The sequence below is a fragment of the Ostrinia nubilalis genome, chromosome 7 (genome assembly GCF_963855985.1).
Source record: "Ostrinia nubilalis chromosome 7, ilOstNubi1.1, whole genome shotgun sequence".
Lineage (NCBI taxonomy): Eukaryota > Metazoa > Arthropoda > Insecta > Lepidoptera > Crambidae > Ostrinia > Ostrinia nubilalis.
This window is the reverse complement of record NC_087094.1, coordinates 2331097-2403185: the sequence shown is the minus strand read 5'-3', so window position 1 is coordinate 2403185 and position 72089 is coordinate 2331097. Positions and strand designations below refer to the sequence as shown.

At 35.1% G+C, this 72089-nt stretch overlaps 1 protein-coding gene and 1 long non-coding RNA gene across 2 annotated transcripts; both read right to left on the bottom strand.

Annotated features, from left to right (window-relative positions):
* Positions 1-1388: 1388 nt before the first annotated feature.
* LOC135073541 (uncharacterized) lies at positions 1389-5229 on the bottom strand. The gene is made up of 3 exons (XR_010257633.1): positions 5152-5229; positions 3328-3407; positions 1389-3067 (listed from the first exon to the last, which is right to left on the bottom strand). It is a non-coding gene; the product is annotated as an uncharacterized LOC135073541 (long non-coding RNA).
* A 9571-nt stretch (positions 5230-14800) lies between these two features.
* LOC135073461 (uncharacterized) lies at positions 14801-71106 on the bottom strand. The gene is made up of 5 exons (XM_063967645.1): positions 70867-71106; positions 30772-31134; positions 23624-23741; positions 14860-15029; positions 14801-14805 (listed from the first exon to the last, which is right to left on the bottom strand). Exons 1-5 carry the CDS (start codon positions 70943-70945, stop codon positions 14801-14803), a joined length of 735 nt encoding a protein of 244 aa, XP_063823715.1. The 5' UTR covers positions 70946-71106.
* Positions 71107-72089: the final 983 nt, after the last annotated feature.

The following is a 72089-nucleotide window of genomic DNA, read 5'->3' as shown; positions in this document are numbered from 1 at the left end:
GTACAGAGTTGACCTCTCTACAGATTTATTATAAGTACCTATAGAAGATAGAAAATGGAAATGTACTTCTGTTATGCTAATAACCTCAAAATCTGAAGCATTTTTCCTATTGTAACGAATCTCCCGCTTATCCGTGCTTTAAGTATCTACACTAATATTATAAAGAGGAAAACTTTGTTTGTTTGGTTGTAATGAATAGACTCAAAAACTATTGGACCGTTTTTATTAAATTCTTTCACCATTCGAAAGCTACATTATCCACGAGTAACAGGCTAAATTTTATTTTGGAAAATAATAGGGTTCCGTAAAATATGTAGGTACCTAATGTAGGCCACGCGCGCGAAGCCGCGAGCGAAAAACTAGTGGAGTATAAGGTGACAATCGTTAAGTAATTTCACATATAAAAATCATTATTTCATTGCTTGGGGGTCTTGGGGCGAACGATGTATGGACGCAGAACAATATCCTTTATTTTCAAATTTAAGCAAAAAGCATTCTGTGGTTATAAAATACCTATGCTTATTTGCACCTAGTTTAACAATCACCATGTTAATTCCATGCTTTCTATCCAGTCGACTGCTCTAACGACAAGGGTGGGCAGTCGTTGAGATGACAGCGCGAAAATCGTCGGCATCCACTAATTATGACCCTTATGTACCACTATATTGACAAAGTTCTCCGTCTTCGTACGCGATATTGGAAATTTGGCATCTACCATCGGCTGATCTGACATTAGGCGTAGTCTGGCTTTGATATTCAATTTTCAACTGTATTACCTTGACAATCAGTTCAAAATTGATTACTAGAAAATTATTTGACAGACGATTTCTACTCTCGACAAATGCATTTGAATTAGCCCACTGATAATTCAAAATAAAGTGTATGTAGTTGAAACGTGTAACTTGTACCACACAATGTAACAGTCAGGGATTTCAAGGGATCTCCAGGTTTGGGTCATTTTAATGATTATAACCGGTTGAATCATTAGCAATATACCGTTAAATTTACAGATAACGCGTTTATTATACTACATTTTCCAGGGACTCTAATTCGTCTAGGTCAATTTGTTTGAATTAAAATCTATAAAAGTAAGTTTCTTGTTTTGTTTTCTATGAAATAAAATAACTATAATTCTTATATTTTCTTATTGTTTAAGAAACTATTAAGAGCAGATTTGTTTCTTGAAGAATATATCCAACATTAAGCATAACCTGTAATAATAATATGTAGTTTCAATAGTTTTGTTTTAGTAATTAACTTAGTGTCTTTCAGTATCTGTCTTTTTCATGTTCACAGCACAATAAAATAGTAAAATAATAGTATTAATAAGCTTTACTTTTTGAAATTTGTAAATTAATTGTCTGACGCCATAAATAAAACAATCAAAATTTACACAACGATCCTTTTTATTTAATTTAAGAAATCTCACAATAAAAGTCTTGACTGGATCTTATCCATAAACGGCAGTATGCACAGCAAATGTAATATTTATTACACAAATAAAAACTTACACTAAGGGTCATACAAATTTCTTACATTTATTTACATCCGCCCTTATTCATGAACAAATTTTCTTTTTCTACCTAATAGTTTAGTTAATTTTCTAATAAACATTTAATGCTTATTCAAAATAAGTAATGCGGTGACACAATTTTAATTTAAGGACAAAATAAATACAATCACAATAGTAATTTAGTTATGATTTAAAATAAGTTTACGAATAAGGGCATAAATAATTTATAGAATATTGTCCAAAGTCAATATCGAACTGTGACATTATTAAAATGATAATTTAAATAAACACGATACCCTGTTTGGGAGGGGATCTCCCCTTCAAAATAATAAAACAACTTCGTAAAATTTGTACAGTTTATACGTATTTCGTAAGTGTATTTAACTAACATAATAAGGGGCATTTTTGAATAACAACACCCAGATTTAAAAATAATTATGAATAAACTTTTTTGTTTATGCAATTTTGGATGAATACGAATTAAAATAAATATTTATTTAATTATTTCAAGTGTGGTGTGATAGACCCATATTTATTTTAAATCTGGGAGCTACGATATAAAGTGTTAATGAAATTTTTATTTTCCACACACATAACTACAAATAAATAGTCAACAGTGATTTTAAAATTTTGGTTGTGTCATTGATCTCTGATCTGAAGGTAGGTATGTCATAGGTTTTTTCATTTTAAAATTTCCCATAAAATATACTCATTGTAAATGAATAATATAATGTATGACCGTAGACAATGTAACATTAGTTCTTAAATCGCGACCGCTTCGCTACATTATCAAAGAAAAGCCTGTTGATGTTCACGACTGTCAAAATAAATCTAACGATGTTTAAATTACTGCTGTGACAAACCCCTCATAAAAGAGATCAATGACTGATAACTTCTAAAAAAGCAACGAAGCTATTTATTAATACGTGTTTCATAACCTATCTTTGGACGTGTTTTATCTAGAATTAAATAATAAATAAGTTAAAGAAAAAGACAATGTTCAACAAAATATGAACTTCTCATTAAATTACACGAATTACTATACATAGACAGTTATTACATAAAAATATATTAGAAATCTTATGCCTTCTAAAAAAAGAATAAATAAATAAGTCTTAACAAAGTAACGTTTTTTTTCTGTATTTTGCATTAAACAATAGACAAATTCGTAACTAATTAATTGTTTTTAGTTAAAACAACGTCCAACACTATTAGGCCATTCAGCATAACTATCTACTTCCACCAATTTATAATATTTACAACGTTTTTAAAAATGCCATTATTTACAAATCATTAACTATTGGTTTTTATAATTTAAGAAAAATATTTTTATATGAAATTCATACATATCTGTACAATTCGATAGCTACGACTTAAAGTTCATAGAATTTGGTAATGTTTAAAGAATACACATTGAAGCTATTTGGTTTGCAGGACATTAGATTGTGTGCCTAAAATTGTCCCTTGCGGGAGACCACGCGTTTTCACTTTGGGTTTGACTAGAGGTTGAAGCCTCACTTGAAACTTTATAAGTTCGAACTCTTAGCCATTTACCTGGAACAAAAACACAGGAATGTTTAGTGATGTTGTTTCATCGTTTGAATTAGTAAATGGTAGGTCAATAATACTTTGTAGATTTTTAATTTAACTGTAGTTTATGTTTATAACGATAAGTTTATGTTCGAACTAAACTATTTTCTTCCAATTCTACTAATATATATTTGTTGCTTCATTATTTAAAACATTCTTCTTTTAAAATTTGTTAGAAAGAATATTGATATCAAAGGGCCTAAAGAAAATCTTAAGTTACTTACCACTTTGTCTATTTACGATATCACCACGAGCATCACTAATGGCAGCAGCAGTGTCGTGATGGCTTTATAAAAAATTGCACCTGAAACAAGTTGATCCCATTTAGAAATTATAACAACGTATAACAACTAACCTTATGCCTACGTTTTTAGTGATTCTAACATTTTAGTGTCGATACATGAATGTAAATTTGTTACAAGAGTAGTGAATGCCTCAATAGAACAGACACCCCTTTCATTGCTGAGTTATTGGATCAACAGTCTCTAACTCTGTACAAAGTAACTTGAAGAATTATTAAGACGATGAAATAGATCTTCATAAAGTTAATTATAAATAAATCCAGATTTTATCTAAAGAATATACGATTGTAAGCAACATTTAAAGAGAATACGGCCACATGTTGAAACCTTCGAATCGACCGAACTGCAAACGCAGCATCAGAAAACTCAAAGTCAATTACGCTGCAGCCTTTCATTTAACCGACGTCTAAGCTGTACTTTCAGACTTCGAAATGTAATCTAAAACCCATTGTCTATCTTTTAATTACAGCTCTAATTGGAAAAGTAAAACTGACACCATTGGAAAGAGCAAAGTATTAAGTTTAGTTGGTTTAGTTCAGAGAAGATAATATTTCCTTTTTTGATTTTATCTAAAAGCAACCATGATGTTGAGATAAATACTAATGGTTATATGATTTTAGAATAATGCCTTTTTAAGGGAATAAAGAAGACGTCATCATTTTCATACCAATGACTCTTGATGAGTACCAATAACAATTTGTATTAATATAATTGCTTCAATGATAGTTTCATTACCCGACTATGTCAGAAAGAGGGTTATTTGAATTAGATCTCAATAACAATGTACCTACAAATCTTTATGCTTGTCTTAGAAGTTATTTAAGAAAATGAAAGTTTGCAATTTTCTGCACTTTCGAAAACATTTAGTATATGAAGAGAAATGACACACATATTTTATAAACAAGGGAATAAAATGGATTTAACCAAATCGGAATTAAGATTCTGCATTTTGTGGTATTTTTAAATTGTTAGTGTGTTATTAATAAATTATTTACAAACACAATGACAAAAGGTATAAAAACAACGCAATATAGCAATAATATGTTACACGTCAGTCTGGATAAGGATAACAGGAATAATGTCGTGTTAGCAAAGGGCCATCGTAATCCGAATAGAGCCTATCCCGGAAAATTGGACGAAATTAATGAGGACTTCTTATCTCCGCTTGATTATTGCAAGTACCGTAATCGCGGTCCTAAGGGATCCCGGGATGATTTAGTTTTGTTGCAAAAGTAATCTTATGATAATAATCGTAAAACCCAAGCTGGGTAAGCGGTGAGATTAAAAAGTTTATCGGGGTTATCAAACATTCAACCTTGCAGGAATAGAAAACAAATTAAGAAGAGCTCCTCAGCGATGGTTTTTAGCTATAGATAGCAAAAATAATATAAAGATTTTATTTAATACAATGAGCCTAAAATAACCCTATTCAAAATAATATCAAAAAGTTCGTAATTTATTCGATAAATAAAAGTCTTATTTTCCTTTTAATACTAAAATATTCTTATGGGACAACTTCTGACACTCTAATCAAGTTGAAAGATCTAGCATAAAATATAAGAAGTAAATCTATCATCATCATCATTTCGGTAGCGGCCTGCGTCCAACGCTTCCCTGCTACCTTTACGATATCGTCGGTCCACCTTGTAGGTGGACTTCCCACGCAAAGTAAATCTATTACAGAACATAATCCAGAAATAATTATTTTGTATGAAAATTGATCAGAAAAAATATATTATTTTATACCTTTAGACCTTCCGACAGCCGCTGCTAGTTGCATGTCCGCTGCCGTCGGCATCTCTGGTGTTGTGCTAATAGGGCCTGTGAACAATAGGTATATCAATCTTTAGTAACTTAGTAATAAAGGTACAGTGTTGACTATTAACAATGACACCAAGACACAAATTCTTTGAAGAATACTTTCAAACATTTTCTCAATAGGGTTTAGTTTTCAATTTGCAGAAAAACTCTATTTTAGAAGCTCTGAAGTCAATAAGTGGTTATACTAAATCTTATAACATAATCATAGCTCATTCTAGCTACCAGACTTCTATCAAATCATTATGTGATAAACCTGGAGCCATTTCTGACACACTAGCCCAATGGTAATAAAAAACGAAGTGACTACCCCTCCTGGAATTGGTTGGGACATTATCCCATTGAGTAAAAGGGTTAGAAGGGAAAGGTCATTCATTCACTTCCTGACTAAACACGAAACGTTGATATCTATGATGACCAATGAAATTGAGGGTAGCAGGTATTTTATAGGTTAGGTAAAATAAGTAGGATTCAGCACAAATGACCGGATTTTCCGAATTAAAGACACATAAAGGCTCTTATAAAGTTATAAAATGTTTTTACTGTCAGGTACATCAAAGGGGAGTTATTTTGGTTCAAAATGTACAATTATATTCTTTACGAGGAAAATGGGTAAGTCGGATGGAACATTGCTTAAAATTTTAAAAGAGAATAAGTCACACTTCAGTCCCACGCAAAAAGTCGAGGAGCGTGGGCGGAACGGCAGTGCAGCTCCAAACAGTGTTTTATCGATAAATTTTTAAATATTGGAATGAACTGTTATTTTAGGTAAGTTCTGTACCCCCAGTGAAAAGGGAGTTAAGTCGAAAATGGTGATTTTTGGGAAATCGCATTTGAAGTTAAAAAAAATCCTGCTTCATCGCTATTAGAGATAACTTGGTGAAATATTTTTTAGGTGAAAGGTAATGTTAGATATAATTAGGCAGTGTGCCAGTTTGGGAAATATAGCATGTGGTTTTTTCGTAATTAAATAAAAACACAGTTATATCACCATGCACGACAACTTTACATTCGTGTAAAGTGATGTAATGGGACATAAATCATTTTACACCACACTGAATTGACCACACGCTAGCAAGTGTAAAGTGATACATTTTCCGCCATTTCTGTTAATAATTTTTTGTTTCTTCAATTTTAGAAAAAGTTGTAAAACAAACATAAGTAATTACACTATGAGGAATCATTATTTCAGGTTATTTAGGGTAAATCGTCCAAAAATTGTTACTTATATCAATATACACCAATTTTTTGGTGAGAAAAAAAATGTGTACACTGATCTAACTAACATAACAGCGATCTAAGTATCCAAATAATTATGTGTAAAGTGATATAAGTGGCGATTGTATAGGAATAAGGCTAGAATTTGAGACTGAATTCTAATTATTTACTCCTTAAATGTTTATTCTGATCTGAAACTACTATTTTATTAATTATTACACCATATACCATGAATGATATCGGCCTAAATCACATACATTATCTCCTATTTTAAAGAAAGTATAGCTGAAGCAATTGTGTAATAAAGACCAGAAACAACAATGGTTTCACATCAACTAATTAGACAGGAGACAGAGAAAAGTTTGTTTTCTACAATTAACCTATTAGGAATCAAACCCTGGACCGGAGAGGGTGATGTCAAGCTATATTGATTGCCTTTTGGCTACAGAAGGATAATATAAAAGTAAAGTCATAAAATGCATTTGTTTTCAACAAAGAGGCTTTTAAAAAGCCCTTTAACACGTCCTAGTATTACTCGAACCCTACTTTTATTTTGGGACATAAATGGGCCAGTGCTGAGAAGAAGCAGCGCAAGAAATTTAGCCACCCTTGTCAGCCTCTTCTTAAATCATAAATAACTTGAAAAAATCGAACTGCCTAAGGCGGGAATCTTCTTAAATCAATAATGACATGAATAACAAGACATGTTATACTTGCGAGCTAAGCAGATAAAGTCCAGCCACACATGCCATTTACATAATTATTTACTTTATACATAGTATCCATTCATAAGGCCTTACGTAGTTAGTTTTGCAGGACAATCGAATATTGCACTTAGCCTTTTGATTAGACCATTGCGCGTTATTTGTAGTTTATCTTCCTATTCCAACCACTCCAGATCCCCCCAGGTAGCAGCAGGCTATCTAAGTCGCTACAGGCCTTCTGCAGCGACCCTGGTGATTGGAGAATTTGAGCCTGTTGATCTGCTACGCTTGTGTACTCCTTGTGCACGTGCTGCGGTTTTTCTTCTGCCTCCATGCATCTTCTGCACAGTAGGCTGTCTGTAACAGCTATATTGTGTAGGTGTTTGTTTAACATACCTGTTATTACACTTAGGACCTTGCGGATGTTGTCCCTGTTTAGTCTTATGAGGCTGCGGGAGAATTTTTTCGATATAAAATATATGCACAACTGCATCTTTCCATTCTGTATGGTGTTATTTTTCTATTTTGGAGCTCAGCCAGGTCTTGATCTGTGCTTATGGTATCGGCATTATTATTGTTCCGGACCAAATACCGTCGTGTACGATCCCCTTCTGGCCAGTTCATCTGCTGCGTCGTTGCTCAAGGAGTTACTGTGCCTTTTGATCACAGGAGTGCAGGGTAACGCCATTTGCGTCTGCAATGACTTAGAACCGCGTCATGGCATTCCAATATAAGTATTATAATGTAGTATATTAAGTTGCTTTGTATTGCTTGCACTATCTGAGATTATTTTTATATTCAGACCTCGGATGTCTATGGTTGCAACCGCCTGTGCTGCTCTGATTGCATTCTGCTTGGAAAATTGTATTGTGTTTATCTAGTGATTTTGATATTATTAGTATATTTAGGTAATTCGAGAAGACACCAGCTCCCGTACCTTTTTGGGTTTTGGAGCCGTCAGTGTATATCCTAACTTCATTGATTTGATTCCAGAGCAATCTTGCGTTTCCGCCGTAAGCTGGATATTATATCTCCAGTCGAAGATGTGAACACAGGGAATTCTGTCGATGGGTGCCTCGGTGAGAGGTATTTCTTTTATTAGGGTTTTGTGCAGGATCGTGGAATATCCTGTCTCCTTGTTTTGCTTCTATATGCCTTTCTTACCTTTAAGTCTTAGAGCGGCTGCTTGCGCTTCCTCCTGAATGAAGAGGTCTAAAGATCTAAGATTTAGAAGGTACTCAAGTGATGTCGATGGAGTGGTTCTATACAACTAGTGGCCGCTATGCTTACTAGGCGTTGCAGGCTTTGGAGTTTTGATCTTGCTGTGGATAGTTGTGTTCTGTGCCACCAAACAAGTGATCCATAATAATATGTGTAAGAGGGCCATATAACCGACGTGTAGAGCCAAAGTGTTATCTTTGGGTTGAGACCTCATCTACTACCAATGAGTCTCTTGAACTGCTGGAATGCTATATAGGCCATTTTTATTTTGTTCTCGACATGACTCGCCCAGTTCAATTTGTTGTCAAAGGTGATGAGTTTTGTTTATAAAGAGTTCTGGTAGTTGGAGCTCTTGTAAATTCGATAATGCTCTTATTAAGTACTTTTATTGACAACGTTAGGCACTATGAATTCAATTATATGTTTTACTAGTAGATATTCACCATTATTTATTAAAACTATTAACTAAAATTCTTTGATTTCAAAACTACGACATTATTTTTTCCTTTAGTCTGACGTTTGGGCTAAGTTATATCATTTTACACCAAATAATTAACCAAATTTTTAGTTGCAATTTTCAAATGTTTTTGATCTAAGTAACATATAACATTTTACACATGTACGAAACTTTTGTGGTTAATGGTATTAGTCTAATTGAATCATTATACACAAAATAAATAATCTTTTGTCTTTTACTTTTTGTGCTATAAATTAAGTTACATTATTTTTCACCAACCAACAATACATAGTTTTTTTTGTGTATATTAATATGAGTCATCTTATATTGTTAATCACAAACTCAATCTGAACAACTTCAATCGTGTAAAAAGTAGTAACACGAGTCATACCTCTTGACACAATAAAAAAGTGAAAGAAGCCTCCGGTACACTTTGTTAAAAGTAGACATGTATCAATACACGAAAGAAAACTCAAAATTGGTTCACAAAGCCTTACTTGTATCATTTGGCACAAAATTATTTCCTTTTCTATACGTCGTAGAAACATACCGATTAGATACAAAAATAGCTAATTTTTCAGAGATTCACATTATGTTATAAAGTCAATTTTGATCTAAGTCGAGTTAGATCCCTTTTCACTGGGGGTACAGAGTTAATGCCTATAGTTGAATCACCAAATGGTTTAAATACTATAAACTAAAACTTAAATCTTAGATAATTATCGGCAATGACCCAATAAAATAAGGTACCTATCTACTTAGTACAAATTCAAATGTATGTATTTATTCAAATCAGTTAGTCAATAAAATTTTATAAAATGCCCCTAAAACTGAACCATATTACTAAAATCATTTAAATTAACCGAACATACAAACTACATTAAAATCGTTTCAAGAACCATGTCAACGTCCTTTCATCTCGTAGAAACACACAAACCACACTCAGTGTCAATGACATCCACTGTATTTACTATTATATTACTCCCGCAACAAATGACAAACGATTCCCGGCTATGAAGACCAAAGATTAAGGCTTAAGTTACACCATCTTACTTTAACTTTGACAAACGTCAAAAATCTGTCAAACTCCATACAAAAGGCACCGGTTATTGTAGGTAATGGTTACAGTTAAAATAAGGTGGTGCAACTCAGCCTAAGAAACCCATTATTTTAGACGTGTTTCCCCTTCTATTCACTTTTTGGGCTCTCATAAATTACGTCACACCTAAGGGAGAGAGTTGACAGTCTGATAAACTGAAACTTTCTATGGAAATACAGACAGAAGTGGGAACGTGATGTATGATATCGTGACGAACAGGGTACAAAGTCGTGAGAGCACATCAAGCTAAATGCTGAACCTTATATGCTTGTAAAAGAGGCTATTTTGTAACCGCAATGTATTTGCTGTCAGTGCTGTGCTTATGTTCAAAACAGCTAAGTGGTAATTTCAGAGAATTATAGCTGTAACTTGCATAAAATACCCATTTTTGCCCGTTTCCATTTTCACTATTTACTTATTGTGTACCTAAAATAGAATACTTTACTCTCTCAAGTTGTTGGACGACGGACATTTGGTTACTTATGAAAAATATTTTAACAATTAATTATTTCTTGATTATTTCAATATTAAAATATATGTTTGGGTGATTTACTACTCTCTCTTTAAATACCAAACCGCAAAATCTATTTATTAATTATGACTAACCGACTTCCACTAACCCAAAGGCTACAAAATAAATCAAGGTAGGTAGTTCACCTTTCATCGGGTCAAACCAATCCCACCAAAAACATTCTGTAAAAAACTAGCCAAGTCTCGATGGAGCTGCTTGTTTATCTCTAAAAAGTAATGAAATCTAGACAAAGTCGTGCCAAGTCTATGGTTCCTTACTGCGATTTCTTTATTATTATAGTTAATGTTGTGTGACTTGGCCGTTGAACAATCTTTATTAGGATAATCATACATAAGTATTATTGAAATACGCAGCTTTATTAAACCTACAATTGACTGGTTATTATTGAATCAACGTTTTCCAAGTGGCAATTTTCCATCGTCAATGGGTAGCGGTTCTGGCGACAGATTGGTGCAATGGTGTCATGGAGCACCTGGTTTTGTCACCCTTCAACGGCCAAGTCACACAACATTAACTATAATAATAAAGAAATCGCAGTAAGGAACCATAGACTTGGCACGACTTTGTCTAGATTTCATTACTTTTTAGAGATAAACAAGCAGCTCCATCGAGACTTGGCTAGTTTTTTACAGAATGTTTTTGGTGGGATTTCACTTATTTTTGTAGAAAGTGGCAAAATTATTTAACGTCGTCGTTTTATCGATTTTTTTTTACGATATTAAACACAAATAAACTCAACGACCTTTAAAATGGACAACGAATCAGAATTGTTTTAATAACATAACCTTAGCGAACCTTACAATATAATAAACGAAATCAACGAAATGCAAATTACACAATATTCAACTTAATCGACGGGGGGCTCTAGAAAGGAAAAAAATCGACACCGCTTGCTAGTGCTAGCGCCATCTAGCGGTGAGCGATACGGGCGAACACCACGGTGCCGGAGTAGTATTGATTATGAATGTGGTGTTACTCCAGATCTTCGATTTTCCTAGTTTTTATAGTTTTCCCTTTATGTGGCCATTAAACCCTAACTCTGTACCAAATTTCAGCTCTCTGAGTTTATGGGAAGTACTAGTTCTATTTTGATGATCATCAGTGAGTGAGTGAGTGAGTGTCGTAAATGCGAAACTTTGCTTTCGCTTAACTTCGGAACTAAATGACCTACAGACTTGAAATTTTGGATTTTAAGTATGTGATTATAGCTTACTAGATGACGAAAATTTCTGCGTTCTGGTCTTATCCAGAGGTTCTCAAATAGGGGCCTGAAAATGCGGCGAAATGGTTCCAGTAAAGGATGGTACGGCAGTGTTTGCTTCGCGCTCGACTTGGCGGGGGCACTGCCGTGCCCCCAGATAATTTATAAACCACAGCATAGTTCGTTGCAAACAAAGTCCTTACGTCAGGAAAATAGAACACAAAATCAATCATAATAATCCGTCTTCCAATCACACGGGGGAAGCCCCGAAATCTTCGGAACTACTGCTTGTTGACTTTTCATTAAGTGGCCGGGGGAACACCTAAAAAAATGTTTGTGCTGACTCCCTTGCCGATATCATAATATTGGAGGTAAGTACGGCGAGGTCAGTAATAATACAGCGTTGGATCGTTGTTTTTCTAGTCGCATTTGTGTACATTTTTGTAGTAAAATCACAAATAAACTATAGGTCAGACAGTGCCTCAGGTATGGGAGCTCGGGAGGGTGTTTTTGTAACATCAAAAGTCAGTGATCCTCCTTCAGAAATATTATGCTCTGTCGCGTCATAAATATCAATGGCTTCCCGTGCTGCTTCCATTCCTCAGGCACTGAGAGATAAGAGCTAGATCTAAAGGAGTAGAGTACAGAGTTTTTTCTGACTAGAATGGTATTCAAAGCAAACATTCAAAATATATTTTTATAAAAGGCCCTTTTAAATAAATAAAGATGAAATGATGATAAATAATTCAGAGTTTCCTACGATAGTGAAGTTGAAGGGGTCATAGACCCCACGGAGCTAAGCTCCTGTTACGGTAATTTTAAGCTGGGTTGCACCGTCTTACTTTAACTTTAACAAACGTCAAAAATCTGTCATAATCCAGACAAAAAACATCGGCTATTGTCAAAGTTACGGTCAAAGTTAGGTGGTTCAACTCAACCTAAATGTCTCGTAAAATTTGACGTACAATAACGGGGTTCCACCACAGGAACGTACTGCACTATACCTACAGTTATGTGGCGAGCCCTCCCTAAAGTCTACTGCTCGCATATGCACTGTCCCGATATTCTATTAAACCGCGTTTTTTCCTGCCACAATGGAGTTAACGAACCATAAAATTATTCACGAGGAATGGTGGCAGGAAATGTTTCATCTCGCTCTACAATTTAGATAGCTGTGTACACAAAGTTGGCCCTGATAAAAGCTTAAATGGCCCTCTCACAAATTATTTTGGCGAAATTGTTATTTCCATGCCTCCCCGTTAAAAAGTATCCCCCCTTATTCTTTTCTCTGGTCCGCATTAATAACATTCGCTAACTTATAAAGCGGTTAAATTGCTTGTTTTAAATAAATAAACAGCTTTCATTTGTGCTTGTGTAATTAAGGTTGCTTCAGAAGGTTTATAGTACATTACTAAGTGTCATAAGTCTACATAATATAAGAGTACATCATCATCAGAACCACCTGTCATTTCACTTAAGCTTTATACCTACAGTACACCTAAATAAAAATTGTAGGTACGAGTAGCTTCATTGATTTGTATGTGCGAATATCATGCGGCCTAAATGTAAACATTTTTGTGATGTAAGATGTCCAAATAATATTGAAACAATTTTATTGAGTCATGATCGCCATGCTGAGAGAGTTGTAGCACTCATCTCTGCCAGTCTATCAATATTGATTTATCAGGCACGAAATTCCTCCAATGAGTCTAACTAATAAACAGGACCTCATTTAAAAAGTGCAGTTTAAACTTTCACCTTGCAGTAACTAATCCGCTAATACTTCAATGCGCTAATTGGTAGTATTTTTTGTTTCAATATCGCAAAGCGTGGAATTACTATTTCATATAGCCCTCATCAACATCATTTCAGCCATAGGACGTCCACTGCTGAACATAGGCCTCTCCCAATGATTTCCACAATGGCCGGTTGGTGGCGGTCTGCATCCAGCGCCTTCCCACTATCTTTATGAGGTCGTCGGTCCACCTTGTGGGTGGACGTCTACGCTGCGTTTTCCAGTACGAGGCCTCCATTCCAGAACCTTGCTATCATCGGCCGTCTGTTCTGCGCACTATATTCCCTGCCCATTGCCACTTCAGCTTGCTAAACCGTTGGGCTATGTCAGCAACTTTAGATCGTTTACGTATCTCCTCATTTCTGATTCGATCTCGTAAAGAAACACCGAGCATAACCCTCTCCATAACACGCTGTGCAATAGTCAAAATAGCTCTACTGAGCCAATATCTACTGTGGGATTCGCCTGTCAGCAGGCCGTCTTCATTGTCTACTTATAAAAACTGAGGACCCTATTCATAAGTTGGTTTTGCGAAGGCGATAAAGAAATTCATTCAATTTAGTGGGCGGCTCCGTGACTTTTTTATTAAAATAATATAGCTGAATGAAGTTATTAACTTCTACTTTCAACCAGTTCATTTCTGGAAGTTAAAAATTCTGTGACCTTATGAATATAATAGGAAAAATATCAGTACGCCTGCCGGTTTATTTAACAAGAAGTTACACGCGGTAACGAGTTTTGGTTACAATTTTGTGAATTGTTTTCATAGTCTGAAAAACCGAGTAGAATAGGTAAGTACGATTTTCATGTGATATAGTATCCTTGATTGAAAATAAGACATTGAAGAATAACCTTATTGTATCGTACTTTTCAGAAGACGTGTAGAATCAATAAATATAGCTTATTTTATACTGGCTATAAAATATTGACTCAAAACAACCTACTTCAAACTTCATAAAAACTAGTATATTTCTTTATAACACATTGTAGCCCTTCTACACCAGTCTAAATTATGAAGGCCATCAGGCATCACTAAGCAGAAAAGGCACAATAAAGCCTATTGTTTGAATTTTCATTTTGAACCAACTTACCCGTCTTATAAGTATAAAAAATGGCTGATATAAAACCAAAAACATTGGGAGCGTTTGGCGGAAGAAAGCGTTTGGAAGTGCTTGCTAGCGCTGAGAAACAAACAAATACCTACAGTTGTCGGCGAGGACACCTTTGCTAACTTTAAAAGTAGGTAACGTGTTTCATTCATTTTTAGCAGTAACAGCGCTTACCGCTTAACGATCGCCATTTTGCTTACAAGCACTTCCAAGCGCTTTTTCAGACGTACTCATGATGAGATTATTCTGGAACAAAGCATCCAGAAGATAAAAAAAGAAAGAAAGAAAGAAAACACATACCCGGATAATAGATAGCCTCCTTCCTCACTACGTAGTTGGCCTGCGGTATCCTCAGCATACAGATGAACTCTGCTGGAGAGGGCAGGTCCGCATCTCTCAGCGTGATCATGGCCACTGCTGAGTACCTGCCGTTGACCAGCTTCTGACTGTGGGACACGCCTTCCAGCCGCCTGGGGAGAAATAAAAAAGTTTAGGATTATGTGACTCTGTGCCCTCCAACCGCATGGGAAAAAATACAGCAGGTTATGAAATGTGACCGTGTGTAACGTGGTTTTAATGCAGTCACAATCAGTTAGTCATCATTGAAATAAATTGCTATCTAAACTAACATTCTGAAGAGGAAAGATTCGATTGTTTGTTTGTTTAGAATAGGCTCCGAAACTACTAGACTTATTTGAAAAAAAATTTCACCATAGAATCCTAATTATTTCTTTTGAACATTCATAGGTGTTACGATACGAAGTTTGCCGAATCAGCTAGTATTGCAATTTAGACAACCTACATACTCTTATCTAACTTATTGGAAATGTTAATGTAATGAACATTTTTAATTATATCAAACTTAACATTTTCATTATTGTCAACAAACATAATTATAACCATTACATAATTATTCCCAAGCAAAAACCAAATTATGTTGCTACGGAAAAGTTCAGTTTAACAAAATAATGCTATGAGTTCCGAAATTAGCACATATCGACCTCAACCAAAAATAACAATACTCTGTGCCTATAAAATTAAGAAAAAACTGCCACTATTTGTATCGGACCGAACCATTTGAATTTGGAACGCTCAACAAAGGCGCTGTTCTAAATTTGAATTGCGCGTTGATTGACTCGAACCAATCACGGTATTTTCCTATTTTGTTTAGGCTTTAAAATGTCATCGTGTGTGGGTGGGATGAAATTGAAAAAAAAAGCAGTTTTTAGTGCCAATGTTACAAGAAAACGGGGTAAAAACATGAGTGAACTAGTGAAAAAGTTTTTATTAATAATGATGTGTATTGTGAAGGATTGCTTCTAAATCTGCTAGAATAGCTGGTAAGTGATTTTAAAAATATATTTTCATGGCAGTGAGTTGTTCTTTTCTAGTCGTCATAAGATTTCGTGCCTACAACTTCAGCACTAGAATAACGCCCGTATTCACAAACGATGCTTGCTTAAGTGAAGTAAGAAATCGAACGCACAGCGTTGACTAGAGTACTAGACTCTGTGATCGGTTCGTGTGTCACATGGTGCGTCCACGCGCACTGTGAGACCTCATAGCATAATGTTTGTGAATACAGGCGTGAAAATATTCAAATATTCATATATTCGCTTTTCAACTGTACCACACTGTACTCAAACCACGCTCAAACTGACATAGAAGTTGGTAACTAGAGACCAGACAATAGATTGTGTATTTTTCTTTTGATTTTTGTGGATTACAGAAGAAAATTATTACTGAAGTTCGTATCGTATTGTTTTGTATCGCTGTATGAATAAATATTGATAAAAGTCTAATGTAAATTATGTCAAAATAAGTAATAAACTAGGTAACTTTAGCCCAAACAAAATCCATACCTGCTTTACTAACTTTTGTCTTTGAACGGGACTAAACAAACTAAAACAAGCAAACACAGGCTAAATTCCGGCTTATTTACTTAATATTTTGTATGGAAACTTAGTCGCAAAATCGGCATAAAATAAATGCTAGAATAAGTTTGTTTGTACAGTTTATCTAAACATAGTGCTTGTTTTTCCCGACTTTACTCGCTAACTACACATTTACTCTGAACAATGAAGTCCGGTTACATCTCCAGGGAAATCTTACGGTTTCTTATAATCTTACAGAGAAAAGAACGTGTTTAAGGTCCGAATAAAGCAATGAGTTTTTCCGTAGTTATTCCAGACTTTTGTACATATATTTCCAAGGAAAATGAAAAGTGTCTGTATCGCGAATGAATATTTTTATGTCGGTTTGTGTGATTTACACTTTTACACTTTATTATAAAATAATTTAAGTTATAAGACTTTTGTAATTCTGGGTTTATTAGAGAATAAATTTTATAATAATAGGTACATTAACTTAAAATGACTTAAAAACTAAAATTTAAAAATTACTAATGATAAAAACTTTTTAATCTTAATCCTTTACTTTTGGATCCAAAAAGACTTGAATTTGAAGAGGCCAAATCCGTACCGCGCGGGAATAACTTGACATCTCGACATGCACTTTTTTTTTTTTATTAGCTTAAGCGCTTCCTCTACCTTATACCCTACTGGTATAAAAAACTCAACTCGAAATACCCAAAAATACTTGAAATACAGCTCTTGTTCATAAGTAAATATCTCTAATTTAGGCTATAAATATTTGACATAACGATATATCCAATTAATATTATTCTTACAAACATTTATATTTCGATTTATCAATGTATGTCAGAACATGTATTTATTAATATCTTGACTTATACATTTATGGATTTTCGTTTTTAATTTGACAAAAACAGTTATCAAGTTATGATCCCCTCTGAGTACTAAACACATCCATGATATGTGCAGTTGTCTTGTTATGCACGCAGTCAAGAGTTTGGATATTTGGAGTTATCCAGCTATTACCTTCGTATAATCATATTTTTATATGTGTCATTAGCAGTTGTTAAAATATAACATTGTCAGGATTTCGAGCATCTTTAAATATTTTTTACTTACCAACCCCTGAAAATATTTTTTAAATATATTTAAGCGTTAATTATTACTTTTATTACTATTTTCAATAGTTTGAAACTAAATTAACGTTTAAATAGCAAGTTGAAAGAAGAAGGATAAGTTTAGTCAATAGGTAGGTAGGTAAGGTAGGTAATGTTTTTTCATAACAGACTAATATTTCGTTTGACAACAGAATTTAAGTAAAAAATCTAATAATAAACTTTTAGGTCAATTTTAAGTTCCGGATAATTTTATTTTTATAGTCTATTTGACTTCAATGACATTACTTAGAAATAATGATGAGGTAAAAGTAAGTAAGGTCGATACGCCAGATCTCGTCCATTTAGTGAGTTGGTAGATTTGAGGAATAAAAATAATATACAATTTTTCGTAATCATTTTGAACGAAAAATTGTTGTCATTATGCTCCCTTTAGTCTTTATAAGTATAGTATTAAACTTGCTCTAAACCATTAGAAGTTTTAATATTATCTTTGTAATATTAATAAAATATAGAAAAAATGCATTCAAAATCACTAATAATTAATAACAGCATGGAAATAAAAAAATATAAATAAAATCTTACTAATTAGTATTCAAAATATTTAGGTATCACACTTAATAATTATTAACATACATATATTTTAGTTTATTTCATTTTTCGAAATTTCAATAGTATGGCTCAATTTGCAATATGGTATCCTCTCTAGGCACAGTTTGCTTTTTAATATTATTTACAACGTCTGTATTTAGAAAATAGTCGTGATAATGTGGACGCAAATTGGCTGTCACAAGGGTAAGCTACATTAAGAGCGTGTATTAGCGTCCAGGAAAAGGCCTAAGTACTGAAAAAAAATCTTTGTGTTCGATACGTCATGTAAATAACGTTTTACATGATATAAAACATGCATTGTTTTGTATATTTTAATATCTTAGACCCAGTTAGACCAGACCGCGATCACTTCTGACGCAAAGTGGAAATTGCATTGTAGTAAATTCGCATCCACCTTATTTTAAGTGTCATTTAATAAAGTACAATCACCGATATCATTATCCGTATTGTATGGTTCATGGTTAAGGCTTATAGACTGCGGTAAATCCCAAACTAGACCTAAATATATTAAAAACTTACCTTGAAACGCGCACCTGCTCATGTGGGATTTATTTTTGGCAAAAACGGTAGCATGCTATAAGATTTTTTTAATGTGGGTTTACGTGTCATACATTCAGGGAATCATAGCAATAGCTTTCGTTCTAGAGTGATCCGTTATTTGGACGTGAACTGGACGGTGGACGCGAAAGTGCGTGTCGACCTTACGCAAAAATGTATCCAGCTAATTTTAATTATTTTAAGCTTAATAGCAAGCTTAAAATAATTAAAATTAATTGTGCTTGTTATGAAGCATGGCTTTTGTTCTTTTATTTGTCTTTTTTTAAATTTTAAGTAAACGTATAATTACCTGATCAAAAGCGATCATAATCTGCGATAATATTTGATTTTTCTAATAAATTTGCTACTATTTCATTGCAAATGTGATAAAAATATGTTCTATTTTTATGTTTTGTTTTTTTACTTAAACTTCATTCAAAATAATTAACTTAAATCCAATTTTTACACCTTAAATATTTGTTTTTCTTTGGTGAATAACTTGATAAGTCGTCGGTACACAACTTGACAAGTCTTTTTTTTAATAGATTAAGAAGATAATTTAATCAAATTCTTACACCAATCGAAAGATATGCATCAAATTAGCTTATTTCAATCATAAAAATATCAATTATCATTAATTCCGATTTACCAGGGAACTCTAAACTTTAAAATCGCTCCCCTGAAAAGTACGCAAAAATGACATGTCAAGTTATTCCCGCGCGGTACGGAAATATTCGTAGGTGGAAATTGTACAAAGGATCATTGAATGTGAAATTGAATTGACTTATCAAGAAATTAATGTGTATTAATTAAATCAGTGGATTAAAGAGGAATAAATTTTATTGCTTTACCACATTAGCGCATTCACATTAGTTCTTAAAATTCTAGCATTTAGACAATACTGACAATACTAAACTGGGCGTTAGGGATTCAATAATAGTAGGCCTACATTTTGCGATTCCGTTTTGATCATGAATTTAGCGATAAACATCTATGACAGACAGAACAAAGCCGCGAACAGAAGCTAGTTTACTTCAACGCTATAAATTTAACAAGCCTTCTGTTCATAAATATGAAAAAACAATATGGTGGCAATGGAACTTGGCACGAGGGAGTACCAGGTGCGGTGGCGCTACTTTAGGAGAGATGCCAACTCCGTTCCGAATGCATCGCCAATTGTTTGGATTTGCATATTTATTTTAAACAGTTTTGTACGTGCTTATAATATGATAGCGGCCGCCCGCGACTTATAGTACGCGTGGGGTATAGGGGTTGAATTTTGGAAAATCCCGTCATAATGAGCACCTACGTTCTAAAAGGAACCCCCATGCAAGACTTGAGACTCTTAGCACATTTCGTGATGAGTGAGTGATTCTGTCAGTGGCCGTTCGCTTTTATAGATAGAGATCAGAATCTAAGCTTGTTCCCACGGCAATCCAGTAATGCAGGATCCCGTAAAACAGGACTGTCGTGTGAGCACACATGTGTGTTTGAAATTCGAATTAAAATACAAATGGATTGGTTTTTTGCGGGCACTGCAAACGGGATGTTTGTGTAAAGGTTAATATGAAAACACATTAAGCTACTAAGCGTCACGTAAACTAGGTACTAAGCGTGATCCTGCAAAAAACAGTTTCTCCAAAAAACGGGATGAGGGAACAACCCTCATTTAATGGTAATAAGTATTATTTTCCAACAAAAATGTATACTTTTAATCCAATGAGCAGTTGACTGTACGTGCTGATAATGCCAGCAGCGAAATTAGTTGCGAAAGTAAACTAGGAAGTGCTTCGTTAGCTGTCTTAAGTTTATGCTGTAATTTCGCGTGTTTATTCATGTACAAGTAAAAATGTACTTTAGTCTTACTTAGTTTAAGAATATCAGCAAAACGTATATTAATTTGTAAACAAAAATTTGCTAAAGCATCTAATCTTAATTAGTTTTCAAATCTAAAGTGTAAATTTTATTGGTTTAGGGATTTATTTTACTGGGTATTGTGGTTCAAACAGTTATCGCCACAAATACTGTGTACAGTACAGTATTATGTGTGTTTTATTTTATTGTATTATCAACATAATGCATAGCATTGTCATAATTGTTGCTGGTACAGTGGTTGGTATTGTGTCTCGGTGAATTAAGCTCTTAGAAACTAAACGATCGTCGATATCTACTTGCTACCTTGTCTGCTTTGACTTTTGAGTTTGATGTACAGTCGATAGCATTATCAGAATATACAAAATATATTACATCGAATTGTAAATTCTTAAGCATCTTATGTTAAACAAAAATCCCAGCAGTATAAATTATGTCCGTCCAGTGCTGGATTCCCTCAATGCACGCTCTGCGTCCGACCCTAAACTTTCCTCTACCAAGTAACCTTGAGTAACTCGCCCATCTTTTTTAGGGCCATCTCGCACGAAGCACTCACGAAACACTATCCTCGTATCTACGAAATTTGTGACGAAAATCTTCTCGTCACAAATAACAAAACCATTTGTGCCGTTGGGTCGTAATTTGCCTGTGATCGCGCAACCGGCGGCGCTAGGGGACTACGAATTTGTGACGTTATTTCACACTGGACAAGTTTCTTAGCTATATTTCATATCCAGTTGCATTGCTTTTAGGGTTGATAGAGTTTTTTTGTGGTGATTGTGCCTTTTTAGTGATAAGCTTATGTAAGTTTTTGCAATACGCAAGTATACATAGTTAGTTGATCGAAAATTAAAAAAGTATGGTGTGTGTTTTTTTGGTACTAAAAAGAAAATGTACAGACGACAGCACATTAAGGTAAAAAATGTGGCACCTTATAAAATCATGAGAAGGGCGATTTTTCAGAAAAAAATGTATAGGTAGTCTTATGTGCTGTCGACTGTACAATCAACAATATGACACCTAATACAACTGGGCCCCAGATTAAGACGCAGTGCTATTCATTTTTCTTTAATTTATTAGGTGTCTTAAAAAGTTTTTATTATTACTTACGACATTCACATATTGAAAAAAATATTTTGGGCTTCTAAAGAGACAAACAAATTTTGATAATTGCGGCACCCCTAAGCTTTCGTGCTTATCAGGATGGCTTCCCGCAATGCGGTTGTTATATGCGCTTCATACATCAGAACCTGACCAGATTACCCTGACATCTGGACTTACACCTCTCGACTCTAACCCGGGCCAAGTCTCGAGAGCATTAGATGAGGGGGGGCTCAAGTTATACTGGCCAAGTGCCCCTGTTAAGCGATTTGGTGGAAATTAGAAGGAAATCACAGGAAAGAGAAACTTCAATGTTTGGTTCGAACTAGTAATATTCTGGAAGTGCGCAGGATATTGGGTATCCACAGGATTTATTGGGCGAAAGATATAAATTGTGGAACGAGTTTTGAGGATATCGAGTTGGTATTTCAATTAAGTTTACCGAATATTTCGATATAGAGTCAATAACAAGTGGTGAAGAATTTAATAATCCAATTTTTTTGTTATTAGACGTGAACTTGCAGAACGGATTTGTGTACCTACGTGTGGAATTAGTACTTTCAATGATATTTGAATTTATAAATACTGAACCGTACTTCTAAAGATATATTGACCATTTTCTAACCGATCAGTCCAGTCTTTGCGGTCCAGTGTATTTTACCATGTTTAATTTTCGTGAAACTCTTATAATTAGTACATCAAATTTTTTAAGTAAAATAGGTATGAAAACTTGGATATTTTTCAAGATAACTAATTATAGCTTTGCTATACCTGTCATTGCGCATATGATTATTAGATTTATTATATAAGTTAGTTTTTACGTCTTTGTATAAAAAGCTTTGCTTAATTTGGAAATACTTGTGTTAGATTAGTGGTGGGTTCACCACAAAGACAAAGATTCAACCTTTACCTTACTTAGATTTCACTTATGTATCCTTGTTATTGACATCTATCTCAAACAAAAGACGTGTTTTTCATGCCTTAAATAAAAAAAAAAACACCAGACTCACACCATTAAAGGGAAGCGGATTTTACACATCGTTGTGCAATTACCCGTGAGATTGCGGCATTTGCAGATCCTTGTACGGATTCGCATCAAGACTGTAGATAACATACAGGGTGTATGAAAACCCAATTTAGGGGAAGCGGTGAATCAAAATGCTGTGAGAGACAATTGGTAATTGACTTAACGCGCTTGTTTTATTTTAAACTACGTTTTGTGCGCGGCTTAGCACGCGTGAAAATCAGTTTGTGAGCGTAGTATCGTTTTTAGACTCATTTATAAACAACAATACTGTAAAGTTTTATCAACATCAGTTCGGTAGTTTACGCGTAAAAGAGTTACAGACATCTATCTATCATGACATACTTTCACATTTGTATTTTAAATACTAGATTTTGCCCATGCCTTCTCCTTTTGTGTTGCATGAATTTCCGTTTGTTATAGCCTATGTTTCTCAGTAATTGTATTTAGCATTCTTGCATAGCGTTTTTGAGTTTAACTGTTACATACAAAATACAAATCTTTCCACTTTATAATAGTACTATGATAATGAAGGGGTGAGTGGACAAAGGTCTTAACTAACAAAATGAGTTATGAGTGTTTGAAAATGTTAATCTGCTCATACCACATTTCAATCCTGAAGTGTATGAATGCTTGTCAGATTACACCTTTTTTAAGGGTTGACACGTAACAAAATTGCGTGTTTTGAGCTCATTAGTCGATTATATTATCACTTAAAACCTATGTTCATTGTTCATGCAAAAAGTCGCTTCTTCAGTTTTGTCAGATAACACTTTTGTCCACTCACCCCAAGACAAGAAGTTATAACCTAAGAAATGATTTTAAATGTAAATTAACATGAGATGATTAAAAATTATCATCAGGTGCCATACCTGCCTTGTCGGCCAAAAAAAAATTCGTCAATTCCAAGACACCCTGTATAAACTCACCTCTCCGGCGTGGCGAGCGTGAGGTTGGGCGCCGGAAACGCGCCGTCCGCCGCGCAGATGACGTTGACGGTGTCGTCGTCCGTCTTGTTCTGTATCAGCCGGAAGTTCTGTTCTGGCACTGGAACATGATAGCGAGATGTTACAACGGAAGAACACTGAGAAACAACGGTCAAGGGGAAAACCAAAATTAAGGCGATCTAAGGTCATAAAAGTAATTTTTGCAATTAATTGGGTAGTCAGTAATTATTATACTCGTAAGTAATTCATTTTAGCCCTAAAATTAACTATATTACAATTTTTTGACGATGTCGTCGTCCGTCTTGTTAGTTCTGTTCTGGCACTGGAACATGATAGCGAGATGTTACAACGGAAGTACACTGAGAAATATCACTCAATGGGAAAGTGCGATCTAGGATTTTTTTGCAAAACAAAGCTCAAAAGTTCGTTAAATCTCATCTACAGACTTTGTCTTTCAATTAGATCGTATAATTTATTAAAATTTAACTAGCCAGAATTTATGCTTGAAAACACAGAGTTTTGAGCGTTTTCAAATCAAATCAATTACCTACTAGGTGGTCATAAAGATGTTTTTTTTTTTGTGAATGAGCTTTCAAAAAGCGTTATATTACACGATTCAGTGTACATAGTTTTAATCAATCAATGATTTCGGACAACTAATTAGTAATAACTATGTCTCTCATTGCCTTAATTTTGTCTTAGCGAACCTACTGACCTTAACGCAGTTATGCTAACAACGGTGACAACGAGTCACAGAAAACGGGAGCATTCAAGAGGTTTGACTGAATTTGTGGTAGTGTTGTCTTGAAAGCCCGCCAAAAATGATATCAATTTGAAATGTAGGTACTTAGGCAGGGTTGCACCGTCTTACTTTAGCTTTAACAAACGTCAAAAATCTGTCAAACTCTATACAAAAAGCAGTGGTTACCGTTATAGTTACGGTTAAAGTTAGGTTGCATCACCTATTAATCTGCAACTTGCAACTCGGGCTTACAAACTACGTAACTTAATTTCAAAAATATTTTTATTGAAAATGAGCTTGTGATAAATTGTATGGTTATGACATAGCAAGCTACTTAACGAAATCCTTAGATTTTGTCCTTATTCTCAATTCGTAAGTTTCTGATTTAGTCTAAGAACTTTTCATAGTAAACCCATGATATAGTAGTTCCAAAGCGGACCGCTTAATCTAGGATAGGCAGCTTTTATATTAACGACTTAGCCCATCGCTCAGGCGCAACTATCGACAAATCTAGCCGTTGGAGCGGAAAATGGAGTGACGTAACGCGTAATGTATTCAAATTGTGTGGTCGTGGGGAATATATTTAAAGCAATTTCAATCCAACAGTTTGTGTAGTAGTTTGTGGGTGAGATTTAATATTGAAATGTTAGGCATAGAGCTTGGCGATATAGAGAACTTCGAACTCCTCCTATGTTCTATTGAGTAATTTCGTTGCGGGTCTAATGACAGTTTAACTTTCCCTCGGGCCAAACTTGACCTTCACTGATCTGGTTTTTATTGGCGGTCAAGCTGTAGATCCTGGCTACACTGGAGTTGCAACGGTGGGAACGAGAGGTGGGAATAGTCATGGAGACCTCTTATCGATCTTCAGTGTACTTACTTCATCGACTTCTTATCGCATTTTAAGTAGGTTCATTAGTATGAGATACCTACTTAGAAACACTTGAACAGTGTCTGCTAATAAGTGGTTATCAAGTGCTATTAATTGTAAAATAATTAATTATGTAAACTCTGTTCTTCCTAATATAAATAAATAAATAAATAACCAATCACCAAAATACCATCTTTGAATTTATTTAATTACTTTAAAAAACGGTGTCCCAATTCTCGTTTTCTACAGAATATGTAAGATAACTTTAATAATCTAGAATAACTTTAATAATCTAGAAATAATTTTCAAAATCGATTCACTAAACAAAACTACAAACTGTACCTCTTTACAAGGTTAAAGTTAAAACGTAAGTTAAATATAATAAGAGCTAATGCAAAAGTTTTTAACGACCGAAGTATCAGAAGGAAGTCGCTGTCCTACCCGTAACTTGACACTGACGTGGGTAGCCGTTGTCCTGTGATGTACACATACACTGTGCAGTCAAAATAGAATTGTCTGCAATCGTGGTACAGTTCAAAATTGAATGTAGGTTAATTTGGCTGGGTGTAGAGACGGTACAGTTTGCTATGTTTTTAAATAAGCATTCACAGACATCAAGGTTGTTAATTCTGAGTTTAACTGATGGATCAGCACAGAAAATTTAAAGTGTGTTAATACTCGTATGTGGACTTTTTTTTTGTAAATAAGTTTCTATGAAACGTAGATCTAAAATGTGTTTCTAAAAGCTATTGAACAAAATTAAACTAATTAACACTATTAAAATAAAGGCTGACAATCGTGACTGAGTTTCTTGCGTTGCTTCTTCTCAGCACTGGCCCATTTATTGTGCCGCAGCAGCAGTAGTAGGGTTAATATTTAATACGGGACGTGTAAGAGTACTTTTTAAAACCTAGTTACAGAAATTAAATGAGTTTTATGGGTTTTAATCTTCACTCTCGTACATATATCACTCTGTGCGAGTTGGGTTGAGTTTCAACCCTTGCATTAAGGGCGATTTTCCAAAATACAGCGCCAATGGGAGTTGGAATATTTAATAGGATGAGCGCATCCAACTATACAAATCTGCATGGCCCACTTGCGCTGTGTAGGATTGGGACATTCTTTTTCTTTTCTTGTGTGGTTTGTTACAACTGATCTCATATCCCTAAGACTGAGTTGCACCAACTTACTTTGACCGTAACTATAACGATAACCGGTGTTTTTTGTATGGAGTTTGACAGATTTTTGACGTTTGTTAAAGTCAAAGTAAGATGGTGCAACCCAGCCTTAGTATTATAACTATGTTTTATAGGGACTATCTCGATGTAGCGGGTAGAGAGCCAAGCAGTCGATTATGCCAATCTCAGGAAGTTATATTGAATTAAATTATAAACCAAATTCTTTATAGCGTACCAAGTGAAAATTTATAATGGTACATAGGTACAGGCTATAGAAATAACGTTTGTTTTGAGAAATAGCCGGTGTAATAATGTGAAATATAACGTAATAATATTAGTTATGGTAGTTTTAATAGAAAATTACATCATTTTACTGAGCTCTATTAAACTGACAGCTATAAAAAGATATACTTGGTAAATTTAATCCAGACCCAGCAATGTTTTATAGCTATTTTATTAAATAATCAACTTTATCACACCCTTTACCGCCAATAACTTAGATTGCCAGTCATCTTGCGTTCTTCCTTTGTTCCCCGAAGCCCCTCAAGCCCGGAATAAAAAGTCGCGCCGGATAGCAGATGTTGGGATGTGTGAAACTCGCTTAGCAAACAAAAAACAATGGCATACGACGTAAGTCACGCGTGTCCAATAAAAAAATGAATAAAACATATTGCTGAAATGACGCACTTGCGCTTTGCATAATAGATATTGATATTATGTTTGTGTACAATGTTTACCTAAAATCAGACTCCATATTGTTCGAATTCATACATTTAAGATTTCTAAGGATTCGACAATCTTATTCAATTTAATTCAACAGACGACTCGTGTTAAATCAAATCAACATATTATTTGTTTAGTACTTAGTCCCTTTCCAGGGCGCTAATACACGTTCTAGATAGCTTGCCCTAACACTACTTCAGGACAACATACTTAGGCTGGTGTCTAGTCCCTTGTGTCTAGTGTGTGCAAAATGGTAATTAGTTGTGTGTGAATGGTAATTAGAAAGAAGAATAAAGAAAATAACTTTATTTTGGCAACAACAAATTCAGGCAACAAAGACATACTTACACAAAAAAATAAACTAAGTTGCCAAAAAAGGTCACCCACTCTATTAGATAAAACAACTGAATATTTTGAATTAAACCATCATTGAGTCAAGCTACGAGTACTTATCGAGTTGGATAACTTACAGCGGGTCTCTAATGGCGGTGGCAACTGATAAGTAATAACACTAACCCAAAATGTATTACTAGCATAAACCAAGGCCTGTTATGAGATTTTTTGGATCATACTCGTATGTAACACACCACAACAACACCTATTGTTTTAAGAGCTAGTTTTCATATTTGTATTGCCACCAGAGTTCACACACACAATCTCTCTCAATGCTTAAATTCATAAACATATAATAATTGGGGAGACAAGAAGAACAAAATATGCATTTTCTGACACGACTTTATTGACGACGTCAAAGTCATAACGTCCCTACTTGCATTAAATTCCGTCCCATTCCTTTATTCCTTCCCATCCTAATATTACCTCTACCCTCAAACTTTTATCTAGGAACATTTACGATATTCCAGTTTATGACTTGTACCACCACTAGCAGTCGCAGACCTTGTCGCAAGAGTTAAACGTTTTATGAGTAACCGTTTGGCAAATATGAAATTCGACTGCTGGAAAAGCGGGGTTACTGCTGTACGGTATTCGAGGTTTTGGCTCTTTGCGTCTCTCTTTTTCATACCAAAATACTATGTAGAGCAAAAAAGATGGAGACACTAATAAATGCATTGCTGGGTCGACTCGCTATGGCACATGTATTGGTATGGTTATAGGATTATCTCTAAAAGTATTATTCGACTAGCGGCCGCCCGCGACTTCGTACGCGTGGATCCCGTTTTACCCCCTTCATCTATCTTACGCGGTTTAGATATTTTCATACAAAAGGATTTTCCCGCTAATTACCGTTCCCGTGGGAATTTTGGGAATTCTTTGTTGTAAATAAGCTTTAAGTTTACTAAGGTACCTACATGCCAAATTTCAAGCGTCTAACTTAAGCGGTTTTCATACAAAGGATTTTCCTGCTAATTCCTGTTCCCGTGGGAATTCCTAAATAAACTATAACCTGCCCAGGAGTATGAAGAATCATTGTACCAACTTTCGTTAAAATCCGTCGAGTAGTTTTTGTTTCTATAAGGAACATACAGACAGACAGACAGACAGACAGACAGACAGACAGACAGACAAAAATTTTACTGATTGCATTTTTGGCATCAGTATCGATCACTAATCACCCCCTGATAGTTATTTTGAAAATATATTTCATGTACAAAATTGACCTCTCTACAGATTTATTATAAGTAGGTATAGATAGATTATATTCGTCTTTGTCACTAATGTTGAAGTATAAATCTTGTTAATGTGATTAAGTATAATATTGGTTAAGAGTGTTACTACTCATACACTAATTTAAAATGCTTTATTCATTATTTTAAAAAGTATTGAAAATTTTAGTCGAATTCAATAAACTTTACTACTAAGAAAACTAAGCTTAAACGCTAGTCCTCTACTTCCTTTCAATTCTATTGAAATCAAGATTTATTATTCTGGTAAAATATTAAAGCCTAGCCTTATTTTTATAAATAGGTAGGCCGCAATTATCTATGATTGATCACCCTAGTTCCGAACTTCCTAAACAAAACAATGCAAAATTAATGAACCTCGCTCCAAAATTCACACCTGTGAACTGTCTCAAAAATATAACCAGGGTTAGTGCCTTTTCACACGTTCCGGTTGCTGGCTATCCGGCGCCGGGTACCCGGTGATGAAGTGTATGGGCATGGTACGGAGCTTTCACATGTTCCGGCGTAATTAATCCGGCATGCCCATACATTCACGACCGGGTACCCGGCGCCGAATAGCCGGCAACCGGAACGTGTGAAAAGGCACTTATGGTTCTTGTCACGGGGACATCCCGTTTTTTGCAGGAACTGTTTTTTGCAAGCTCCCGTTTAGTATGTATTTATACCCGTATTCACAAACGATGCTTGCATAAGTGACGCAGCAAATCGAACGCACAGCGTTGAATAGAGCTCTGTGATTGGTTCGTGTGTCACCATGTGCGTCCACGCGCACTGTGAGACCTCATAGTAATGCTTGTGAGAAAACCTATCCGTTCGAATTTGGAATTCAAATTTCAAACACACTTAGGCTGAATTGCACCACTAACTTTGACAGTAACTATAACGATAACCGGTGTATTTTGTATGGAGTTTGACAGATTTTTGACGTTTGCCAAAGTTAAAGTAAGATGGTGCAACCCAGCCTTATGTGTTTACACGACAGTTAATTTTTGCGGGGTCCTGCAAGTGCATCCCGCAAAACTGGATTGCCGTGGGGACGAACCTTTTTGGTGGGAATAAATTCAAGGGGGGTGCTATGTGCAGCTGAATTTTTATTCCGACTGAATGTACTCGTACTGAATATTGAGCAGAGTTCATGTCTATAGCGATAGTGCATTTGAAGTAACTTTTGGAAAAATAAATAAAGTTACTATTTTTAGAGGGTTTTTTAATGCTGAACAAGGCAGGTATTTGACCGCAATCGTACCTGGTGTTAAGTAAGATGCAGTCTAGGATAGTAGGTACCTATTCACTCTCGCCTTGAAAAGGCCCGGATTATAGGGTTTGACATGAATAAAGTTTTTTAACAAAATATTACCTCATATCTAATAAAAAAAGTATTAAAAGTTTCGGTATAGCTGTTAAATTTTAAACTTTTTCATAAAGTTACTTACTTTAAAAGCTCTTAGTACAAGTGTATGTATTGAATTTGTTGATAGCTTTTTTGGAGTAAGTACATCAGAAATAATCTAATGAAAAACAATTTCGTTAATAGGTCATAGTACACAATTACTTACATAGTGTTGAAAAGAACGAGAACAACTTTGATTGCCCACTAAACTTTATTTTCAGTAGAGCCGTCACACACCAGTGAGAATTAGGTCGGCCGCTACCAACCGGGCAACATGCAAAGCATTGGGGGAGGCTTATGTTTAGCAGTGGACGTCCTATGGCTGAGATGATGATGATGATGAAGAATTAGGTTGGGCGAAATATTTTTACACATCCTATTTGCAAAGTGACATAAATTCAATTAGGCACAGAAGCGACTGGCGTGTCCACATTGAGGTCGTGAATATGACTTTGAAATTAAATGAGTAGAGCTTCGCGGCGCGCATCCTAGCCTTACTGGACTGCGACATTTTGCAGGTTATTTCTCTACTCAAGGACTAGTAAAATAAATTATTAAAAAAAGTCAATGAATAATAACTTACCGAAAACAGTCATCTGTTTCGTTTTGGAGTCCTCGTCCATGAAAGTAGACACCACACAGGTATAGTCCCCAGATATTTCTGTATCTGGCTTCACAATCCTTAACGCCCTGTACATCTTCAGGGGGTCATTAGATGCCCTATAGTTCAAGTCCACACGACCCCTCAGGATACCCATATCCTGAGGTTTTTTCGGCACTATCCACTGATACACAGGTCGCGCTTTGTTTTTGAAAAACCATTTCACCATTAACCCTGACGTGTTGTTACCGTACGTGTAATCACAGTCTAATATCACGGAGTCCTGGACACCATATTGGATTATCTCTGGCACTACCAACTTCACTATTTTCACTGCGTTTAAACCTGGAACAAAAGAAATTAAAGTCAATAAGTGCGATAAAATAATGAGCACAATCATGTTAGAAACAACGATTAGTGTTTCTAAGAATACGAGTAGTTTTACGAATTTTCCATCCTTCAATTTTCCAAATAAACAATTTATACAATGTCTTCTATGACATTGTATAAATTTTATTGTTATTTGACCTAATTAAACAGCTCGGCATCTGCTAAAATAAAATTTCACGAGACTTTATTTTACATTGTAAACATTATAAAACATTTTCTAGGAATTAGAACTACAGTTCTGTAACCAAAATTAAAAGTTTTGTTTTTGTCCTACAGCTAATAGGATAAAATATAATAAATCTGTTTAAATAATCACTCTCAATTTCAAGTTAGAAAATAGTAACGATATTACATAATTATTCAAGAAAACTTTTATGCAGTAAAAAAGTAAGTAAGTACTCATTTTGCAGGTCAACGTTTGAACATCTATCGTATGTCAAAATATCCTCACAGTGTATCGACAGCCTTAGCGAAAGCCATAACAGTATTTTATGCCTGTTCAATTACGAATACCGGCACAACAAACTTGCTTATTGAGAAATTATAAAGTTTTGAAGGGACGAACTCCGGCCTAATGCTGAGTTGATCGAAAACCCATTTGGAAGTTATTAAGGTCATGCCACTAACTGCTGTCAATAATAATAAATCGAATGGTGGATCTGGCGTAAACAAAACACTGAATATTTCGCTGATAATGTAAACAATTAATATTCATGAGCTAGAAAACAATTTGTCGCGAGACACATTCAAGTTCGTGCTCAAAGAAGATTCGGTTAATCCATATCCATCAGTCTTGTAGCCATTAATATTTACGCAATTCCAAAGTCAACGCCGCTGAAAGCTTATTCAAATTCATCCATGGCCCTACTTAGAGCACGGCCTAAAATTTTGATTCGGTCACACTTAAAATTTCAGGAGAGATATTTTTGTACCAAGAGTAACCGTAATTGCTCATACTCCAACAGTACTTTCTACTGGAACTAACTACACATAAGTATGTAATTATTTTCTCCACAAATAATTAATTTTCTACAAAGTTTTTTTCTTGCAACTATCTTCCTTTTCTAAGGTCCAATTCATATCTACATCAAAAAATATCAAAATTGGTTCAATTCCAATAGTATAGGTAAAAAAACAATAAATAGACAAATAACTTAATAATCTTCACGTCGTAAATCTAAATATAATAACTCAAAGATGAATGACTGACTGACTGACTGACATAGTGATCTATCAACGCACAGCCCAAACCACTGGACGGATCGGCCTGAAATTTGGCATGCAGGTAGATGTTATGACGTAGGCATCCGCTAAGAAAGGATTTTAGGCAACTCCACCCCTAAGGGGGTCAAACGGGATCCACGCGTACGAAGTCGCGGGCGGCCGCTAGTTTTTGAATAAATGTCCAGTTTTCACGTATAATATAGTCTATGAGTAGTTTTGAGTGATTACAGTGATTAACATTAGTCTAGCGCTAAAACGAAACTTGCAGATTTACTCGGATATACTGCAAAGGAATCTTTGCCCTGGATATCTTTTTAAATCATTTTAAAGCTGAAATGATAATATTTAAAAGTGCAGCTAGGAAAACGCTAACATTTGCCCATGTTTTATCTTGTAGCCGAGGTGCTACTAGTAGTGACACGGTAAAATACTGAAATGCTCGTAAATGTTTTGCTTTAAATGTTATTTTAGTTTGAAGCTGCATAAAATACATAATTTACAGCACATACTTGTAGTAGCACAGCAAATTACGCCTTCAGGTTATTTTGTGAAAGTCGCTAAATGGTTTTATTAGACTACTAATTTAGAGAACTCCACAACTTGTAGTTTTTTTTTTATAAAAGTACAGAATATTTTAAGCTAAAATTAAACAGTAAAAGTAAACATGAAGGTTACATTAGTAGAAGTCTAGTAGACTTAAACTCGATTCAAGATATATTTTTGTTCATTATGTCTGACTATACCACACTATCATAGACATTTTTAACAAGCGATCAGCACAATACACCTTACATGTGCCTTTTCTTCAAGTATCTCGTCTTGAATCCAAAATACCACAAGTACAGCACGGGCCGTCGTTAAAGTCGCCACAATACGGAGAGCACTCGCTCCATTCCACTAACGAGGTGAATATTTCAAACCGTCACATTTGGATGAAGTCGCAAGACAGCTGAATGGACTAGTACCGTTGCCTTTGTTAAGGAAACGTGTGATGCTCAAACTTTGGGAGCTAGCACCCCCATTACCTACGAGAGTACTCCTTAAAATACTGTTTAATATTAATTTAATAATATTTTAAACCGTCACATTTGGATGAAGTCGCAAGACAGCTGAATAGACTAGTACCGTTGCCTTTGTTAAGGAAGCGTGTGGTGCTCAAACTTCTGGAGCTAGCACCCTATTACCAGCGAGAGTACGCCGTAAAAATAGTATTTAAAATTAATTAAATAATATTTCAAACCGTCACATTTAGATGAAGTCGCAAGAGAGCTGAATGGACTAGTAACGAGGCTTTGTTAAGGAAACGTGTTGTGCTCAAACTTTTGAAGCCAGCACTCCTTAAGTAGTACCCATTAGGTAAATTACGGACTATACCTAAATTAATTTTGTAAAGAAATCTTATTTAATTTTGGTAAAAATCTTCTTAAACAAGCAGTAATTCAGATTGCATCTACACAAAACATCTGGTGATATTGTCCCCAAATAAGCTTGCTTGCTTTGATAAATACTTCAGTGCTTAGAAACCTATTTGTAGACGAAGATTGAATAAAGCTTAGAAAAACACTGAAAGTGTTGACCTTTTGAGCATTAACCCACTGATAGAACTACTCCAATTGGTCAAGTGCTCCCGTGCGAAACCGAAACACGTTGCAATTCACAAAATAAATAAAATGTCACAATTCCAAAGGGGTTAGAGGGCGCTCCTTTATATTTTCTCTCTACCACTTAACCTTTTGAGAACCATTCTTATTCAGTGTGAATAGCACTATAATGCTGACAAAATGATACTCAAAGGAAATAAACTTACAAAATGGCCGTTGGATTTCAGATGGCATTTACAATGACCTTCATTTTTAACTTAGTTGAGCTTAAAACATTTTTGGCAGGAAGAATTTAAGCGTTAATTAAGAGCATTGTAATTTGAAATGAATGTTCCTTGTTTTTAAGCACTTTTTAGTTTGAATAATGTAAATGGACGTAAGCTACTTACAACTTCACTTAGACACTAATGTAAAGTGAGTTTTCGTTGAAAGCGATTAGTGTTGAAAGTAAAACAGCAAGGAAATTAGGTCAGCTAAGAATTTTTAAATGTAAATAACGTAACTTCTACTAGAACACAATTAGGTTAAATACAGTAAATAGGTAGCATGTAGTTACAGCGAAATTATAATATACTTTCAGCCTTCCTTCATGGAAATGTATCATGATGTATTGTTAGGTAGGTAAATACGTTCGTATTTCATGGTACGAATATGTGCAATTTTCTATATCGAACCATCTCACCAAACAAACATTTTATTCCTGGAACAATATCAGTCTAGCACGAGCTAAAGAATATTATTGAAATCAAAGTATAGTTAGTTATATTGGATAATAACAGTTAGCAAATTGTTAACCACTTAGATGTCACAGTGTTTAGATCAATGTGTTGTCATCCGCACTACGCAACAGTCTAAACATATTTTCTTTTGAACTGTTTGATTGTTGACCATAAAACGCAGACGTGAGATCGCCAGTTATATTTCACGCGGAAAAATGCGTTAAAACATTCAACAAAAACCCGAATGAATCGAATCGCAAAAAGCGGCGGATAACCGTCAGAGTATGAGTGCGATCGTTACTGTCAGATGCATGTAACGTCGGCAAAGAAACCATTATTAATAGCCGCTGAGCCGGAGGTTGTCGGGAAATAATGTATCACGACCCCAGAGGTCGCTCCGCTATGAAACTTTAGAATTTCGTTGTACTAATTCAGTGCTGAAATTCAGGAATTCCAGACTGGGGCGGGGGAACGTCCGCTCAGCTAAGGGGTATTCGGGTCATATTCGCTTGGCTGGCCAATGATTTTGGAATGTTTCATTAAAGTAAAAATCACTATAGGTAGGTTCCTAAAAAGTCATAAAAGTAAATACCGGACTGTGTGTGCCAGAAGAAGGGTTGTGTTTTTTGCAAATACGCTTTTAAAAAGTGCTTTTATACATCCGAGTATTACTTTAAGTGTACCACTGCTTCGGACAATAAATGGGCCAGCCAGCCTAGGATGCGCGCCGTGGCAAAATCTTATCGATGATTTTAGACGACAAATGTATGGGCTTTTCGCGTAAAGTCGATAAAATGGCGCGATAAAAGCTTGTCACGGCGCGCATCAGGCCTATAGTTCGGTGAAAAAGAATAGTATTTCTCATGGACAATTTATGATAGATTACCAACATTGTTTTAATTTTAAAGTGCTTGTTTGTAAACCCACATAATCAAGAGCCTCATATTTATCTGTTAGCGTTAAACTTGTTCAATTTAGCAAAACGTTTCTGCCAAAATTCTCGAAGTTAGAATTGCCGGCGGAGAGCTTTTGATTTAGATGTTGTAACTTTACCTGGGAAAGTACTCTGGTAGTTTCAATTTGGTTTTATGAATAAGAAATGATATTATCATATTGACTGTATAACTGGGTTAATAGGGTTTAAATAGCTACCTACATTGTTTGTTGTATCATCATCATTATTATTTGTATGCTTTGGAGCTCATCATCATCATCTGAGCCCTAGGACGTCCACTGCTGAACATAGGCCTCCCCCAATGCTTTCCATTTTGCCCAGTTGGTAGCAGCCTGCGTCCAGCGCCTTCCTGCTAATTGGATCACAACTTCGAAAATCCAAAATTTTGATTTTGTTTTCGAAAATTCTAATAAAATTTGAATTCAAAACTGTTTACGGCGTTATACTCGTAAATGCATTGAAAAGGTTAACTGTTTAATTAAATAACCGTAAATCTTGGCTATAGTACAATTTCAACTCCCAAGTACGTACATTGTTGACAAAATGTGTTTTGTTTGCAACTTTGTGGAACAGGCGTTAGTATTTTTCGCACAAAGACGAGCGAAGTTTAGCTTTTAATTAATTTAAGCCGAATTCTGGATGCGGACAAAGTAGCGTTTTGCTACACAAAAATATTGTTGTTTCTGCGAAATGAAAACGAGCGGGATGTAGGTCATACCGCGGAGTGACTTACGGAGATATGCAAGGTGTTGCAAGTTATGAGAGATGCCATTTTGCCGAGGATTTATGACGTCACTGCTGTTTCTAAGTCGCCAATACTATCAGAAATGGTATTACTATCGATACCTGGAATATCCTACTGATATTATAAGGCATGTTGTTTGGATGTTAACATGTTTGTTACTCTTTCACGCAAAAACTACTGAACGGATTTTGATGAAACTTTACAGTATAATTGTTTATAACCCAGAATGACAAAAAGGAGAGAATTTATGACGATCTGTGAACAAACTAAATTTCACGTGGGTGAAGCCGGGCAAAAGCCAGTAAATTATATTTCTAAGCGATTGAACATAATACGACCGGCATTTGAATTTTCAGCATGAGTTTTGCACACTTGTCATTTATTTTTAATCGACTTCAAAAAAAGGAGGAGGTTCTGTCCAGTGTAAAAAGATCTTATGCCTAAGCTTGACTAGAATGCTCTTGTTACGTCACCTGCGTCTTTGCTTATGTTCTCAACACTTGTGCCCAAAGTAAAAGGATAGGATGAGTTTGTTCCGGCGTTTCTTCTCAGCACTTGCCATATGTTTGTCTCGAAGCGCTGGTAGGGCCCAAAAGATAAGGAGACATGTAAAGTACCCCATAAGGGCTACCTTTTCTTTTTTATTATTTACTATATTTTGACGTTCATAAGTGCCACTTGTGGTCTAAACTGAATAAATATTTTTGATTTTGATTTTGATACGGCGCGTGTTATCTATCTACGTGTGATCCCAACTATTCTCATAATATCAAATATTATAAATAGATCTCATGCTGCTTTTTTGAACTTCCATGCGTTGAGTCGCCTGCATAAGAGTACATATCTGCTTACTTTCTCAACGCTTGTGCCCAAAGTAAAAGGCTTCGGGCTACGGCACGTGTATCTATCACCTGTCAGTGATTCGAAATGTTCTCATATCCAATATTGTTAATAAATCTTATGCTGCTGGTTTTTAAACTCCCCTGCGTTGAGTCGCCTGCATATCTGCTTACTTTCTCAACACTTGTGCCCAAACTAAAAGGTCCCGGCGCGTGTAATTCCTTGTGATCTCAAAACGCTCGCGGCGCGCTCCGTTTGGCCGACTTTGTTAATATCAACTTCACTCTCTTTGAATTTCATTGTATGATGCATTGTTGGTTTATTTTTGGAAAAAAAACTTTTTAATTTAAAATATTGCCCAAAATAAATAATTATTTTGGTTCCATTAGTTTTCGACTGAGTAAAACACTACCCAATTTTATTTTTCGTTTATCAAATCGAACCTCATTTATGTACCTACTGGCTGACAAATTTGACAGATTATTTTTTCTGGAAGTAGATTTATCAGTCAGTCTTGTTTATTATCTACACGCAAATACGTTTTCTACTATTCCACAATTAATCCGCATTATTTTGTATCGTTTATTGCTTGTCTTGGATTGCAGTATAGGTACAGCAACAGAACAGGAAATGTGACACGTTATGGAAGACAGTCTTGTGAAGCGCTGGTAAGTCTATTTCAATAGTTTAATAGAAACGTCATACGCTCCCGTATTTAGAATCAATACCTTAGACTAGAATAGGAGTCTCGTTAGTAATAAGCAGGCTCCCAAACCATCTTTAACATCAAAAATTGCCTTGATCCTTTTTCACGAAACTTCAGCGATATGAACGATAATATGGCATTTCTTGAGAACAAAACATTAATTATTCATGAACCGAGAAAGTATGTATCCAATGGAATCGCTATCGAGACAAATCGCTTGGGGCATTTCACGCGTTCCTCTAAATAAATTGTATTGTTATTTTTATATTTTCAAGCTTTTCGGTGACCTCGTTTCTGTTTCGTTCTCCTTCGGCACTAGATTCGGAATGATTGACGTTATTGGATTTGTGCAAAGTTCAATGTCGAATAAAATAAAGAACGGCAACGTCGAGAAAGAAGGACGTGTCTGCGTAGATTTGACAAATTGTGCTGATGGATCAAAGGGATTGGTGGATTTATTGAAAATTCGAATAGATTTCTGTTTTAATTATTTGTATTTACTTGTATTTGTGTATTGGACTTAGGTAATAACTAGCCTAAAGCTTGAGCCTCGTGGAGTCGTGGATTTCAATGTGTTACTGAAATTTTTCTTCGAAAGTGCTACAACACTCTACATCCACAATATCTTCAACACTACATCTACTAAAGCTACAGAACCACACATCTACTGACCTTTAATGTCACTTGAAATAATTATGTTTTCCGACAAAATGGGTTTTATGCATGTAATCTACTAAAATTTTTGTAGCGAACTCAAGTAATAAAGTCCAATGTCAGCTACATAGCACGCACGTACATGTATGTACGTACATATTATTATTGTCTCAGTGACGTACATCGAAGGCTTATGTCCAGACGGCTTACGTAACTGATAATATGATTGTCTGTTCGTGGTAATAGTCTATCAAATGACCGCAAAGCTTGTCTTTGTCGATACTCAATTATGCGCATCTCATTAATGGTAACTACACTTCATTAACGTACTCCAATTATAATTTTATAATTAGACACAGGAAAAAGAACCAATTCCAAATTATTGATAATGTAATACACTTATTTACCCTGTTATAATATTATAGTTCTGTGCAAAATACTTGAATAAACCTGTAATATGGATACAATACACGGCTTATCGTGTAATGAGAGAATAGTTGTTGGAATAGGGATAGCCCGTAATACAAATCTATTCTGCCGGGCTAAGTGAACCCTATCGAATATTTTAGTGTTTTTCTTTAGTGTTTTATAATAATACGTTTGCCTCCTATCACATAAAAAAAAAAAAAAAAAAAAAAAAAAAAAACTTTCTATACAGAGTTGTGTTAGTAACAATATTATACATAAAATCACTTAGATTAAAGTAGTGAAATAAATTAGTCAAAAAACCGGTTTCTGGGTCCCTGCAAGTGAATATGAATGCAGTCCTTAACGATGGGACACGATGGCCTATCTTTATTTAAGTTTCAGTTTTACACCACAAGTATTGGAATAAAAATTATAGTAGGTAAATAAAAAATATGATATTGGTCAAATTGGTAAATATATCATAAAGCAGAACTCTCTCGTACACAAAACTTTACACTGTTATCATATCTTAGATGTCAACTTCAAAACACTTCAGTAATCACAACATATTGATTCCAATTAATAATTACAAACCACTTTGCATCCCTCGAATATTAACCAGTCGATAAACCAATGCATACGTAATGTATAAATTATTGGCATACATAACTTATGAGTTTAGATAACCCATCGAAGTTTGTACAAGCCTTGAGAACGTTGCATATGTTCAAAGCAATTAGGCACTGTGATAATAATTCGTATGCATGCAGTGGTATAGTAATTTGACTTAGCAAATCTATACTATCTTTACTTCTATACTAATATTATAAATGCGAAAGTAACTCTTGTCTGTCTGTCTGTCTTGCTTTCACGCCTAAACCACAGAAACGATTTTGAAGAAATTTGGTATAGAGATAGTTTGACTCCCAGGAAAGGACATAGGATAGTTTTTATCCCGGTTTTTGAAACAGGGACACGCGCGATAAAGTTTTTCTGTGACAGACAAAATTCCACGCGGGCGAAGCCACGGGCGGAGAGCTATGAACAATAATACAATCTAGGTCGTAAAATTGTTGTAATTTTTCTGGACTTCCGTTGTGAATTGTTTGTAAAGAACCGTGGTTAGGTTACCTACCATAGAAAAAAGTTTTATATTTGGCTAATTCTACTTTTAGTTAGTTATCTACTGCTTAACTAAAAAGCAATCGACAAAATGGGTTTCGTGTAAAACGTATAATAGGGAAATTACAATCACATTCAAGTTCTGATTAGAACTGAGTGGGCGAGCTTTTAGTGTTATTTTTATAGGTACTATTGTTCATGCAGCTTTTTATCTATTTATACAAAATTTGCTTAAATGTCCATCGAATTCAAGACAATTTTTCTTGGTCAATGTGGCAAGTAGCTCAAAAAATTTTGACATAATTTACTCTGACACTACGCTACTCCGATAAAAGTAAAACGTATTACCTTTGTCCAAGTAAGTCCGCCTGGCTAGCTACCACCATCTTACCTAAGTCTGTCGCCATAACAACAATGTTAACAGCATTGTTGTGTTCCGGCAGTTAGAGGTAAGATAGCCAGTTCCTCAGTGGTTGAGGATTCTGGGTGAAGCTCGCTTCCACCTTCGGCCTGATCGTCACTTACCATCAGGTGAGATACAGGCCAAGAGCTTCCTTGTTGTGGATAAAAAAAGAAAAAAAAAGTAACGTACCTAATATCGAAGTAAAATTTTTTGTCGGAGTTTGTAAGTTAGCCATGGCAAGTAATCTATGATGGTACAGTGTGCTTACCATAAGTATTAGGTGTGCTCGCTAGCGAGTACGTCAAAAAATCTATGAAATTTTTTGTTCTTGAAAGCCGCTAGGGTACAATCTTGTCATACATTTAATGTCATTTTTACTCAGTCGCTAACGAGCATACGTAAGCACACTGAAGTTAAAAAAAGTATTGATGATGATCGAAATAAAAAGACATAAAAATAACACTCATTTACTTCCCACATAAAGCTCATAAGTGCTTTCAGGCGCTCGATAAACTGAATCCCCCCAAATCACTTTATCATCATTAACGACAGCCTAGATTAAACGCACATTAGGCCCAGGAATAACCCATTTTGAGTCTAACCTTGAGGAGTCGAATCAATTATGTTCAGTTTGTTTTTATTTAGATTCTGTCGAGCTTGAATAACTCGATATTAATGGTTCTGAAAATAAGTATTATTATTATGTTTATGTAATTGCTAAGGTTTCCCGTGACTTTTCCCGCATGGATTTAAAATATTATCATTACAGGTAATATAGACTATGTTATTCTGATGTTCATTAATCCTTCAAGCTCCGCGAATCTAGACACAATAGATAATCAATTGTTATGACATTAATTAATGCCGTCTGGGACTCAATCGGTTAAAGATCTCGTCAGCAGTTATTGCGTGAAAGAATAACAAACATCCATCCATCTATCCTCACAACTATCACAAAAGAATACTAAAATAAATGTTATTATGTGACTTATAAATAGACTGATAATAAAAATGCTACTACTCAATGCCGTCAAATCACATATATACTCGTAGTACTAGTAACTCGAGTAAGTGACTGATTTTGTTAAGAGTGGACCCGACCTTTTGTATCGAATGTCAGGTGTGGCGCTATTAGGAAATTGAGATTTTATTGAGCAGAAAATGTTGAGAAAGCGATGTCTAAAATAGAGAAATAGTCCTATTCATCTTCTAGCTACACCTATGTCATGAACGTTTTTAAAGAACCATAACTTGAACGTAGGCATGTATGTTTCTCAGTAACCGAAACGCGTGGTGAGCTCTTTCCTCAATGAGCGTAAACAAAAATATCATAATTTTACTCACATTAGTACTAGTACTTACGAGTATATTAGTAAATATGTATATCATCAAGTTTATACAGGTCCGGAGTAGATTATTATAATACTCGTACATTAGAATATATTATTTTAAAATTTATTTTAAGAGTATTTCCACAACTAAACTACACAAGCAACAGACATCTTAATTCTGACTGAGTTAGGATGTCGGTAGTTGTAAAATAACTTTTAAAACAAAAATAAGAGTTATCGTTGAAAGATTCGAAAATGCTCGGTAATTCGTTTAACTTACGTTTTAAATGATTTAGATTGAAAGTTCAAGGATATAAAGACGATGAATCAAGCGAACATGAAAAAGTAATTACCTACTTGCTATCGCCCGATCTAGATACGTTCTCAGCACTATTTTGCTAGAGATTTATGTAGTAGACTCGTTTTAGACTAGCCAAAATTTCTTGGAAAATTTGTGTAGAAAAGCAAATTATTCGATAGACAGAATAGTCCACAGACTTTAATATTTTATGGAAGAAAGCTGGAATTTTCGTAAATAATCCAAAATTTACGCTAGCTGCCCTATAAAAATAGGTTTTTTTAAACTTCCATGTAAATATTATTTATTTAAGGACAGCTATCAAGACAAGCGCAAACACATGGAATTTTTAAACATGTTTCTAGCTACACTAGTGTAGCTTCAAAATCTACCACGACATGTGCATAGATTGCGTGGAAGCGTAGTATGAACTTCAATCTAAAATTATGACTTGAAAATTGTATTCAAGCCAGAAATGTAGCACATCAACTGCCTGTCTCAGGTAATAGTGTCTGAAGATTAAATTATAGCGTTGGATCATGACGTTCTGACCAACTTTTGTAAACTTTAGGTTCTTTGTCTGAGTTTTTGCAGCACTCTTTAGTAATGGTAAAAGAACCTGCTGAGCAGATCTGTTGTAGATCCCTCCCAGCACTACGTCACGGAACCCATTAAAAGTTTCGAATAGAGAAATGAAAAATGAGAGTACTTTCCGCGTCTTCAAGTAATGCACATGACTTGCGAAAACATCTGGGCCGGTGGAAGTTTGCTGCAAAATATGCTGTTGTGGAGGCACTTAACCTATATTTGATACAAATAATCAACAAAAGAGCATTCACTTAGTCTTAGAAGATAGTGTATGGATAAGCTTCTATCTTAACGCATTAAAGATCACGGAGGTAGTGCCTAAAATAATTCTTTACTTATGCGAATATCGAGAGTTTTTGAAAAGCGACCGAGTTTCTTGAGCTGATTCTTCTGGCACTGGCTGGATTATTGTCCAATTACAGTAATATAAGAACATGTAAAAGCACTTTATAAAAGCCTGTCTGCAAATGATTTAATGACTTAAAAGTCATTAGACGCATCTGTCTTATAGCATCAGTTCAAGATCATAACCAATATGAACTTTTTTAATAAATTCTCCTAGCGTAGACTTACACAGTCTAGTAGAGCATAATAAAGAAAAAGATATTGAAATCCTCTGGATGATATCAGCACGTCCTCAATTGCACTTCGCTCCTCTCTCCGCCTCAATGGAAACGCACCGGGATCTTAGGGTATACACTTATCAGAGTTGACACCCGTGTGTTACTGGAATTGCGCAAAATATGACTTTATAGAGAATTCCTAGATCTTTCCCTTTTCGTTTTTAATTGTGAAAAAAAATATTTTTTACGTTATGATAACTTTACTGGTACTGGATTTTGTCTACCATGAATATAATAAGGCTGAAATTAATTAAAGAAAAATAGTTTCAAATGGTTTTGAAACTTACGAAAATACTCATTCACACAATTTTCAACACATTTTTTTTTCTGAATTACCTACTTACTTAAATTTCAACCAATGGATTTGCAAAAAATAGTGAAAAAGATGGATAGTAATTTAAATTGTTACAATATTTAACTAAACAATTAACTTAAGATGATTTAAAAAAATACCTTTGGAAAAAGTAACAAGCAAAAAAAATCATAAAAATCAAGGCAAGATTTTGTTATTTTAATGCCGTTTTTACACTTTAACCGCAGCATACAAAGGTCTAAAGAGAATATTAACCGTAGTTCCGAGCAATTTAGTACTGCCATGGGGTGCAGTCAACCGTGTTAAGTCGCTGCTAAAAATTCCCCTTCCTAACAGATTGTCATTGAGATAAAGGGGTAAGAGGTGTATTGTTGCTGGCGTTTAGTCAATTCTTAGGCGGAGGCGTTTTTAACCGACTGCGCCACACGAAGGGTTATGTTTTTAACAAAGCTGTTAAGAAGGCATGATTAAAGCAATAAATGTACTTTAATAGAAGACGCAAAACAACAAAAAAAGTTTTTGTTTTTATATAAAATTTAGATATTTCGTTTAGTTTGGCTGAGTATATTGGGTATATGAAGAAGCAAATCGATGACGAATTACCAAGGCATAATGTTTTAACAAACTTTACAGTTTTATACAGTTATGATAGTAAGGAAGTTTTTGCCACACCGCACAAGATAATATACCATAACGAGTCTGTTTGAAATACCAAATTGGACTTTTCTTAGAGATAACGACATTCGTCCCAAAACTATTAGGCCATAATTTAGCTGTCCAAAAAAGCACTAAAAATATCTTTAGACTCTTTTCATTGAAAACGGAATATTATTACTAGCGACCTCGTTTTACCTCTTAGTTCGTAAAATCTGTTGTTTGATATCATGTTGATAGATGGCGTTTCAGGGGTTCCCCCGCATGAATATTTACGAACGTCAAAAACAACAGTTTGTCCAGCGCTGTAGATTATAACCAATGACGATAGATGGCGCTTTTTAGACATGTCTTACTTATTTATTGAAATATTTGTCACATATCGTCATAAATTATAGCTTATATGTTATTCTGGGTTATAAACAATAATACTGTAAAGTTGTAGTTTTTGCGTGAAAGAGTAACAAACATCCAGACATCCAGTTCTAAAAGATTCCAGGGAAAAAAGACCGCTAACCATTTCTCCACCGCTTAAGCTTGCAACTTAACTCTAACCGGAATACATAAAAGTTACGCCCCACTAGCGGCTCAGGTATCGCGGTGTTTAGGTGAGAGAAATAACCTGTAAAGGCAGAGTTACTTGGTATAAAAAATAATATTGTTGACGTTCAAGTTTAATGGACACTTTGGGTTTGAAAGAAAAATACCGGTCCCTTAGCTCTGGTTTGTGTATGAACACCTGAAACTTGGTGGTAGGAATTAGAAAAAATATTTAGTAGATATATTAAGTACTCTAACACGACATAAGTGTAAGTAAATATTTTTGTTCCCTGCTATAAGGGGATGATTGACAGTAAGTTTTGTGAGATTTTTGAAAGTTAATCTAAAATCACTGTTACCTAAAATTAGTACCTACGCTGGAACGCGGGAAGAGCCTGGATGCAGGCAGCGCAGGACCGTTCATTGTGGAAAACCTTGGGGGAGGCCTTTGTCCAGCAGTGGACGTCATTTGGCTGAAACGAACGAGCGAACGAGTACCTACGCTAATGCCCGTTTTCACCTTCAATCCCTAATTTGTACTTACAAACTTTACTTGACCCCTATGGTCACACATTACGGAAAATTTTGTTTTCATATGGGTCACTTAAAAATTAGAGATTTATGGTCAAAATGGGCATAATACTACCATAAAATAGTAAAAGCAATCCCACAAGTTGTCGTGAACAGCAACACGAGATAACCGAATTAGAGGTCGAAATGGATAGATAGATAATAATATTAATAAAGCACTTACAACTACAGTTTCACAAACTGTTAGTGCCCAAATTGTATTAAATTGACAAATTCGTTGAAATTGCTATTTAATTTTACGCTTTTCATACCTAAAGTGATAAAGTGCTTTTGCACTGCAACAAACTTTCTGGCCAAAACCAAATACCTCGATAAAATTAAACGTAATCAAGTTACACCGACTGAAACTCATAAACGGGTTTACAGCACCAACTTCGAAACTAAGTATACATACAGAGTGTTATTTTTATACTTAATCAAACTAAAAGGTTTGAATCTACTACCTCAAATACAAAAACTTTTCCCAAGGGACAGAAGTTCAAATATAAAAAAAAAACCTTCCAATAATCAGCAGTCAGTCATTTAGTACGGGGATGTATTTGAGTAGGTAGTATAAACCTTTTTTGGTCGGTCAACTCTAATAAAGCAGCCTGTATAATATAATAAGTAAAACTTTTCCAGTAATAATGCGATAACAACTCGCACCTAATCGATTTTAATTTTACCCAACCTAAATTTTACTTTCACACGCACACTCTACCGGTTTACATGGCCGAACCAATCTTTGCCCCTTGACGTCACAATCGCACTTCAAATTACTCGCCCTTAACAAGAACTAGGCTAGTGTTGACGACAGTCGATAAAAATATCGATTACCTTCTTAGGTACGTACTCGATCAAATCTGTCGCGATTATTTGAATTTGTGCGCCACTTTGGCTGACTTGGATGTTTCAGATGTAGAGACGCATGGCTTGGCTTATGTTAATATCCTAACCTGAAATTACAATCTTTTGCTTAATCTGTTTTTGCAAAGGAATGATGAAAAGAACTCACACAAACCTATTAAAACTGTCTCTCAAAACACAGACATATTCCAATTCACTTTAGTTTAAGAAAAATAAGTAAACTTAAAGCAGTTTCGAGACTTAGAATGTGAAGTACACACGTTATGAGTATCGATAATACCTATAACATCGATAGCTAAACTCCCGATAGTCCGCCCTCACTATCCATAGGTGCTGTTAGCGAAAATGACAAGGCATGACTCTGCACCATAGTAAGTAATTACATACACGTCAAATTCAACGTTGAGCATGCTCCGTCCGGGTGACCATGCTGACTTGTCGGCGCGAGACAAATTGGGACTGCATAAGAGATTGCGCTGTGACGTGCGAGATAGATCGGTAGGTCGAGAGATTGGAGATGAGGTTTATCGATAAAGGAACTTGCCTATGAATTTTAGTTGGAAAATATGGAAAAGTGTGACGTTTGGCCGTATTGTAACAGTCGAGAGCTCATCTTGCCTTTGCCTGTTACATAAAAAAATCTAGGTACAAAAAGGCCGCTCTGTTTAAAAATTGTATTATGTCAGAATATCACAAGTGCGTCTATCGACAGCCGTTTTCAAACTTGTGTCTGTGTTCCCTAGTTCTTCATCTTATTTTAGGGCCGCGCATGGGCGCAGTGCACGTCGACTCATTGGGATCTTTTGTGCTTCCCTATACCTTTATTCCCCCCTAGTTCTTCATACATTGGCACAAAAAAACTTTGTATTTCTGTCTCAGTTACGTGTTCCAAAGCATTGTCAAATAGACTCTATCTTTTTATCGACAGAAATGCAAGATAAACTACTTTTAAATTCCCGCTGTTCACGTCTTGATTTTTACTTAGTTCAAAGTTAACTTTAGTTTTATCAGTTTTATTTTTCCACCAGGATGGTGGCAATAATTGCTAGAACCCACACAAGAGAAGAAAAAGCAACTAAAATTAGCTCTTATTCAAATCATCGATTACAATTTCAAAATCTTAACTTTTCCCCAAGCAAACTTATTCGATAAAGTTAAAAATCTCCCCGAAACATCGTTTTAATGCGATCTCTTTGTCGAATCAGCCTTTACTCTTTAATCTCCTTGGAGTCGGGCTCAACTAATTCAGGGCACCGTAAAAATTTATACTCGACATAAAACCCAAGCGAACGACTCTGTTACCGTCGTGCCTTCGGAAAATGTCAACAAAATTGTCTATATATTTTTAATATTTAAGAATTTTGCGACGGCAATGAGTGTTACTTTTAATGTCGCGTAAATGATATAAAGTTTTAGTGGTGGCCGTGACGCGAAGGGTTAATTTTGTTCTGCCAAGTTTTCAATTGAATGTTTTACGGTCTTGACGCTGAAGTCATTCTCATTTTTAGAATGAATGGGTAATACTTTGAAACGACTTCACATTTTACTTTAGGAGGAAGGATTTAAAAATCTGTAGAGCCTCCTAGACTGTTTTTATACTCAAAAGAGGACCTCAGCCTTTACTTATTTATTTTTTATTTTTTTTTATTTATTTATTATTCATTATTGAGCAATTACATATTTGATCCAAATACTCGTGATTAAAATATTGAATAATATTTTACTAAAACATACAAAAATACTTAAAATATTGTCACACCACTTTGTTACTCATCCATTCTGAGGGCAAGAAGCTGACGTGTAAATAAATAACGCAATGAAAAGCGTTCACGGCGAAATAGACAGATTAATACTTGAGTAATTTGATTTCACCAAATTTCTTGCGAATCCATTTACGGCAGCGTTCGTGGTTTTAACTGAATTAAGCACAGGTAAAGCTAAAATAGAACGGCCAGTCCATTGATAAATTAAGCGTGTTACGCTTCAAAATCGAAATTAAGTATGCCGATAGAGAGTACAAACTGTAGAATTGAGAAGAAATAAGATATTGCCTCATGGTGATTTAAGTAGGAGAAGGTTATCGATTTGGAATAATAATTTATATTATCAAAAAAGATAAGAACGAGTGAAACGTCATAATATTCACTACCTATCTTCACATGTTATTGAGATTCAACTAATGGCTCCTTTTTGACAGTAACTACTAAATATAGACCACTGACTTGCAAGCATTTACGTTATAGATAACCAAAAATTAACAGAAGTTATCCCGGAATTGAAGTTTAGAATCAAGTAATCAACACTAAAACTACTGACCCCGTAACTGTTTTAACACCACCAACATTGAATGACCTGGCTGTTCTATTTACCCGTGTCCTCATTCTCTGCAGAAAACGTTTTAATGTTCAAGATATTTTCAGGGGAAGCTGAAAAGTTGAAAGGGAATAAAAATCGGCCCACGTGAATTACTTCATTTAGGAATTGAACATTCTAATTTAGATTAAGTTTTGTAATTAAGGAGCTGAGGAGCTGAGTAGTGGAAATTTTATCACTGGAGACTCGAAGGTCTGTTGATTTTGCAAATTTTTAATGGTTTATTTATGTGTTCGTGGAAGCGTTACTGAACTCAAACGGCACTGAAGTTAACCTTTAGCTACTGAGGTGGATTTAGTTTCACGTAAAAACTGACGTGGGGGCCTGAGAGGCCCGTACATATGTGTGCTCATATTTAAAAATATATAATCTATTTAGGGTTTTATGTTTAATAATTATTAATAGTGGTTATATTTAAATAGAATAAAACGATTTTTATGTAAATTATTTGTTAATAAGTACGTATTATTTCAATATTTAGAAAACATGTAGCATTTTTGGCAAAAATCTCATGAAATCATGATTCACAAAGTTATCATGAAAAATATTCATAAATTTAACAAATCAACTTAGAATCTTAATTTTCAATAGTCTTTTTAGCTAATGATATATCAGTAATCCTAATATGAAATAGGGGGAAAAAAATTACACACATCAAATAGTGCGAATTAAACATAGTCTGGATAAACTTGCTTTGCTCATTGAAGGAAGCTATACATGTTTTTAAAATGTAGATTTCATTTGAATCTTCAAAATACATGTATGGCACTTGGTTTCATCGTTTAAATCTTGATAGACAGGTACAGGATTATCATTTCCTAGCATACGTGCCAAAAACTACTGTTCTTCTATTTTTCGTTAAATGCTGGTTATTTTTTCTTCCGAGATACCGCTTTCTCTCGGACGACGTACTGTGGGCTCTATATTATAGATTTTTTCAAATTATTTCAAGAAAAGACGACAACTACATGAAAACTATAGACAAAAAAAGTTACGCCAATACTGAGGTGGGGGCCTGAGAGGCCCACAAGAAACTTTAAAATTAATTTACCTACTGAAATTGCGCGTGCAATCACGTGCACCGTTGTTGACAGCCTCGGCGCATGAAACTCGAAGGTACTAAAAGATTCGCGTGTGTCGTGCACGTGGGAGAGGAGAAATTCAACAATTTTACTTTTGCAAGGCCTGAGAGGCCCCCACGTCAGTAGTTAAAGGTTAACTTGTTTGATAAATAAATACATACGTAGGATTGAAATTACTGTAAAAAATTTACTGTTACTTTCATATTTAAAAATAGCTTTCCGCCCGCGGCTTCGCGCGCGTGGACTACACTAACTAAATATATTACGGAACCCTATTTTTTTCCAAAATCAAATTTAGCCTATGTTACTCGTGGATAATGTAGCTTTCGAATGGTGAAAGAATTTTTAAAAACGGTCCCGTAGTTTTTGAGCCTATTCATTACAACCAAACAAACAAACAAAGTTTTCCTCTTTATAATATTAGTGTAGAAAAGTGGTACCTATTGTTAAAATTGAAGTTAAAAACACAAAAGGGCTGAAAATTAAATGCCTAACATCTTTTACAATTTTAGCAAAACTAAGCAATCGATTGCTCTAGATGGAAATTAAATTCATGACGTTTCGTTTGCGAGCAATTTTGATTTGTAAGCTGCGGTAAAGTTTTGAAAATCACTTCAAACCGGTCAGGTTTTTTGGTGTTGTTTGATTCAATTTCAAGTTTTTAATAAATACGAATATAGTGACATCCCAACGTATTAAATCCTAGCCATTTATCTAAACTCAGTCGTTTTGATCGGTTAGGCACTACGGATTAAATGCTCAATATAAAAATACACCTTACTCAAACAAAGCTCAGAGCGAACAATGAAAAACAAACAATGCTGCTCGTTCCACGACTTTTTTTTGTTTAGTTTTCAGTATTTAAAATGTCCAATATTGCACGATCGTTACCTCCGCTTTTGAGCAATTGCATTTTTCCCAAACCACATAGAAGTTTATTTGAAAAAAGAACAGATGAATTAATCAAAGTTTAACGATAACTTGTTAAGTTTTCACGCGATTGGCTCTATTTAAAATTTATGAAATCGTTATGTTGTACAATAAAACCAATTGACTCTGGTTGCAGCAAAAATATCGATATTGTTAAAATGTATTCGTAACTTTTGTAAACTTACACCGGAGATTAAACATTCTATAAAACTGTAGCTGGAGCAAAACTGATAAAGTACCTACTGATGCTTTTGTATTAAGGATTCAATGTTTACCTTACACAATACACACTTCCCTAAAATAAATTGGAAATCTACTCGCAATGTTCAAAGATCGACTATAACACCCATATTCACAAACGATGCTTGCTTAAGTGAAGCAGCAAATCGAACGCACAGCGTTGAATAGAGCTCTGTGATTGGTTCATAGTAATGTTTGTGAATACGAGGGTAATTGTCGTAATCTTATCTTATCTGCCTTAGCGCTCCTGCACACGACGCCGCCGCCGCGCCTTTGCACTGTTTATACGCGCCGCGTGAAGACCGCTGCCGGGCCGCCGCCGCGCCGCCGCCATGCCGCTGGCGAAATTATGCTTTGACGGCGCGGCGGCGGCGCGGTGGCGGCGCGGCGGCGGCGCGGTGGCGGCGCGGCGGCGGCGTGGTGGCGGCGTCGTGTGCAGGAGCGCTTATAGTAGCTTCCATTCAAAGCTTTCAAAGCTTATTGTTTAATGTTTGATAGGTATGTACCTAGATATATTAAGTTTGATGCCTAGATATAATGGAAATTGAACGATCAATTAACCTTCTCAAACAAATTTCCAACAACCTGCCCGTCCATTTTCGGCAATCACAGCCGTCGCGGTTAATGTAAAAATAACTAGCGTTAAAAACTGCACAGCACAGTCATTAGTGAGTTAATCACCCCGCGTCACGATGATAAATGGCGGAGTTCGCCTGTGCTATCGAGCGGCGATTACAGCTGACATGTTTATTGTGCACGCGCCATTGTCTGGGGCAGGATATGTGGATATTTTCAGTGTAATCAAGTTTGTTGTATGCGGGGACGATGTGGCTACAACATTACGGACTGCGCCTAGACAAAACGAGTCTTCCAGCAACCTCGCCCGCTTTTAGCTTGGTCCACGGGCCAGATGGCTGGATTAAATTTTTAAAAGCTAATGGGCCAAGTCACTGGAAGACGAAACGCTTCGGCAACACCTTAAAGGGGCAAGTTCGTTGACGACTCTTCACAGCAGCAGCAGACGACGTGACCAAGTCAAAGTATTTATTTTCAAAGAATATGTACCATAGTTTATGTGTTGAATTTAGGTACAGTGCTGCAGTGTCATCGAGACACTACTGGTTTCTTTGTATTTCTGCAGATAACAGGTTTTTTTCGGTCGATAGTTTGGCCAGGCTGTTAATCAGTATAAACTGAACATGATTACATCGTTTGGTATCGGCCGATTCCCCATACAAATCGAAGCCGAACATATTGGCCGACTAAAAGTCTAAAATCTGCGGAGTGTTGTAGCGTCATTTTGTCCGGAAGCTTTGGTCAACAGTATAAAACATTGTATCGATTCTATGACAGCTTCTCAGCAATCGATTTTCAAGTTTCGTACCTAAATATAAAGTCATACAGCCTTCGTATGACGCAGTTATATAAAACACTTGCTCTATCGCCCGACGATTGCAGTGGACATGTTTATAGAGCAAGCCGGTTTACATCCCATTGTCCGTATAACTTACTGTTTCAACGGCTCTGGCAATGCCAGGTTGGAATTCATTGGAATAGCCAGAACCGAAATATTCTCGCAAATCGGATATTGGTTGCAATTTAGTTAAATCAGTTTCTAAACTAGCATTGAATTGGATTTACACAGGCTAATCGCATTGGGTTTTGTTTAAAACTGTGTTACATTGAACGGGATGTTTATTTTCATGTTTATGTAATTTATGCAACTGTCTGCAATATATCGCTTCCTAGAGATAAGAATGCCTAAATAGTGACGTTTCAATTTGATGTGTCTAATTGGTTTGTATAATTAGCTAGTGAAGTGCGACATTTTTAAAAAGAAAAAAAATCATCCAACGATTTTCTTCGCCTGAATTTTAAAATTACAGACGACAGAAGACAGGCCTTTGTCCAGAAGTGGACGTCTTTTGGCTGAAAAAAAAAAGAAAGACGACAGTACCTACGTCATGTTAAACGCCGGGTTCTTCATCATCAGCATTTCAGCCATAGGACGTCCACTGCTGAACATAGGCCACCACCAATGCTTTCTATGTTGATCGATTGGTTCCCTGCTACCTTTATGATGTCGTCGAGGTTCTTAAGTATTTGTAATAGTTTCCACTTTGCAACAAAAAAATATAGTCTGGTGCTGCACTCTGCTATTCGTGTATACCTACCTACCTCATCCTAATGATTTGATATTAATTGTTTTTGTAGCTATTGAATTAAATTTAAAAGGCAACACATCACATCAGTTTCTCTTCAGCAAGTTAGACACGAGAATTTCATCTTCGCTGTCACCATGTGCGCGCCTGTTATTAGCTACAATTTGCTATATCATAACGACGAGAACAGCCAGGTCGCACCCCACGGTCTCAAAAAAACTTCTCTGTAGAGCTTACTGTGTTACTTACGTCAAAAAATACAGGGTGTACTATGATAAATAAATTCTATGATAAAATATTTATCATTGAATTGATTCCTTTAGTCGGATACTTATCGACGAGCTGCCATATTTTAATTAAAAAGATTATGTACGTAAGTTCCATATGTGGATTTCGATTTATGTACAATTTTAATCCCTAATAACTTAAAAAATTCGTATTGTCTAAGTTGGGAATCAAAGTTTCTTCTTATAGACGATTCGTTTTAATTTTCATAAAAGTATCCACTCCAATAAATAATAAACGCTTTAGCATAACCAATACATTACTTTAAAACCTGTTTTTTTATAACTTTGCAAACTCAAGTCTAAAACGACGTGTCGGTTTATTTTGCTCTGTGGTTGGGCTCGCAACGTCACGTCATTACGTTAGACCCTGTTTTTTTAACTTTGCAAACTCAAGTCTAAAACGACGTGTCGGTTTATTTTGCTCTGTGGTTGGGCTCGCAACGTCACGTCTAGCGATCTCTTGTCAGCAATAACATTTCGCCTTTGTCTTTGTATTTCTACCCTCATTTGTATTCAGGCAACACGCTTGTGGGTCTTGTAAGTTAAACTTTTGATGCAATTTTAACTGGTGTTTCGGGTCGATTTACAGTTTTAACGCGGTCATGCCTACTTTATTTCTGGACATAAACAGGATATTTTCAAGCCATTTACAAGATTTTTGATAATTTTTAATGTTTACTAAACCCTAAGTTATCCTATGAAATAGTCCTCTTGATAATTATTACATAACAAAACATTTCAAAATTGAAATTTAAAATTGTTGAGTTTGCGTTGATACTGACATAATATTAGTTAGCTTTTAGCTATTCTAAGCACTGTGGTTGTTGTTTCGTTGCTTCCCTGATCTATCTAAGTACTGTACTCGTTGGTTTATTACAAGCCTTGTTTGCATTAACTTCTAGTAATTTAGAACAACTTGATGTAAATTAATTTCCAAATTCACCATACTACGAAACTTCACCATCAACATTGCACCAAATTCACTGTACCAAAACAGCTCTGTGTTTATATTCTAAAGTATTTCCCGTACCCTCTTTAAACATCATTCGAGAGGGGGGTGCGTGACAGTTTATATAACTTTATATGATATAAATTCATTTCAATAACGTTCATATTGTATAATAAACGTATGTTATAATAACACTTGATATAATTTTTTAACATATAATGTTTACTTCATATAATAAATCATTTCTAATAATGTCATTTCAGATACCAATCACAACGCATAAAGACATTTGATATAAACCTTACTTAATCTAAGACTCATTTGATGTAATTTTGTTTAACATAAATAATATTTCACATAACCATTACTTGTAATAAATATTATTTGTCATAACGACTATTTGGTATACTCTTTAATTGATATAATTTCTGATAGATATAACTTTTAGTATGTTCTTCTTTAGCTTGACTTATAAATGACTTTAGTGACAAAAACGAATCGCCGTAAAACCGACTCCACGTAGTCTTGTCTGCCCTACCCCTAGAGTGTAATTTAGAAGCGCGTAGGCACGGAGGGGCGAGGCGGCCCGCGGGCTGAGGAGCAGGTGGCTGGAAGCGAGGCGCCGCGGCTGAGGCTGGCCGGCGAAGCCGGCCAGCAAGCCGAAGACGCGGTGTCGAGCGAAAGCCATCTGCGACGATTAGCACGCGAGGGACCGCCAGAGCCCCGCAGTGCCGGAGCCGTGACAGAAGTCTCAAGTTTTTAGTCAAATTTGCATGCTGCATGCCTGCATGCCTGCTTGCTTGCCTGCTTGCTTGCTAGCTTGCTAGCTTGCTAGCTTGCTAGCTTGCTAGCTTGCTTGCCTGCTTGCTTGCCTGCATGCTAGCTTGCTTGCTCGCTTGCTTGCTTGCTCGTTTGCTAGCTTGCTTGTTTGCTTGCTGCATGCAATGCTTATTATAACAAATGAACTTTATATACAATTATTATTGTTATATGATTTAAGTTTTATAGGAAAATAATTTTATCTCATTTGATTGTTCGACATTTTATTTTTATATGATTTGAATGTTATTTGTTTTAAATAGTATACATTGTAAGTTTTATAGAAAATATTAATTATATCAAACCATTTTATATCAGTTAATAGTTATTTGTCTTAAAATTATTCGTTTTAAAATTATATTATTCGTTTATTATAGTAAATAATGATTATATTAAATGATTTTATATAATTTGATGTTATATCCTCTAAGTATTATATGATATGTAGTTATATCATACATTACACACCCTCGAGAGGGCCACTCACAATATACGGCTGTTATGACGAGATAATCTCAAAAAGCATAACGTCTAGTCCTATCTGGCTCGAAGGATCATGTAAAAGGTTGCGTTCGGCAACAGTGGATGGATAGTGAAGTTCAGTTTACAAACTTGAGTTAATAAAGTTCGCTGCTTAATAATTATATTACCTTATCAAAACTAGCTTTTAGCGATTCTAATTACTATGTCTTATGCTGCATAGCTTGTCTGATCTATACGCTTTAACTTGTAGTAATTTAGAGCAACTTGACGTCAATTAATTTCCACGAAACTTCATTATTAATAGTGCACCAAACCTATTCACTCTACCAAAACAACTCTCTGTTTATATTCTAACTAGCTTGTGGAATTTTGTCTGTCACAGAAAAACCTTATCGCGCGTGTCCCTGTTTCAAAAACCGGGATAAAAACTATCCTATGTCCTTTCCCGGGACTCAAACTATCTCTATGCCAAATTTCATCAAAATCGCTTTAGTGGTTTAGGCGTGAAAGCGTGACAGACAGACAGAGTTACTTTCGCATTTATAATATTAGTATAGATAGTATAGAAGTATTTTCGTCGGCCGTTTGGTGTAGTGGTTCAGAACGGACTACTATGCCGAGAGGTCCCGGGTTCGATTCCCGGCCGGGCAGAAATTGAAATGATGAATTTTAATTTCTGTGACGGGTCTGGGTGTGACTATGTATAATATTTATGTATTAAAAAAAAAAGTATATAAGTAGTATATCCGTTAAGCTAGCACCCATAACACAAGCATTAAGTTGCTTACTTTGGGGCTAGCTGGCGCTGTGTGAAATTGTCCAAAGATTTATTTATTATTTATTTATTTATTTAGAGTAGTTCCAGTACCCTCTTTGATCATCATCCGGGAGGGCCACTCGCAACATGCGCCTGTATCACTCCCATTATGACGCGATAATCTCAAAAAGCATAACGTCCAGTCCTGCGAAGGGTCGCAACAAAAAGCGGCAAAGATAAAGCAGCCCGGTTTAATGACGGCAAATGGACGTGTCCGGTAGTGGTGGGATGTGTATCGATATTTTGCGAAGTTGTTTATTATTTGAAACATTTGGCATTTTTTTTATGCAAAACAAGGCAGGTATTTGACCACAATCGCACCTGATGTTAAGTGGGATGCAGTCTAGGATGGTACATATCTGCCCTGTAAGTGCCTATTCACTCTCGCCTTGAAAAGGCGTATACATATGGTTAATCTAGTATACAAATGGTTAACAAAGTTTCGGATATGAATGTAGAGCACGAAAGTTCGATAAAGCAACCAACTGTAAAAGGCCAATGAAATTGACTAACGACAGAAAGGTTTGCTCATAACTCTAGTCGCTTTTGTAAAGTCAAAATTGGTAGGTAATATAAGCTTTAAACTAATATTGAAAATACTTGTAGAAAAGCGCTTTTCATTATCGAAGAGTTATTCAATTAAAACTTTTAACTCACTAAATCTAAAAAATACTTGGTCTAATGTTAAGTTTTTCAATAGCAAGGTAAAATTAATTTCGGATTCGATACAATATTTTAGATAGATTTATCTCTTTCCCCTGAAGAAAGGCGGAATTATTGAAGGAAAAAATATCGTAAACGTAAAATAATTATGATGCATATTTATAATTTATATCGACAGCGATGTAATTAACTCTACATCACTAGAACCCATTGCGTCCGTGTATCAACGGTTCGATGCTTCTGCGTTCCGGATTTTTATATTTGCCCAGCGTTTTGCTCTGTTTTTGACCCTCGTCCGCGATAGTTAATTCGTTAATGCTTTTCATTTTGACGAAAACCCAAAAAGCTCTACTGGGAATCATTTAAAGTACTTTAATATTACGTATTCGTATTTTTATGCCAGACTTAACTGTTCAGGTCGCGTGAAAAATGACAATTTTAATCTAAAAAAGACAAACGTTCTCAATTCACAAAACAGTCAGTTTTTTTTTCAAATGTAAAGTATTTCGTACATCCTACACAGTACATTTACGTACTTCACGAGTAAATTTATGCTGCGCCAAAGAAACTTAAACATAAGCTTTTCGTTCCGAAAAATGTAAAAACAAATGACTGACCCTCGATTCTGCAGGGCTCTAGCACTCGACCCCATCGTTTCTTACTTACGCCAACGGAATATTAAACTAAGCTTGTGAAACTTACTGTATTATAAACGTCCGAGATGGTAATAACTACTTATAGTAGGGTCAGTAATAAGAAAACTCTTGAAATTAGTCGTAACATAGATTAAACGGTTGTAGTAGTTAGAAGTTTAGGTCTGTTAGACTTGTTTTATGTTAGTACTTGTCTTAATGTGCACTAAAATAACCAGCTGTAGAATATAGGTCATTGGTTCATATCTGCCTCGAAGGACCATGTAAAAGATTGCGTACGTTTACAGTGGCTGGAAAGTTAAATTAAGTTTATACATTTGAGTAAATAAAGTTTCCATCTTATATGATTAAGGAAAGTATATAAAACTTAGTTTTTGGTCAACTAAGTTGTTTTAAATATAAGATTTATATTCGTAAACAGCTCTGGATTTTAGTGTGATATTGAAATATTTAATAACAATAGTATCTATTATTTGACAAGTCATTAAATATAATAACATATCACCGACGCTAATGACGTCATCTTTAAGTACAGAACAGTAGCAAAAAGGTCATCTAATCTATTATTAACACAACCGAAATTACTTATAACAATTTCTCTGCAGGAAACTCCTTCTGAGACAAAAATAGTCAAAGAAAAACATAGATCGTCATACTAAATATTATGTTTCTTTTATTGTTTCTATCATATAACAATAATACATAATAATAACAATTTTGTTATTGCTGTAATTGACCAGTAGTCAATCTCGTTATCTTTAATGAGGTAGGTCGTTATTATTATTATTATCTTGGGAAACAAAAGATAATCGCGGACAATCGAATATAACATTTTTATTTGTCATCAACGAATGTAATTGTACGTTACCATTATTAGTAAGATACAGACAGCGTCAAATACTACGTCTGTATATACATTTAAAATTTATACGCGCACTATTATTATTATTTATGTATGTGTATTTTATGCAGTATAGGTTAGTGTCCGTGACTCTCACTCGGCATGGGGCACACTGAAAACCAGCGTCCTGGCTTCCCTCACCGGGGGCCACGGCATATGCTGAGTGGGGTCCCATTGCGATGGGCATCGCTGTGCGACAGGGTGGCACTGCTTAGTTTATTCATTCATTCATTGTATGTTTTATGTCACCTCTGTCTTATTTGCTTTTTTTTTTTTTCATTTTACCTCTTTTGTCTTTTGTGATGTCCATGGCAATAAATGTTTCTTTCTTTCTTTCTTTCTTTCAAATAGTTCGTGACACCCAAAGTAGGCAATAAGTTCGCAACATTTCTTTGTTACAATTGGAAAGAAGTTGACACTTTTTGGCCACTTTGGGTGAACTTTATTTGACGCTGACTGTACACCGTATTAAGACTGTGCTATAAGTATCGTGTAATATTTGTTGTAGCCTATTTTTATATTACATCATGAGACGTCATCCACTCTACGCAGCGTCAACACAATTACTAAATAGCCTTTTTAATAGATTTTCTTACGTTATTCTGTACACAAAACTTCTTTAGACAAAAACCACAATAGCTCATAAACGTTTTATGCATATAGGTATTTTAGTAATATGCCTACATACTAGTTTTAATATTATGTAGACGACCTTCCACGCTAGGTGCTCCACTACATGTAAATATGTAAAGTGACCGCTCTCTACTGTGGCCATAGTATTATAATAACATAAATTTTATGGATCGGCCATCTTGCCTCTGACGTTAATGACTGTGGTGGTAAAATATGGGGTCTGTGGAAAAAATGCTTGTGCTAGTAATTTATTGTTCTAAATCTTTCCTTTTTGACGTTTATGGATCCGCGTTTTAAAATATATAAGGTTTGTAAGAGTAATATTATGAAAAAAGTTTTATCATACGCTAGCTGACCCGGCGAAATTCGTACCGCATTTTTCAGCTGTGGACGTCATTTGGCTGAAATATTTTTTTCAAATCGGTCTAGTAGTTTCGGAGCCTATTCAATCTAAACAATCAAATATTTCCTCTTTATAATATTAACTAGCGTCGTTTTACCCCCTTAGGGGTGGAGTTTCCGATCCCGCTTTACCCCCTTAAGGGTAGGAGTTTCGTAAAATCCTTTCTTAGCGGATGCCTACATCATAACATCTACCTGCATGCCAAATTTCAGCCCGCTCTGTCCAGTGGTTTGGGCTGTGCGTTGATAGATCACTATGTCAGTCAGTCAGTCAGTCAGTCACCTTTGAGTTTTAAATATTTAGAATAGTGTAGATTCAAAACCAACAATCAAAACGTTTCCATTTATAATATTAATCTGGATGTATCAATTTTACTACGTGTAAAAAGTCCCTCATCAAAATTTTAACTACAATGAAACAAGCCAGTAGATTTCAAGCAAAATTACGGGGCTACGATAAAAATCTTGAACAATTTTGTCCGGTAATGGATAAAAGTTGCGAACAAGTTATGAAACAGCTAACTGGGAAAGACAACCAGGATAAGGCAAAGTCAGAAATAATGGGAATACTGATACTTCTATCTTATACTTTAGATTAAAAGGACGCATGTTCGCTGAAGTATTACTTTGGTGTACTTTATAGCTTGTTTGAGGGAACTTCAAAAATTAGAAAGGATTTTTATAAAGTCTTGAGGGCATAATGCCTAAGCTTAAGATTTGAGTTTAGCTTAAGGTAATTATAGATGAATCATTCTTCACAAAACACGTGTGAATTATTAAAAATACAGTCTTCTTGTTTCTGTTTCCTACTTCAGTTCGAAGATAAAATGGTAGAAAAAGTATATACTTTTTTTGTACTGAAAAGAATTTGAATTTGAAGAACTATTTATGGAACTGGGATATCCCAATCCCAATATTATTTTATCCCAAACTTTCTAGACTAGCAGAACATTTGTAGAGTCAAATAGTTGAAAATCTTAACACATTAATCGATGAACTATGAAGAAGAACAAAAGAAGATAAATTAAACAGAGTTATGCTACTTACAAACGTAACTAAATATTGATATATTCATTTTGAAACCAACCAACAAAAATAGAAACAAAGTATTAGGAATACTTGGAGCGGTAACAGCACGCTAGGTTCTCGTGCAAAGGCGAATCCAACTCTTCAAATGTCTGACGTTTTAAATTACTACTAGACAGTCTTGCTACTTGATAATACAAAGAAATGACCGACAATACTAGTAATACTCATAAGAAGTGAAGTCTAAATGTAAACTAGATACTACTGTAGATAGATACTATACGAGTACATGAGAGTCTTTGTATGATGTTAAGCGATAACTCATAAAAAACTCATAAAACTCATTTATTTCTGTAAATAGGCTTAAAAAAAGCACTTTTACACGTCCCAGTATTAACCCTACCACTGCTTCAGGACAATAAATGGGCCAGTGCTGAGAAGAAGCAGCGCAAGAAACTCAGTCACTATTGTCAGCCTCTTTTTAAATAAAGTTTTCAAAAGATACGCTTCTACGTTGTAATTTTGATACTCGTAAATTTGGCACTCCATCGTTTTAAGTTTTAAAAATGCACAAGATGAAATTCATCAAAAATTACTCACAAGTTAATAGCTAAAGTACAAAATACTATAACGTCAAAGTCTTACATTTTGATTCATGAATATAAAAATATCCAGCTCATCAAAACTATTTACCGAAATGTCAACCAAAATAGAACAAAATATAGTGGCACAAATCGCGTGCTCACTGATTTAAGGTATGAGCATCACTTGACATGCATTATACATGTATAATATACATTGTATACGTTCAGATTGATAGACTCGCTCGGCCGCGTTTAGCCACTGACCAATTTATATTTTATTCACAAAATGGCCTCCGTCGTGCTTTGAAGCTATTTTTCGGGCTTTGATTTAGGAAGCGGGAATGTTTTTCCTTTAATGGAATATAAATGCCCACTTAAATGCGTGTCTTCGTTTTGGTTATTCATGAAAGTTTAGATATTTTGGGGCATTCGAATAAAAGCATTTGAGGGTTGAGTAAGTTGAGTTTATCTTTGTTTTGATTCAAAGTTTATTTATACTTTATTCAAATGGAAAAGCAGAAGTCGCACCGTAGTTTGGGTTCTTCAATGAAAAAAGATTACTATTACGTACAAATTCATTTGAAACACCAGCACTTAGTAAATCAACACTTCTTGTAATCGTCGTAGTAGTTTCGTAGTCTATTCGTAGCATTGTAGCTACTAGCGAGCTCTGTTGTAGGTTGTAGGCATGTTCTAGGAAAAAGTTGATTCTTTTCAAATATCAAATCTCATAGACTAAATAGATAAGTATTCATAAATTTTATATGAGTTTTGAGGTCCGTAACTCCAATGTATTATTTACGAATTCAGTTTTTAAAGAACATCATGAGGATTCAAGTATATTTCTTTAAACTTTCGTCACTGATATCTCGATAACTCTACCATTTATTGTTCGTGGTTAATCTGTTTTATAAATAAAGGAAAATAAACCCAATTTTCACAAAATCCTTACATCATAGACTGTTAAACTTTGTAACATTGTAAAATCATTTTTCATTCAAAATTCGACTAACTACATCGGCATACAGAGGTAACAGACAATAAAAGTGACATTTATTTACTGTCATAAAACCGGAACGATGGATCAACCGGTCCCCGCGAACAAAATGCGGTTTTTTATGTTGCTTGTATTTTTTATTACAGGTGAATTATTGATAACAACGTGGAGTGCGTTGCACAACAAATATGGGACAAAATACAGGCATTTAATGAAAAAGCAAACATAAATAACCCTGGATTCATCTCATTGTTATTTATATGATGTAGCTAAATACGATTTGGTGAAAGCAATGCAATTTAAACGTTTTGTTGTTTACAAATTCAATAGTTACTGATTAGTAAGTACTAAAGTTGTATAATTTATCATTGACATGCAAAGAATAACAGATTTGTAATGAACATTAAATTTTATAAACAGAGATAGGTATAACAAAGTATGTTCTATCTACCTTTGATGTCTATCACTAATGAGCCACGAGTAGTTTTTGAGATAATGCAACATCCCTCTAATAGAGTAACGCCCGTATTCACAAAAACATTACTATGAGGTCTCACAGTGCGCGTGGACGCATACGGTGACACACGAACCAATCACAGAACTCTATTCAAAGCTGTGCGCTCCATTTGCTGCTTCATTTAAGCATCGATTGTGAATACGGGCGTAAATGGACGGATAAGACATGGATAAGACTGGATTTTGGCCCTTAATCGATAGTCCTTTGATTCTCAAATCAATGCACTCGAGAATCTACAGTCCACTGTAAGAACGCTTGTGTCGCTCGCTTCAGTTGCAGATTCACAGAGGCGAATATCCTGAATCAAATGGTAGTGAGCTGGACCGTGTGGGACACCGCAACCACAGTGATGTGCCTAGCTGGGATAGGTATCGATTAATACGACGTTAATCGATTTATTTCAAATATTTTTTGAAAGAGTTTTTAACCACATGCAACGGGGAAGTTCTTGGTCTAATTCTTTCATTCATTATTGCGCTCCAAACCTCATATGAGTAAGAATCCTTTGAGGAAATCGAAAAATTCTTCAAATGAATTCAGATTTTTATTTGAATGTCTCTTACTAAACCAATATCTACAATATACTTTTCACAACTTACTCCCAAGAGATGAATGATGCCCTTTCCCAAGCGTCGTTACAGAAAAATCCATATTTAATTTAGAGCCATTTTTCAATCCATTCCGAGGTTGATCGCCCTAATAGCTCCGACTCTTCAACCCATTCCCACCTTTATTATCTTTATCATAAGCATGATAATGCATCTGTGTACCTGGATTGTTACTAAAACTTTAATCATTAATATCGGGGAAAGTTAGCAGCAAAAGTTGCTTTATTAGTAGTAAATCTCGGGCGGTGTCAAATATATTCGAATTAAAGTAAGGATACTTTTTATGGCTCCGATTTATTATTACGATAACAAAACCGAAGAATTACGTTGGATTTATTTACTTAGTTCGGTGAGATAAAGGAGATTGCAGTGGGATCTGCAATAAAACCCGGGCGGTAATATTTTAGGCCATTGCCCTGGAGATTTATGTCTCGAATAATACACTGGAGTACGTAGAAATTGATTTATTAATCCCCTAATACGGTGGAACTCGTTACAGAGACAATAACCATTTTGGTTAGTGCTGGTGATATTTGCTAAATTGCGATTGCAAAAGACTCTTTGGAGATGAAAACAATTTTGCTCTCGCCCGAGTTCTATTTACAAAATGAAATCAGAAATACCACGAATAGTGACTTCGGTGAATACCGAATATTTGACCACGGTCTCGGTCGAATATTGACTATTCGGTGTTTTCGTGATTAGGTTATGACTGGATATCAAAAATTCTTTTCGAATACCATTCAGTAGTCGGGTATTGGGAGTGTCTTATTGAAGGTTTTAAGGTCTTAATTAATTGATTGATTGATCGAAATTTCAATGAGTAGGTATAAGATTATTACGTGGGTGTAGACTTACGATACATTAAAAGGGTTTAATTAAACGTATTAGTCCAATAAAGTATTAAAGAGGGAAATGTGTGGAACACAATTTCTGCCTTCGTGACTTTATTTAGACTAGTAAGTAGGTGAACATATCTAAAGTCCCCGCCCTTAGCCCTTGAGCCGGCGGGGAGAGGGGGATTCGAAGGTCCCATTTTGCGATTTTTCGCTTAATTCTCGCAAACCATGCGAGACTTGGTTCATTAGTGGTCATGTCTCTAGGTCGCATCCATAGTTTGCGAGAATTAAGCGAAAATTATTTTGGAGGACTCACTCAAATTCTTTTGGAGTTCACCTCCTAACTAGTCCAAAGGTACAAAGTCAAAAATTGTGTTCCAAGCATTTCCTTCTACACTGTGATTAAAGCATTCATTGACTGGACTATATTTTAAATATTACATTCTATAATTGTATGGTGTTAGATGTCATTTGTCACAAATATAGCGATAAATCGTCACACAAATTGTGGGTGTTATATGTCAAATGCCTACGTCAAGGATGTAAAACGATGGCAATTAATTATCTTTTTGTTTGTTTCAGAATACCGACTGCGAGGTAAGACTATTAATAATTACTTATTAAATACCCTAATTATATGACCCAATTTTGTCAAAGTTGGTTGGAAACGAAGCATGATAAATTATCTATACAATCACTGACGTCATTTTCATTATTTAAAGACATCTAGGTAACTTAGAATTCTAAATTTTACTTGTCCTTGTAAGTATGAAATCGAAGAACTTATATTGAATAGTTAAAAAATAGTTAGTACCTACTTACCAAAAAATGTATAGGTAATCATTATTATCGTTTTGTTATTGTATATTTTACGCTAAGTGTGCAACTCAAATCTAACTTTTACTTTAACAAACGTCATAAATCTGTCAAATTCCATACAAAAAACACTGGCTATTGTTATGATTACGGTTAAAGTAAGTTGGTGCAACTCGGGCTTAGTTAAAATTCTAATTAAGAAGTAAAAGTTGACAATTAAAAAAAACATCAAAATAAAACTAACGAACCAACTTAAACAAGTCAAAACATGTACACAAATAAAACTATTAAAACGTTAACCTGAAAAAGAACATAAATTCACAAACGAGCATTCCACTAAAGAAAATATTACAAAGAACGGTCATATCTACAATAACCCGTAGTAGTAAAACTATAAACCTTTATAAAGGCTTAACCGTTTTATTTAACCGGGTGATTTATAGGCCATCGCGTACACACGGCGCCGGATCACCGGACCGGGCCTTCCGGGCCGGTAAAACAAACATGCAGGTGGGTTATGTTGGGTTATCTTAACCGTTTTCTGCTCTTCTGGCCGTATTTAAGCCGGTATAAATTGACCACCTTTATGGTAATGTTTTTGTGACATGAATGTATAGAGCCTACCTCAAATTTATTGCTGTATGTTGAAAGTTTATTTTTGTTGTGAGTTTTAAGCAACGAGCTGTTCTTCTCAGTACCAGTTGGTCATATCTGGGCTCTACTACGGAGCTCTACGCTATAATATTTGAGATGTATGCACTATGCATAAGTGTAAATTAAAGTAAATTATATTACTAATAAAGAAGTATTTTAATTTGACATTGACAAAGGGTAAAGGTTTCAATTATGGTAGCTGGAAGGTGCTGGATGCAGGCCACTACCAACCGGGGCTATGTGGAAATCATTGGGGGAGGCCTATGTTCAACAGTAGACGTCCTGTGGCTGAAATGGTGATGATGATGATGAAAATTGTAACAAAACAAGAGTTTGGTTGATAAAATTGTTATTGTTGTTCATATTTAGTTTAGTGTTACTTGTTGGTGATCTATTTAAATAAATAAAACTCATTTACTTTTTTTTACGTTTACCTGTAGAGTCATATCTTGCAAGTATCAAGCGATACCATATTGTGAAATTACATGTTATATCTGCCACTCAATAGATAATTCTCTACTAACCTAACAGCCTAATATTCCCACTTTAGACATCAATTTGTCAAACACCTAACACAATATCATTAACGCATTAACGTATAATTACTAAGTCTGGGTCCCAAGTCCCAACTCCTCAGAACAAACATATCTAAGGCTAATCTAGGAGGCAGACGTGTTGAGATCTTGAGACCTTATTCGAGTGTTCGTTAAGTTCAAGATTTGTTATTCAAACTACAGACAGTAAATGAAGCTAAACATAGGCAACTTAGTACGTGGTAATAGGTGTCATTTTGTAAGAGACATGTAAAGACTGGTGTGCTGTACACTGAGGTATTTCATACGTAATTGGTACGTAATATACTTATACATGGTACGAGTGGACTTAAAAGAAAGAGAAAAGAATAATTAAAACAAAAGACTGTCAACAATTGAATATAATTATTTACGACACTTTTTAATGTCTCTTTATGTCGAAATGTAACAAAAAAGTCAATTTTTCGCGCCTGAAAACTTCATTTAATTTCGTGATAAGTTCTAATGGATAAAAAATATAAGGATTTCATTCCACAGTCCTAAATATCTGTCTCTATAGAATTTAGGCTTATCACTCGTACATTCAGCGGAATAAATGAGGCGGGTAATAGTACAGTCGGTGCGAAAAGCGTCCTGTTAAATTTGCAATAAGCGGTTTACCGCACTATGATTTGATTTTGCGAGTTACGTAGTTTTAAACATTTTCGATCACTTCGTTTAATTCTGTAGTGAATCGAAAAATATGTTCGGAATTTTTGAAGTGAAAATCCTTTTCCATTAATTTAGAGATGCTATTTTTATTTTATACTATTTTGTCGTGCTAGAATACCGTCTGATGAAGTTACATCTACATATTATCGATCTAGCGACCAGACTCAATTTTACAAAGTTTTCCGCTGTCTCTATTAAAAAAATACTTTGCTAAATACAACATTGAGCATTTTAAGTCCGCAGTGCAAAACATTTGGCACGCAAAGGATAATTAGACTGGTGATTACTTTCTTTTAATGTTGGTTTCAGTGCGAAAAACCTTTTGGAATTCTAAATTTCCGAGTAATATCGCAAATTGATCATTTACTTACTGAAGCGACGTAGTCAATTATGATTATGAGTCTTAAGCAGAGAAAGGACATCATTCGTCGTTTCATAGAATTGCTAAGGCAGACGCGTTCAATCAGAATATGGTTCAGGATTCCGGGTGAAGCTCGCTTCCTTCGGCCTGATCATCACATTCCTTCATGTAGGTACCTAAGATACAGGCCATGAGCTTCCTCGTTTATTTATATTTTTTATTTATTTGTCTTAAATGCCGAATAAATGGAAAATGGTATTAAAAACCATAAGACATTCTCAACCACTTTATCTTCGGGCTCAGCAGAAAAAAATGTTTGGCGATGCTAGAAAACTCGTCGTCCTCGTTGTGGATAAAATTAATAGTTAAAAAAATAAAAACGCGATTTTAATTACTTCACTAAAAGGCCATCATCAGGACCCTGGATATCATCTAGCACTAAAGTGCTCGAAAAGACAAATCTGATTGATCGAGAAGCGATTCCGACGTTACGTTTAGGAGTTCCTATGGCCACCTTCCAGTCCCATCATCAGACCAGCTCGATGGTACCATAATATTGTATTGTCATCTAATCTACAAATTACCAGGTTTCATGATGATACAAGAATTAGAAGTGCGTGTAATTCAGATTTTAGATTCCATCATATACTTAGTTAACGACGATATAATAAAAGCGTGTTAAAAATGAATATTGTTGTAGACTGTACGAGGACTCCACGACAAGACTGTCCGTGACCCTCCTGAGTTTAAAGCGGCTGAACACGAACATTGGGTATTTAGATATTAGTAGTAGTACTTTGGATACGCCTAAATTTAATATTAGGGATTTTAATATTAAGTCTCGCCAGCAAGCCACATGAGTGCTCGCTTATATGTATAGTAAGAATAAGTAACTGATAACTGAGTCCTATAATCAAAATTAAATCGTACTTGCAAGTTTTAGTAGAAAAATTGATTTTATGCGAAAGCAAAAGGCCATTTTACATCCTCGGTATAAATATTTGTTACTCAATTACGTCTTAACACAATTTAAAGAATTCCAATGAAACGAGGATGAGTTCCAGGAGTAAGCATTCGTTCCAGTAATCTTCTATCAGTTTTGCTTAAAATCCGGTCTTCTTTTGTTTTAAATATTAAAATATAAAGATATACCTCACTACATTGACTGTCGAATGTAGTTTATTGTTCGGAAGTAATTAATCTCTTTGCATTCGGAAAATTACTAATATTATCCCTTATAACCAGTTTTTACCATCATTGTATTATAACCATAACTACATAATTAAATAGAGTGATAAAACAATGAAATATCACAGAGTTAGGACTTCGCAGGTTTGACTCTACTTAAAAGGTTGTGTGAAAAATAATATGATTTTAAGCCTAATCAGACCAATATTATTATGTGGCTCTTCATAGAGTCTAGAACCTGGACTAAGGTTTTAGTTGTGATAATCCAGACAATGTTATGATAATCTAGAGTATTAATTATCATAAGCCTTTATAACTAATTAATAGCTTATTCCTTCTCTATTTATAATAGACTAGCTTTTCCCGCGGCTTCACCCGCGTGAAATTCCTGTTATTTTGATCTATAAACAATAATACTGGAGTTTTATCAAAATCAGTTGTTTTTTTGTTTTTTTTTTAATCTCCGGCTGAAATTGCCGGAGTTCGGTTTTTGAAGGCAAACAATTTCTTGTAATTAAACAACAATGTATTTTTTTTAAAGCAAGTGCTGGATGTTTTTCGCTAATGTCTACGAGCAAACTTGTAGTCTCCATAGTTTATAGACGTTTATTTATGTACAAGGTTTTAAATTTACAAATCAGTTGAGTAGTTTTTGCTTAAAAGAGTAACAAACATCTAAACATCGATTCTTATTTCATGTTATCAACTTTCACGTTTATAATTTTATTATTATGTAGGTATAATTACGTATGTCGATCACCCTTAACGTTAATTACTTACCCAATAAAATGTTTCAACGAATACTCCTACACATTATACAGTTTAAGCTTTAGGAGCTTTTAACCGAATACTCAGTTGAGAGAATAAACACGTAATTAAGTATTACTTAACTAACCAGAAAGAGGTTTAGTGTTAACCATTAATTTAAATAGGAACACGTGTAGGTACCAATGCTGTTTATGTACGCTGCTCTATATTTTTGATACTTTATTTTTTACGAGTTTGTTATTTTTGAAATAAATAAATAAATAAAATTTTATTATACCGTATTGCACAAAGAAAACGTTTTACGGACAATCCTATCTATAAACGATAGTAGGTACCTAAATGTAGATGTAGTAGATAGTAGGTGATAAAATGCATGAATTTTCAGCAAGTTTTTTAAAGCTCTTAAACACTGTACTTACGGAAAGTATAATGAATCAGTTAAGCCACCCTATTCTAACCGTAACACTAACAAAAACCGGTGCTTTTTGTATGAAGTTTGACAGATTTTTGACGTTTGTCAAAGTTAAAGTAGAATGGTGCAACTCAGCCTTAAATACGGTGTTAATTATTATCATAATTATTTAGAGGAAAGACTTGTTTTTAACGTATGCTTGTAACGAATAATCTGAAAAACTAAAGGGCAAAGTCGCGGGAAAAAGCTATAAAAAATCAAAAGGTAATAGTAATATTCATTTCTCAATTTACAAAACTACCAAGTCTGTTATTTATTTAATGCTTTCTTATTATCAACTACAATAACAATTATACTGGTTTTTGCACAAAATACAAAACACTTTTCCCTTTTCAATCATAATCTATTGACATTGACGTTTCTTAGCCGGAATTTATTGAAATGTTATTTCCATCCGTGAAATGAGTTATTTTCCCTTTTTATTTTAACCTCCGCGAACTCAATTCACTCGAGTGGACACCAAGATTGTTTTTGCTATCCGTCTTGTTATCTTTCAATTTGCTCCTCATCTTATTATGTCAACGAATAACAAACCTATCAATGTATAGCAATATTACAAAAATAGGTAGTAGATAATTACTACTCAGTTTGTAATTAATAATTCTACCGAAATTGATTTCACAAAACAAACTAAGACTCACTAAATCATGTTCATTAATATTAAAACGTGAATTAGCATGAATATCCTACACCAAAACCATCAATTTGCGTTAGTTATTATAATTTCAAAATTAATTACATGTCCTGATTACTCAGTTCTAATGTAAAGAATACATTAAATGTAATTAAAATCCAATACAACGTAACGACCAGTCTGACAACGACGATATTTTTTTGACCTTCTAAACCTACCTCAACTCAATGTATCACAATTATTACTAACACATAAAATAAAACTAAAATGTAAGCACAAAATCCAACGGTCAAAACTACGGTTACGGTCACTCAGCCCTAACGAGCAAATTGTATTATCATAACCATCTCGAAAAGTTCGTAACCGTCGAACGCATTCGACCACATCGGCCCTTCCACACAATTTGAGCCCACACCAAACTTACCGTTCAAGCAGGTGAGCACCCACAACACTGCGGTGCATAGGTGCAAAGCCACCAGCTTGACTTCACGCCGCCGCACCATCGCACCTTTATCATCGAACCAACATCCCACTAAACCAATTTATAAACCACCCCTTAGAGGACACTTATTATCAGCGATCTACCGAATCCCACTCTGGAGCTATTATCGAGTGACGTAACAGAAAGTTCGAACGGTCGCGAGACATCCACTCGCTTCCACGCGTCCCGACCAACTAAAGCGAAGCGCGAAGGCCCAAGCTTCGGGGGTGCGGTGGGGGGTATCAAATGTTTTGTGTCCTCCGTTCCTCACTGCTATTTCCCTCCAGTGGGGACCACGTGCCGTGTTTAGTCAATTTTCGTCTGAATAGCCTCTAAGGCTATTTGGTTTTTTATTGTTGCCGTAAACGAAACATCATTAGATCGTATTGGTACTCCATTGTAGATTGGCTGCCAGTGTTAAAAAGTGTAATTAAAGATGTTTCTTTTTCTTTTTTTCAATTGACAGTGATTTGTTGGGAATTCGTTCTATTTTTAAAAGATAAAATTCGTGGATGTCTTTCGGGATGTAGCGTGGGGGAATGGAAGAAAAAATGGCGTCGATTTTAGAACGATAACGACTTCAAATACCGCGAAACTCGTATTAAAGTTGTCGGCGATGGGCGAAGTTTCGTCGGTTTGAAGCTAGGCCGTCTTGATACCGAGACTTTCGGCAAGCCAAGTGGTGAAAACCGATGGAAACTTGGTTTACTACACGATTTGTGAACTTTTATTATGAACAGAGTGGATGGAGATGATATCCTTTTTGTTAAAAACTTAAGTGCCCACAAAATACGACGCCATGAAATATTTACAAACGCTTTAAACAGTCTGAACTGCTACAATATTTGTATCTACAAATAAACTTTCCACAAATATTTTGTATGCGTAGTTTTTGGTAGAGATAGAGTTTTTTGACAGAAAAGAAGGATTTTGATTCTAGAAAGAACTTTATATTAGACTCTACATTATGTTTTCACTATTTAATAATTTCAACTTTCATGTAAAGATGTAGTAAATAAAATAGGGCAAGCATTGGTGTTATGAGTATTTAAATTGGCAATCATGAGCGTGTGTCCTGTGTAGATAAGAATAATTCAGTGTCTTTCTGTCTTATCGGCGTAAGTAGTTCAAGCTGAGATAAAGAACTTACTGTGTCCAAAAAGATT

What these genes read in the sequence shown, in the direction of transcription:
- LOC135073461 (XM_063967645.1), bottom strand. Translation starts at nt 70,945, where the DNA reads ATGGTGCGGCGGCGTGAAGTCAAGCTGGTGGCTTTGCACCTATGCACC. An exon ending in GAAACAGATGACTGTTTTCG is followed by an intron (nt 23,742 to 30,771) that starts GTAAGTTATTAT and finishes ATCATGTTCCAG; the next exon opens with TGCCAGAACAGAACTTCCGG. An exon ending in ACGCTCGCCACGCCGGAGAG is followed by an intron (nt 15,030 to 23,623) that starts GTGAGTTTATAC and finishes ATTTCTCCCCAG; the next exon opens with GCGGCTGGAAGGCGTGTCCC.